The 53,103-nt window shown below is 39.9% G+C and overlaps 2 protein-coding genes across 4 annotated transcripts; one reads left to right on the forward strand and one right to left on the reverse strand.

Annotated features, from left to right (window-relative positions):
* The first annotated feature begins 1,056 nt into the window (after nt 1–1,056).
* PLAC9 (placenta associated 9) lies at nt 1,057–13,329 on the forward strand. Its single transcript, XM_056495497.1, has 4 exons — nt 1,057–1,210; nt 10,863–10,960; nt 11,890–12,010; nt 13,119–13,329. The coding sequence occupies exons 1-4, from the start codon at nt 1,153–1,155 to the stop codon at nt 13,127–13,129; spliced, it is 288 nt and encodes a 95-aa protein (XP_056351472.1). The 5' UTR covers nt 1,057–1,152; the 3' UTR covers nt 13,130–13,329.
* An 897-nt stretch (nt 13,330–14,226) lies between these two features.
* On the reverse strand, nt 14,227–35,634 carry ANXA11 (annexin A11). Of its 3 annotated transcripts, none has more exons than XM_056495495.1 (15): nt 35,524–35,634; nt 26,208–26,268; nt 24,987–25,102; nt 23,477–23,845; nt 22,843–22,930; nt 22,376–22,470; nt 21,840–21,953; nt 21,529–21,619; nt 21,335–21,414; nt 21,113–21,169; nt 20,121–20,214; nt 19,325–19,420; nt 16,683–16,741; nt 15,989–16,111; nt 14,227–14,970 (listed from the first exon to the last, which is right to left on the reverse strand). In XM_056495495.1, exons 2-15 carry the CDS (start codon nt 26,257–26,259, stop codon nt 14,911–14,913), a joined length of 1,494 nt encoding a protein of 497 aa, XP_056351470.1. In that variant the 5' UTR covers nt 26,260–26,268; nt 35,524–35,634; the 3' UTR covers nt 14,227–14,910. The 3 variants fall into 3 exon arrangements, with proteins under 3 accessions (XP_056351470.1, XP_056351469.1, XP_056351468.1); XM_056495494.1 differs by lacking the exon at nt 35,524–35,634 and adding an exon at nt 35,081–35,180; XM_056495493.1 differs by lacking the exon at nt 35,524–35,634 and adding an exon at nt 32,272–32,446.
* Nucleotides 35,635–53,103: the final 17,469 nt, after the last annotated feature.

A 53,103-nucleotide genomic window follows, 5' to 3' on the forward strand; every position in this document is an offset into this window, starting at 1 on the left:
CAACTGAGCTTACAACCTAACTTGTTATAGAAGTCACTGAGGATGATTATGCTTTGAACTCTAAGACAGCATCTCTACAGGATCATTTTCAGATATTCAAATAACTTGATTTTTTGACTGCTAGTGGGGTGGTAAAGACCAAAGGAAATCTGTTCTAGTTCGCAGGGGTTTACTTTCAATGGTCAAAACACTGTCTATCCTGAGCAATGGACTTTAGGATTAAGCAGGATGCCTTACTGGCCTCTCATCTTTTCTTGAAATAGTTTGAAAAAAGATAACTCAAAAGAGTATGAGGAACAATACCAGGAAGGAGATACATTAAATATATTAACACCAGCCTAGAGCAGTCACAGACTGATGCTTATCCAGACAACACTCAGGAACCTGCAGGACAAAAAGTATTTGACCAAGATCCTGCTAAAAATCACACAGATTGCCAGACTACCCATGAGTGGTGCTATTTTTGCATGTGATCCTACCAAGCCAAACCAATTTTAAAACCCTGCCAAAACTGAGAGGAGCTCAGATGGCTCCTCAGGAGGTCCTATGATACTGTCCAAGCACCACAGACAGCTGTCACCTCCCGCAAGGCTGCCACACATTGCCCAAGGAAGATGTTCCTGCACTCTTCAAAAAGAGCATATAATGGTAAGAGCCCTATGAGCTCACAAGATCTAAAGACACTGTGTTTTCCAATGCTCCTGCTTTGCCTGCCCCAGATGAAACTCTACAGGGAAAGAAACATCCAGCACCCCTTCCTCCTCCCTTCTCCTTTCCTTTCCTTGCCCCACATTTACAGGATCCAAAGCTTTTTATTGCATTCCATTGTAATCTGTGCAAATAAATACAAATGTAAAAAAAAACAACTTTGGGGAGCCCGGGCCACTTCCAGCTTGGAATATCCCAGCCGGGATAGCTGGGCTGTGCACGGAGCTGGAAGGGTGTTTTTTAAAGGGAGGGAAGCCGAAGAGAACAGCCTAAGAATCTTGGCTCAGGCTGGGCATATTTCCGCCTAACTCTGGCTGAAGCTCAGCACTCAGGGCTGGACGAGGAGCCGATAGGAAGCCGTGAGAGAGGGAGGGAGGGAGAGAGGGAGGCTGCGGCTCTCCAGCACAACCACGGCACAGCCCGCAGCCCGGCCAGGCTGAGACCATGCCTTTCCTCTGGGCACTGGCATTTCTTCTCGTCCTGCACGAGCAAGATCCTCTAGGTAAGTGACTCTGAGCGTGCAAATCTCAGTATGGTCAAAGCCTTTGCATGGGGTGGGAGAGGGAGACAAACAGTTGCTTAATTTCTCTGTGGGTTTTATGTGAAGGTGACACAGGTATGTGTCAGAATTCTGTAGGCATATTGATTTTATGGGAGAAAACTCCATTTTGTGACATTAAAATCTTTCCTGTAGGCATATTGCTTTGGTAGAGATTTTCGCTTCTTACAGGAGATAGTATCACTCTACCTTCAGAAGTTTAGAACCACATTGAGGTGCTGCACACATGGCTCTGAATTTCCATAATTACTGTTCTGGCAGCCATATTTATAACACACTAGTCCACTTGGAAATGAGACTGAAGTTCAAGGTGGTTAGAGAAAGAGTCTCCTTTATTCAAAACCTTCTTTTAAAATTTCCTGGTAACAGCATCACAATTTTATTTCTTCTGCTTTGGATTACTTATTCCTGAGATTTTCAGGTACATAATGACTTCTCCAAAAGCTTTGGTAGAACAAAGTATAAACAGAGAACATCTGATAAGCCTGCATCTGAATTCTACTTTCATTAACAAGAGATTAGCACTGAATAACCTGTAATCACATTGTAGTGTGACTGAAAGCTATTCAGTTTGGCTAGTTCAAGGGTTTACAGTCCCTGTGTAACCACAAACCTTCCCAGCCTGTTTGTACCACATCTCTTCTGCTAGCTGAGGCTCAGCTTTATTTTCCCACTGGTCCTACTTTCTTGACAACACAATAGTTGTATATTTCATGGCAGGGTAATAAGATCTATCACATTTAAAACATTTCCTGAAAAACTGTTAGTCCCTTTCTCTCCCAAGTTCTAGTCACTCTTCCTTGCCCTGACTCCCTCCTACTTAACTGGCTTTGTCATGTTTATCTCAGTGATTAACTGAAAAATCAATACAACAGCAAGAGCACTCTAACTTGTTTTCACTCCACAAGAATTCACTATCCTCTTATGAGTTTTGTGACCTTCATCAAAATAAATGTAAAATTAAAGAAAATTTTAAAAGGCTTTGTCTGATCCCTTAAAAGTATGGTTTTAATCTAAAATCATTCACAAACTGAGATAAAATCCAGTTAATTAGAATAGCACTTCAATAATAACTGCAGTGGAGTAGCAGCCAGTATCATGCCAGGTGGCAGCTACTCAGTCAGCAAACCATGGTGTGCATCATGCAAAATGAGAAATTTTGTGTCTGTCATGGCCAGGGGAGCACCCTGCCTGCCTGAAGCCTTAAAAAAGCCAACCCCACTTTCCCTCTGCTACCCTTGAGCTGGGGAACAAAACTTTTGATTCCCTCGCAGATCCCCCTATCCTTACTCTCACACATTCCTCTTAAGAATTATTCAGCCAAACTAGAATTTACGTTTTAATTCAACCATTAATATAAATAATCTCATATTCAAAGAGCTCAAATCATTCAGGAGGAGAGGCTGGCACAGCCTGTAGTGCTTTGCTGCCGGTGCTGGGTTGATTTGTGAGGTGCTGCCCAAACCCAGCGCACAGTGTAGCCCGGAGCACAACACCTGCCCCATTTAAAGGTGTTTCCATTCTTACCAAAACATCCCGGCAGATGGTTCCGAGGGGTGTGGCACCCCGACAGCAAAGATTCTGCTCCGTGCTTAGGCGTGGCAGAGAGGTGACCCGGAGCTCGTGGGTAAACAAGTTCCTGTGACATGGGACATCAGCTCATGGGGCACACCGAGCACAGGGACAGCTTCCACTGCTGCTCCACACTGTGGCCTCACCTGCTTCCAAACAGCAGAGGTTTCATTCAGTTTTAACTACAGGTTAAAGTGTGTTCATGTTTTTCTTCATTCACCTAATTTTCTTTTGAATTCTCAGGATCCTTTGAATCCTCTGATATTCACATGCAATATCAAAGATGGGAAGATCTAGAAGCTAGACCATTATCTAGAAACTGGAAAAAAAATCCTTTCAGAACAGCCAGATTCTGCCCCAAATTGACCATTTGCATTATCACAGAGGAGCGTTTTTTTTCTCTAGGAGATTAAACCACTGCATTGTAGAATTAAAGCACAGTAAAAATTCAGGATAGATGTGCTATTTCAGACCATGCTTGGACTCATATTTCTCAACTAACAAATTAATAATGGTTTAATCTATACCTCATGCTATAGGTATTTTCTGTCCTTATAGAAACCTACCAGCATTATTGTCTCCAATGCAAGGATTACAGTCTTTGCAGAACCCACATCTGAGCTCTTACAAGGAAGAAGAAAAAAGTTTGGGATGACAAAGTGTACCCCAAAATAATTGTGTTTTTTAAGATTGTAAAGCATCTGGAGATCAGGGTCCAGTAGAGAAGTGAGCTTTTTATAAAGACATTTATCTGTAAAGCCCTATGTTTTCTTATGTTTAGTTAAAAGGAATTTAAGTTCTGTGGGCTTTGTAACCCCCAAATGTTAGAGGGTTAAAAAACAACAACAACAACAACAACAAAAACAAAAAAAAAAACAAAAAAAAAAAAAAACAAAAACAAAACAAAAAAAAAAAAAAACAAAAGGGAGTTAAAAAAGCAAAAGTTAGTATCAAACTCCTCAAAAAAATCAAGAGTTTAGAAATATAGGATTCTGTTGTTCATCTGCAGGATGTGGCTCTATTTATAAATGCAGCTGATCTGCTCTGGTTGAAGCAGATGTAAGTCCTGGGCCTGAATTTCAGAATCTCCTATGTATGTATGTGTGTGTGTATGTGTGTGTGTGTGTGTATCCCCCCCTTCTCTCACTATTCTACTTACTAAGCTGTTGCAGAATGCATGAACTGTCTGCCAAGAGAAAATGTATCTTCAAGCAAGTTCTTAGATTTGCTTAGATATTAGAAAACCCCTAAGATTATATTCTTTCATTGTACTTCTTGCTACTACCATGACTTAGACATGAAAAGTACACAATCACAGAGCTGACTAATAAGTCACAGACTCACCTCACCCACTCCCCATGACCATAGTTTGTATTACTAAACACAGACCAAAACCCATGTCCTCAGAAAATTGGGAAACTCTTTATCCCCTGATACCAGTGGTTATCTTCAAATTGATGGTGGGGTCCATTATTTATGTATCCTCCACTTTCAAGGCAGCCTTAAGCTCACTAATTCTGCACAGCTTGGATTCATTATGAATACTAAGACACAGCTCAGCTCCTCTTCTTCCTAAACAGTTCTTCCCCTTCTCTACACACAAGTATGTCCTATACAGCTTCTAGCTATAATCCTCCTAACATTTAACCTTAGTTTCCATAACAAAGATGTATTCCCACAAAAACAAATACATAATAAAGGCAAACTTTTCTGCAGCCCAAAGCATCCCTGTAAGATACAGCACGAATTAGAGCAACCTACCTGCTAATTATGTAGCTCGTGTCTCTTATCAGTCCAATTCTCTGTAGTCATTTTCAAAGGCAGCAACAAGTGGAGAGGATATTCTCTGGCTGCTTGCTCAGAAGACCAGCATGCTGAAAACATGCTCCAAGTCAAGAGTTCTCTAACAGGAACATTTAATTGCTATCCTTCTTCCTTTGAATGAAAATATACAAAACCTAAGTGCTTCTTACAATCACAGATATGGTTAAATAGCAGAAAAAGGAAAGTAGTTTTCCAAGTAGCAATTTTGCTTCTGGCACATAGCCATGGCAGGGACCCAGACTGTTCTGTGCCTTAAAGAAACACCCACTGGAAGCACAAACTATCCCTGGTCTTGTGCATTCCATCTCAGTCTCCACTGCTGGGAAAGTGAAATGAGCATTACATGGGTGATGATAGCAAAAGCTGCCTGTAAATGAGGTAGTTTTACACAGAAATATATCCTATCTAGTCAGGAACAGTTGCTATGAGGTCCCATTTCTGGTTTTGCACGTTTCACAAGCACAACTGATATGCACCAGAACACAGGTAGAAGAGATGTGAGAACTCATAGGCTGGTACCTGACCCACCTTCATTAATACACTCCCCAACCCATGAGATTCCCCCTTTGCTCCTTCTCTTTCAGGTAAAAAAGAGTTAAAACAAGTATAATCTTAACTGATGTAGGATAATAATATTAATGGCAGTATATTCTACACCTTGATAAAGGGAGTATGAACCAGGTCTGCAATTTTGGAACTTTACTTTCTGATATGGTTATTTAGCTTCTAAAATTAATATTAAAGATAACTAATTTAATTGAAGAAACTTACTTCAGGATGTTTCCCTTATCTTGGATTCCAGAGAAGTCCCTTGGATTTTGTATCATGTTTGAAACCTTTCCACGACTTGACATGTAGGAGGCAGTTGAAGTATTCAGTGAATGTATAAATTACAGATTAATCCCTAATCAGGCATCAAAAACTTTCTGTGTACCTTCTTGAAATTAAAACAAACAAACAAAACAAAACAAAACAAAAACGAAAACGAAAACTAAACTAAAACCAATCTTTCCATAACTCCTAAATTTCAGATCTTCCCACGCTGTCAGTTTACTGTTTAATATACAATGCCTGGTTTCCATCTCTACTTTGGATAGATCATATTTACCCTGTATGAAATTTGCCATGTTGTTCTGCCATAAAAGCTAGAGCCTAGTAGAGGTGTGTGTACATTTAAATATTTACATGTATATGTATATATCTACATGTATATGTATATATCCAGATGTATATGTATATATTTGCATGTAAATATAAGCAAACCCATGCAGTTGCCTCCAGTGGGAAGCATATGGCAGTGTGTAAGTTGCTAGGGAATTTGATAGCTTCATTTCAGTTCCAGCAGTCTTTATTGCAATCACTAAAGGTAAGAGTTCCCTTATCTTTAAGAAAATAGAGGCTGAACTCTAAAAAGAGGTTCAGAGGTGTCTAAATCACAACTAAGTATTAGGTTTTTATGGATTACAGCCAGAAAGATGCTCTATATCCAGTGCTAAGAACTTGAAGGGAATCTGCCCTAAAAAGCATTTTCAATACAATACTTGCTATCCAAATCAATTATTTTGATGTCCTAACAATAAAATTTGATATGGCTTGATATATCACAGCTTAAAATTAATTTGGACATACTAGTGATAATGAAACTGGTAGTGGCAGAGAAATTAATTCAGTACTTCCATATCCAAGGATGCCAAAGTAATTTACTAAGAGCTGACCTTACTGGAAACTAACTTTGATGCCTTGAAGAACAGTACCCAAAATTAAATATGACTAAAAGTTTAAGCTTAACATAGTCTGAAAGCACTAGTACTGATAGTTATTAGTATCAGTTCAGGTTCAAAGCAATTGAAACTTTCCTGAATTCAGCTGCAAGTTATCTTCATCAATCACTTTTGAAAACCATGTGATTTCTTGAGCTAGCATTTCAAAATTACATGCAAATTTCAAAGTAGCATCCAGCACTTACATTTAGAGAAAAAATATCTTAAGCAAGGATGAGAAAATCCATTCAGAAGTCTGTTGCATCCCTGGTTAGTGGATTTGTCGTTTGAACTTGATCCTCCAGTTCATGAACTTTTTCCTGTTGGAACATAAATCATTGCTACTGCCATTCCTTTTCTCATCAAAGGCTATGTGGCCACCCTATGCTATATGCTCCAGGAATAAAATGATACTACTATCATAAACCTAAGGCAGTGCAAACAGAAACACACAGCACAGCATGTTTTCTTGAAGAGTTAGACATGTTCTCCTTTATTCCCCTTGCTCTATCACATTTTTCAGACTTCCTCATTTGCCATCTGGTTCCTGTTTCAATCTCCCATGTCTTTCACCTGGCTTGTAGAGTGCTTTGTTTTACCCCTACTGCCCTACTGAGCACAAACAAGAACTTGCAATCAACTTTCTAAACCACACTGATCATAGAATGAGGCAAAAGAATTTCACAAGTTTTAAGACCAATGGGGAACATTGTGATCACTCACCTGACCTTCTCTGTAATGCAGACCAAAGAACCCAACCCAGAAATTTCTAGATCAAGGCTGTAACTTCATTTGGACCAGCAATGTGTCATTAGGAGGGATACTTTAAAAGACCTACTGGATCTGTATGGTCACATACTTCAGTTCTGGTAGTCCTAGTAACCACAGAAAATGACAGCAGAGAGGCTCAGGTTTATTCTGGTGCTTACCATTAGCAACTACTTGGATGATTAAAATGAACCATTTAACAGCACTTGGATAGAAAGAACTCTGACAGTCCTAGAAGGGAACTTTGACAGGGAGTACAGAGAAGCAACATCTTGTGGGTTGGGGAATGTATCAAATGTACAGGAGGCAGAAGAGCTTAACTGAGGGATATTCTTAATCTAAGGCCTCTGCTCCTAACCTGTTTGGTAAGGCTGTTTTGATTCTTACTCATTGCTCTTTCTCTCCCTTGCTATAACATCAAGTTTTGTACAGTCAGGCTGACCATGATACATAGATCTTACTCTGTATCATGCTACTTTCAAACTTTAAGCATGTTCTTCTACTAAACAGATCCTGATTAACAACCAGTTCAGAGATGCTCCATTTCCCTGCTGGTGTCTGACTGCATCACAGCCCAGGGTGGTTAGAACTACTCAGATTTATGGACATCAGCAATGTAGCACAGAGGACTTAATCAGAGGAAAAAGTTGTTTTCTCATCTTGAACATGAGACTTCTGGTTTTTGATGTAAAATAACCACCCTATAGATCAGAAAGAATGGATTTCAAGAATTTAACACTTGCAAGAAACATCAGGTGGAAATTTGCAGAGGGACATTGACTGAAAGGTAATGTTCTCTCTGCCATACTGAAATGTTACAAGTATTTGCGTGAAATAATCTATTAAGTTTCAAATTAGAGATTTATGACATTGAAATATGCCTCCTACACTTGCCTAAGCTGTCAGAAGTTGCAAACACCCACACATTTTAAATTTGTAATTTGTATGGCATACAAAGAACACTTCACTTTTAAAGGTGGTTAATTTCAAAACTCATTATCAAAGTTGTATTTATGCATGTGCTTCAAAACACAGATAAATAAAAATTTCAATTTACATGTAAAAAATGTTTTAGTAACTTCAGAAAACAGGTACCTGGAAGTATCCTAAAAGGTCATTAGTCTTTTGCTTACATGGTTTGCAGCCTTCCACTCTTCACTTCCTTTACACAGTGACTTATTATCACATGAAGTAGAGATGCTGCTGGAGTAAGGTCAGTGCCAAAGGCAGACTGTGTCCCTTTCTTTCACCAGATGCAATAGAGAAGGGCAGTGCACATAAGCAACATTCCATGTGCTCCCTTTGAGCACATGGAAATTACTGCTTTGGCTGAATTGCCTGACCATAGTGACCCAGATATGTGCCACATTTACAAGGGACCGGATGTGTCCTGTGAACAGCCCATCTGTGGCATCAAGAGCTAGAGAATAAGTGTTTTGGGCAGCCAAAGCCTCAAGCCAGGACTCAGAGAAAAGAAGAAATCTACACTGACAAAGCACTGGCTGCCCAGCCAGCAGCAGCTGAAATAGCCTGTTCTGGCATGATGGTGAAGGGGCAATCACAAGAGCCTGAGCAGCTCTGTTACGGTGTGAAAGTCACTAACAAGATATGGACACACAGGTCCTGAGAGGGCTTCTCTTAGCTCAGCCTTCTCACAGCTCCATACTGTGAGATCCACAACTAGACAAGCTTTTGCTTATACTAACCCTTAGCCTTGCTAACATCAGCTGTCAGGTGCTTCCGGAGACACTTAGGCTTGGCCTGTTTGACAGCTTTAGGCACTGCACTAATTCTGTGGTTCTGAGTGATATCTTACAGCCCTGTCGAACTAGGATGAGACACTTCATCCTCCTTCAGTGCATTACAGCCATGCACTTTGAGTGGTGGAAAGCTGTCTCCCTCCATGTCAGGAGAGGAACCCACCACCCCAAGGAACCAAGAGCTACTGAGTCCTGTGTCTCACAACAACCCCTTTTCCTCATTCTCTAGATGCACACAAAGCTGTGCAGTGCTTTGCTAAGCTCACAGTACGATGCAACAACCTTATATTGGATGTACATACCCATCATGGTATGCATACACGTGCTTTGAACAAATGTCAGTCATCCATCATATCTAACCTCCCCACCTACAAACACCTGCCTATCAGCCAGCACAATTTCAGTATCTCCACATTGTTCCAGTCATGGTGAAAAAAAAAAAAAACAACGCGTGAAGAAGCAAAAATTTTGAGAAATAGCATGGTTCACTTGACCACTAAGACAGTAACAATACTCATAAACCACCACCACTAGCAGCAAAGAGGAAAAAAAAGGGCAACTGCAAAGCAGCTGGTGTTGAAATACCTGCTGTATTTCAGTACTCTTCTGTAAACAGGCAGAGGAAGTCTTTGGGATTCTGTCCTAACAGCACCACCTTCTGGTGCACTAAAAAAAAAAACCCCACCAAAGCTGCCAAATCAATTTCTATGTAACGCCCAGTAATCAGGTCACATTGTAATCCCTCCTCCTCTCCATTCTCCACCCTCCAATTCCGAGGATGCCATTCCAACTCAGAGAACATCCTTCCCCCCTCACCCCGCAAAATGCAATGATCCTTATTGACACGTGTTTGCCATCACCTGACACCTACACTCCAGAATCTTGGCACAGGCTTGAGATGAAGCACTGCAGCAGTTCCAAACCGCTGTTCTGGCACAGCAGTACTGAAGACAGAATCAGTTACCGCTCTTGTCTGTCTTACTGTTCATTGTAACACAAGCTCAGTTTTGTCTTTGTTACAATCAAACAATGACAGAATGAGTTACTGCTACTTCCTCATTATCATAGCTGCTTCAAAAGCAAAACTTAACTTTACATGCAGGAAGTTACATTATAACTTTAGCACAGTTTAAAATATTCCACTACAGTCCTCTGTGCACATGTGATAATCTAAATGCTGCAGAAATTATGGAAAGGAAATAGGCTCCACTAAAGCATGGACTCCAGCAGCTACTGACCTTTCATGGTGCACAGCCAGCAGAATGCAGAGTTCAAAGAGCAAGAGCTCGTGAGTACTGAGAGGTAAACACAGATAACAGACAGAGATATGTGACTTTGTATCTAGCACCATATCAGAGTGAGCAAATGTACACACTTTTATTGTTTTCTTTCCCATTGCAAAGTCAGATTGTCAGGGACAACTCTCTGGCACAGAGGAATTATCACCCATCATCAGCATCCATTTGGAAAATGGACAAGCTTAGCTACTCTTCAAAGCTTTAACACTCCAGCTGCTTCTGAAGAAAGTCTACAAGGAACTGTTGTGTAAGGCAGATCTTCCCAACAGTTAGGTTTTACACTTAAGAGAGACAGAGTTACAGCCTATAAACTTACCCTACACAGGTAGGAAAAAATAGATTATGTAAAACAAGCACACACATAAACAAAACAAAACAAACACCGGAGTCAAGACAAAACACCTTATTCAACTAACATGAAGTGTGCAGGCAAGGAGACACTCAAGGAGACGTTCACAGCACTGGGGCACAGCTGTAGTTATTGGAAAAGGAGTTCAATTGCTACATTTGGTTCATAAACAATGCCGTGTAGCATGCAAAATACCACTGCAGAAATCAGAAAGGCAAGGACTGCTGTTAACCCTCTGCAAATTAACTGTGTCTGTATTTCCAGCTGCTGCAGATCCTGTGAGTGTGGCACCTGGAAGTCTGGAAGGAGGGAGCTGGTGTAATGAACATATGCTTCATGAACGCTTAGATATCGTTGAAGAGGTAAGAGGGATTGTGCTGCCTCCTGAACCTTACCAAACCTCTGCCCTATCCTTTTTATCAAATAAAAAGGATGTTTCTAGACAGGGCCCCTCCTTGACTTTATTCTAGTCAAGGTTGGACTACTTTTTTTCAGATGTTATAGTTTATAACTATCCATAAAGCCATTATCACCGGAAATATATAATCTTGATGAATTAAAAAAACAAACTTATTAGCAATTTGTTATACATTAGCCTTTTCTAGAATGTTTATAAATGTGCCTTTAATCTAAAAATTTAAGAATCTGTATTTGGAAAGTTTCACATTGGCTTATTGGTAGATGTGAGTTCTGCAGGTGACTCCAAGACTGACAGAGGAGTTTCTGCTCACCTCTGCTGACACCTAAGAGCTAAATGAGCTCTATAACTGGCGTTCTAGGAAAGCTGCAAAGTTTGATATTTTTTCCCCCCTGCTGTCCTTAGCATTCACAAGATACCTGCTAACTATTCTCAGCTGGGTAGCTCCCAAACTCCATGCTCTGGTTCTCAAATAGCAACATTACTCTTCTGCTTTAGTCCCAGCCCTCTTCTTTCCACCTCATCAGCTCCTCTCATTGTCCATGCAGATTCTTTTATTGCATATAATAATTTGCATTCCTCTCAGAAATGAGAAAATTGAACAGACTAATGCAAAGCTCCAAGAAATCAAATTCTTCTTTATACAGGGGTGCTGTAACGTAACTCTTGCTAAACCAAGTGCTAACACTTGGTGCCACTAGAGGCCAGCAGAACACAAGAATGTTTAAACCTGCAATGCGCAATAGAGACTGAATTCGCTGTTGGCATTGTAGAACATGAGGTTTGCATTTCCACAAATAAATCTGGTGCAATTCCTTCCACTTGACCCTTTGACTACCTCCTCTCTCCATTTGTCTTCCTTGTTTCCATTAGAAGGTAATAAAAACAGTGGAGCACCTAGAATCAGAAGTCAAATCGCTCCTCAACATCATCAGTGAGACAACATCGAATATCCCCACTGTTCCAGGAACTCCCCTTATAGACATTTTTGATGGTGAGTATCTGGTCAGTATAACCTAAGCTGAAAAAAAGGGTTACATATGTTATCATTAAATATGCCATATTTTCTCACTCAAGATGTGAACTAATTCCTCCATTCAGCTCAGGGTAGCTAAGGCCTCAGAACCCCAGTTCTGGGTCCAGTTTGGAAAGTCAGATTTCAACAACCACTAAAGAGAGGGCTGGGAGACAGTTGCTACTCACCTTAGAAAGTTGGGACAGACAAAGTTATCTCAAGGTTTCTTTCACATTTAAGATCCTGGACTTCTCTAGCTTCATGTGTGACAAAATAAGGGAGGGCAATAAAATTAAAAAAAAAATTGAGGTATTACCACTTTGATATTCTAAATCCAGCTTTGACACATAAGCCCCCTCACACAAAACATGTTCCTGGATAAACACTTTCAAAAGAAATTAAACCACAACAGAAATTAGCTGGATGAGACCATCTATTCTACTCACTTTCCTATAATGCTCTATGCTCTTCATCCTCAGCCTAAATATCAATAGTGCATTTAACAAGATGAGACACTCTTGGTGGAAAATAAACCACTTGTGGCCAGATATAAGACATATTTATGAAGTCCATTTTGTCAGTGCTGGGCTGTTTGTTCATTTAAGGCAGCTGCACCTGGGCACACTACAGTGCACATGATGGAAGCTGGCTTGAAGTAGACAGCAGCAGTTTATGCTGGTTTTTGCAGTTGGCTGTATGGATCTGGTCACCATGACTGATAATGTCCTCATCAACTTTGTTATCAATTGAAGTTTACAGTTTTCTGTGAGGGGCAGTTAACAGGTTAACAATTAAGTTACTCCCCTGCAATGGAAGGGGGTATTCCAGTAAAGCATTGCAGTGAATTTAAAACGGAAATCAGCACATTTGCAGCAAATCTATAGCAAGCATTACTCAGATGGATCTTGCAGCAACTGCCAAATTGCTCAAGAATTACAGACTGGATGTTCCTTCTACGATTTTGTGAATCAAAGTGACAATTCCCCACTGTAGAGTAGCAAGATTCATGTTTTTAATGAGACTTATCCAAAAAGATTGATCCTGACCTCATAAGCAAAAATAATTACATCAGCTCTTCTCTCTACAGATACCAGCTGAGCACTGTGAAGACAGAAGACACCTGAATGTAATACTGTGGTTGTCATAAACAGTTGTACTTCTGATCACTTAATAAGCTTGTTTTTCCAGAATTTGTGCAGGGTGAAAAATCCTCAGCTGTAATTTGTCTTCTGTGTTGCTGTGCTTTATAATAAAAAGGTACTTGCTTCCAGACACTGTTTCAAACTTGGCATTCTAAATCTTTCAGGAGCCTTACTTTATCAAAACTGCCTTTCAAATGCAGCATTGTCATTAAGAAAACAAGATCAGGTGGTATTCAGGACTAAAGCACAGCTAACAAACTTCCCTTAAATTCAAAAGCTTTCTCCTTCCCTTGCAAAGAAGTGAACTCTTGCTATTTGTTTCAGCCAACAAAGACTTCAGCTGCAAATTCCTCTCAAGACATGCTCAGATTGTCTGACAGAAATGAGTGTATGGTCTGCCTTGGGATACCATTGGTATCTGCCATTGACCAAAATGGAGTCCTGTCAGCAAGTCCCAGTCAGAATCCACCATTTGGACACATGGCTACCATATTCTGTGATCTTTACATTCACCTCCCTTGCCATGGTGACAAATGCAATCTAGAAATTAAATCCAGGTCATTGACTTTTTCTTTCAAGACAAATGGCAACACAACTTCCAGGAAAAAGGACCTGCCTGACCCTTACACTATAGGGGCAGCACACTTATATGTGTGAAGTAAGGGCAGTTTGCACTCTCTTGATTAATGAGCAATCTATTTTCACTGACCTAGCTAGAAAACCTTTTCCCCACTTTGTACTTTTTACCTTCATGTGTTTTTATTTTGAGAACAACAAACAGAAGAGATGTCATCCGTGTCAGCAGGGAATAAAAATTCAGAGTTCCAAGAGTAAGAGAAATTACAACATGCAAAATGAAAATACTGAGCAGTAACTACAGATTACATGTATCATGTACAGACAATTGCTCATCAACAGTGCACAACTCCCAAACACTTATCAAAACAACAATTTCTGAATAATCTTGTGGAAGAGAACTTCTATGGAAAAATCAAATTACATAAACTGAGTCATCACTCACATACATCAATATGAACACCAAAAGGCACAGTCTGCAAAGACTTAGACACTTTAATTTCATAATCTCTTCTTACATACATATATTTAAGGCACAATCCAAAACCTTTAAACATTAATGACAGAATCTTTACTCCTGTCAACGTTACTACTGCCTTGAGACAGTCTGCCTTAGCAAGAATGAAATGTGGAACACATCTTCCTTGAAAAGAATCAAGGTAAAAAAACAGAACTTGACAAAACTTCTTTAAAACAGTCTTAACTAGATAGCAGCCTCGAGGCTGCTATCTCCACATTAAGGAAGTGGGCTAGCCCAAAACCAACTCTGCATACAATAGATATAAAACTTGCATTAAAATGGCACTCAATGTTTATACAAAAGAACACCTTAAATCATACAACTGTGATTTTTGTTTCATAAAACAAACTATTTCAGCATGATATAAGCAGAAAAGAAATAATGACCTGTCATCTATGGATTGCTGAGGGTGTTATACAGAATCCTGAGTAGATGGCACATAAGCTTGGTATTCTGGGGGGGTTTGGCATTTATTACTACTACTTTTGAACTGAAGATATATGCAATATTATAGTTTGAAATGCAATTGCTTTAGAAGAAACAGGTAATTACATATCTACTTATGGAGGAAAAAAAGATGCTCTTCAGCAAGTACATGAAAACAGCAGCTTTTTTTTAAGAAAAGCTCAATGCTCCCTCCTTTAGTCATTTCCACCACACAACTTGAGTAGGATTTTCCGGTAGTCTCCTGAAGTATCACCCTGAAAATGAACCCAAAAAAGAAAAGTTGAAGAACAACCAAAAAAGATGAAGCCACAGCTGAAAGACTAACTTTCCTTCCAGGGACATTTTTGGCTCTACTTTTACAGAAATAAGCAGCAGAGTTTACATATACCTACCTGTGGACATGCACACCCAATATTTACTGAAGCAAAGTTTTGACCAGGTTCAGTCCATTAAATAGATATGGCCTGTTCTGTTTCTGAATGGTAAATTATAATGCCAGATCAAAAGAGGAACAGGGGGGAAGAAACAGTACAGAAACAGTACACCAATGTCTCACTGCTTTTTACTCATACATTAGCGGTTGCAGGGCATGCAACTACTGTAGAAGAGACATTTGGCTAACCTCCAGAATGTCTACAGGATTCTTTCCAAACACCACCAAATCATAGATCCTCACTGTCCCCAGCAGAAAGAATAAACAGGTTTGGCAACCTCATTAGAAGGCAAATTCAAGTGACACCACTCCAGCTCTTATTACCCTGCCATTGGCCAGGCAACCTCTTGGCTGTTGCTACAGCTCTTAATAGCAGTAGGAGGGTGGATCAGCTGCTGAAGAATCTGAAGTTTAGTCTATTTGCAAAATCTCTTTACATTCAAGAGAAAGAGGAGACAATCCTCTATCAGATTTTTAGAAGCTTTATATTCTTTAACACACAAATGAAGTACAGCTCCATCATTACTCAACTGGAGGACTGAGTGGTTCCCACAAGATCATATAAGAAGATTGGGATAGAAGGGTCTCAGAAACCCCTATGGACCAATTTCCCTTTCCTTCCTTGGCTGTTAGCTTGCTCCCCATCTCTAGTTCACCCAGTCCCCAGGCATACCCAAGCGCTCTCAATCCTCTGGCCCTCAGCCCCCATGCTCCTGGCAAATGCAGCAACCCAACACAGGCAGCTACTCTCAGTGCAGGTAACAGCTGCTCAGCTCAAGAGCAGTATTTTGCCAGCACAAGGCTGTCATGGCAGGGAAGGTAAGGTCTCCAAGTCTTACAGTGATATCTGAGTAGAGGGATCTGCCATACATCCTCTTGTACTCTGCACGGATGTCCAGCAGGTCAACCTCGCTGCGCGACACCATGATGCGGATCAGCGTCCTGTCCTTTGTTCCCGCTCCCTGAAACAAACAAAGCACAAACAAAACACAGTGTATTGGAAAGTGTATGATACAGCACTAGTGAAAAAACAAAATGCCTATTTACTACCATAACCCCACTGACTTAATAAACTTGAACAGAATTTGGCCTACCATGCTTTAATAGATTAAATTTAGTGGTAATTTAGTGGTAAGACATGAATTTCTCTGTACAAGAACAGCTTGAAAAAAAGAGGGGGATTGACAGAGGTACAGCGGGGGGTCAGGAAAATTTGGTGAGTTAAATGGCCTAGTTATTTATTTCTGCTAGAATTCCCTACTTTAAAAGCATCAATTTCAATGAGTTTTAAGTATATTTGTGTTTCATCAAGTGAAGATTTTTGTTTTATGTATGGTAGTACTCATTGCTCTGTTAAGTTGGATCAACTTTACTAGATTTTTCCAGCCTTTCATAATAACGACTGCATCCTGTTAGTCATCTGCCCACTGAAAAATGTAATCCCTTCAGCTGCACAGTTTCTTCCCAAGAGCTGTACAAGGGGCTTTAAGAAACTCACACTGAAAGTTTATGTAGCTTGTCACAGACACCTACCTTCATTGCATTATGTAATCTCTCTGCAAAAAATGCTGGCGTGTTCTTGAGACACTTAACTGAAAAAAGGAACAGAACAGTATTACAGGGATCAGGCATTCCTCCTCAGTCAGAACTCAATCATTTTTTATGTTTATCCAACATAGTCACATGCTCGAATTTTACATAAACATACACTTGATATAATGCAGCTTCCACTCCTTCCATTAGTCACTGAAATTATTTTTAATCCAAACAGTAGCTGCAATGCAGTTAAAGAACCTACACTGCATGGCTCAAAGCAAACACTTCTGTCACTAGAAAACATCTAGTGTGAAGCAGCCATAATGAACCTTTGAATTCTAATGATCAGCTCCTTGTTTATGAAGGGAAAAGACAGGATGAGGAGGGGGCAGAAGACTTGAAGAAACACATAGGTAGTGGTGCTCCTGGCTTCTTAATTCTAAATTTTTATGCTACACATCTGCAAGGTGTGACAAATTCAAGTCCTGTCCTAGTACAAACTAGGAAACCACCTATGATAGCAGAAAATCTTAGGTGGTTCCTTCTCCTTAAGGGCGAGTCATCACAACCCTTATTTTAGACTCTTATTTTAGCCACAAAGTTCAGCAGGACTCCTGAAAAAAATTTAACATGCTCATTTACTAATGACTGGATGTTATATTTAATTAGCACAGTTCATTACAAATCTGAAAGAGCAAAATCTAAGTCAAATTACTGTCATGTTAATCAGGATAATGAAAGAATCTTCCATCACTAATCAGAATTAAAGTCTATATATTGATGCAATGTTGGTTACAAGTAAACAATCATGCAAACTGTGGCAAACAGAGGAAACAGACCACACTTGACATTTAATAGTACAGAAAGGTATCAAAATCAATCACATAGAACCACACAAGTAAAGGTGTAAACCTAGATATGTTTTTCATAGCAACACACATTCTGTATAGGAAGAAGTACTTTTCTCAGCGGGAAAATGTAGATGAGAGATAGCAGTTCACCACACAACTGTCAATGATATGTAAAGTACTATTCAAAAATGAATGACAAAATGAAAAGCATGTTTCTGTATCACTCTATTTAGTTAGCACAACACACTTGCATTCTAAGATGTTTAAAGATGTTGTTGTAAGTTACCAGTTGTACAATCCAGAAAGCTTTAAAGAAAGCAAAATTAAATACTTTCAATTAGAAACCCTTTTTTCCTGCAAATAAGGTTTACAGAACAAATCATGTTAATACCATTTCCTGATATAGATATATCTGTATATACATATAATTAAAAACCCCCACAGAATCTATTTTAAAAAGGGAGATACTCAGTGAATATTAATGACAAGCCTTGCTCAAAAGGGTATTGACTTGTTTGCCAGCTACAGGCTCGGTTTTGAATCTGGATCTACATGGAGACCTGTCAAATCACTATGAAGCTCCACAAAGTCAAATGGCTTCTGAAGTCTCAGCAGTTTCTTTTCCAAGGCAATATTTTCTACAAACAGAGAAATTTCTTTTCCTCAAGCTTGTTTTTCTAACAATAGTTCCTGAGTTGACAAAGTTTGAACCCTGGAAAAAGTCTGCAAATGAATCAGACACAATGAGCTAGATCTAGTTTGGATCATTAAAAGATCAGTACAATGGCAAGTGTGGCCAAGCAGGATAAGAACAGTAGTTACATAGTTCACTCATGCACAAGACAGGAGTGAAAAAATGAGGCTTTTAAAATTAATTTTCATTTTGCCGATTTCATTTTGTTACAAACTTCTTTGAAAAAAATCTGTGGTGGTTGAACCAAATATCTTCTCCTATCTCATTTTCAAGTGATGCAAAGTTCATTTTGCCTATTTTGGTAGGAGCTTTTGGGTTTTTTGTATGTGGTTGTTTGAAGAGGTTTTTTTGGTTACACCAATACCATATTCAAAACCAAAGAACAACACTTTTAAAGCAGGAGCTCTAGATACTGCAGTATATTTACAGTAATAAACAGAAAAAGAAACTGAGATGTAAAGACAAAAGACAAGAAGAAAGTGGTTCACAGTTATATCTATAATAAAGCATTTTAAATAAAACCACTGCACAGCAACTTGAGGCCTTGTCCCAACCTCATGACTGCTTCTGAAGACACAACAGTAGACATGAGGTAAGAGTTTTCACTGCTCAGAAGTACTGCGGGCAATTAAAAACAAAGATTTAAAATTGTAGCCACAGGAAATGTGGAAAAAATAACCCCTTTGCAATCAAATCTAACTTTTCTTTCTACTAAACAGAGGTAGAGGTAACTAATTAGAGGTTTAATGCCTGTATTTTGCTGAATTTCCAAAATTGTCCCAAATACTCCATTCTAACTGACTCAGCAGCTGGTACAAGTTCACTTCTTAAAACAGTGTCAATTACAGTTAATCATTCTCTCCCCATTTTAACACATGAAATTTAAATTCTGCAGTTGCCTGAAATAGAAAAACTTCATCTGCCATTTTGAGGTGAATTAAGTGCCCCACTTTACTAATCACAAACGACTTCACAGAATGCTCAACATAAAAAGCAGAAAACTGGAATTACTACTAATAAGAACACCCTTAGCTGAAGTCACAGGTGGCAGCTGTAGCAGACCAGCAGGAATGAACTTGTAAGGTGGCACATACCCACTGCCAGCATGCCCTTCTCCAGGTCTCCAGACATTTCACGACTTATGCTGCTTTCAATGTCCCGGCTACACATCCTCTGGTACTCACTGAAGACTGTTAATGGAAAAGAAAGATTTCAGCTCTGCAACAAGAGGGGGCACTGGAATGTGCTGGATGACTTCATTTCAATGGCACTTTTCAGCTGGATACTACAGTGAACTCACACTAGTTTGAACATCTCAAGGATTAATACGGTGTTACCAGCCATTTATATGTTATCATGCTCCCTCTAGCTTGCTTAGATCTGTACTTTTCATTAAAGAGTGAGACCAAGAAAGCACAGCAATTTTTTTAGGAAAGCTTTGGGTTTCCATAAAATTAAATTTATAAAATTCAGGTTCTCATACACATCTCTTTCCTCCATGTAAGTACCTCGCACACCAACAGCAAAATGTAAAAGTTCTATGTAGTTACTGAAACATTTCCACCACAACAGACAGATGCAGCACCTTATGTTAGCAAGCAAAAGGGAAGGATTGCAAGTGTCTTGCACATACAAGTATGCAAGACTGAAACAATTCTAATTTTTCTATTCTTTAATCAGAGGATCATTTGAACAAGTATGACCTCTACCTGCTCTGATATTTAAGAAAGTTGACTCTTCCTTTTCCTCAGCAAAATTCACCCTGCTTTTCATTGATATCTTATTTGGCTCATTTTACAGATGGAGGAAATTCAGGCACAGAGCAGTGCTGTACATTTTTATCATTACACACAACAGAATCAAGTTGCTGTTTATGTAGGACATTGTTACCTGCTCTAAGGTGGGCCCTGCTTCTTGCACACAGAATGGCATTGAATTTGGATTCATCAGTTCCTAGACGGTTCTCTCCAGCTGCATACAACTCCTGAGCACAGAAGGGAATTCATTACTCAGAAAAGTAGCCAGGCTTAACAGCTGAGTTACAGATTTGCTCCCTAGCAACCTCTCCTCCTTTTATACTTATTTCCTAGCCTATGTACTACTGCAAAATAGGAGCAAGCAATAAATAGCAACTAGTTCTAGTCTTCCTATAATATGATATGCTTGCAGTTTTCCTAGCTTCCTGATGCATAAGTGCTCCAACACAAGAGCTCCAGATTACTACAGGAGGGGACACTGTTCAAAAAGTACCGGAAAATTGTTCTTCCTAATGGTCCTTACATCTACCTTTTCTTCTAGAATTCTAGGAGTGTTCTGGGACATTCTTGAGTTTTGGCTAAAGCACACTATACAGAAAGCTAACAACATTACTATTTAAATGATACTAGTATGGCTAAAACATTCCAGGTTTTTCCCTTTGCTATGCAGTGAAATGGAACACACAGAAAAACAAATGGGGCAAGCATTACTAAGTCCAAGTGTCTTGTTTGCTGCAAAACTCCAGACTTCCTTAAGCAACATGCAAAGGCTAATGCAGGTGTTGAACAGTTTAAACATATTGCCTCAAATCTCTTTGGACAATTTCCTCAGTAAGCAGCACAATCCAACACTTTGGAAAAGCCAAAACCCTGACAGAATAAGAGGTGAAATATTCTATGGACTGTACTCCCAAAAACTTAATCTCTGTATTACCACTACATGGCTCTAATGCTCTGCCACAGCTTTTCGTATCCCTTCCATCCACTCAAACACAAGCACTCCATCAGAAGAAGTCACAAGGTATCCAAAATGTATCCAAAACTAACAGTAAGCAGAATCCACACAGTCAAATTTCAGAATATTGAGCTGACTACAATTAGAAATGATGAAGCATTTCTACTGACCTGTACATCTCTTTGGACAGCAGACATGTCAACATTTGTACTTTCATCTCTGTTTCCCTGAAAGAATTAGAATATCCAAAAGTATTACTAAGGGCTTTGATGGGCTGTCTTTTTCTTAAATTAAAAAAAAAAAAAAAACAAACCAAAAAACAAAACCAAACCAAATCCACACCACCTACAAACACACAACAAACAAATTTCAAAATCCCAGCAGCCAAGTACCTGAGCAAGTGAAATTAAAAGCCTCTGAAAGTGTCCAGATGTGTCACTTTTTATTGCTTCCTCCAGAGTTTTCTTATATTCTGGAAAAGAGATAGTCATTAATCCCCACACAACCCTGCTCATTTCCAAAACTATTACTATGAGTCAGTGATTAAGTAAGAAAAGGAAGAAAATTTTGATGCAACAGATCTAACCTGCTTTATAGACCCTGCTGAGTTCCTGAATATGTGCATTACTGCGGGAAGCTAAGATTTCAATGAGACAATTTTCATCCGTGCCAACGCCCTAAAACAAGCAAAGGAGAATCATTTTAGATTCTTGATCTCTATAACCTAATATAAAAGAAATGTAATAAAATTATAAAGGAAAAAAATTCAAAATATAACCTTGTATAGGAAGTCAAAGCAAGTAATCCCAAGTAAGTCCAAAATTTTAAACAGCAATCAAATATTTTATCAGCTCCACTATTTCCTCTATCTTATAAATTTGTATCTCCTACACAAACCTTTATAGCTTCCTTGATTTCATAAGCATCAAACATGACAGGTGTCTTCATCATTGCCAAGATTGTCCTCTCAAAGTTACCTGATAGCTCAGACTTGAGATCCTTGATCAAATCCTAATGAGAAGAAAAAACAAGGAAAAAAATGTGTAAAGACCAAACTTGACAACAGCAAGCACCAAAAATATGCATAAGCACCAGTAATATATGTTCAAAGTAAAGTTATTCCACTTAACACTAAAACCAGCATAATGGAAAGCCTACATTGAGGTCATTAAGGTCCAATTAAATAGACTGCAAAGACCAAAGAGTCAAAGTAACCGTTTAGCATAGAAACTTCTTTACATGTTTCATCTGCAACACTACATGAAGAAGTCAAGTATGGGTAAAAAGTAGAACCCTGAACTGGCTATGACTCAAGAACCATCTTTCCCTAATGCACCTCCCAATCTTTTTTTCCCACCACTAAGTCTTCTGACTGCCACTGAAGGGATGTAGGCTCTTATTTCTTCTTCCTCCTGTTCTCACAATGTACTTACCTTTCCATAAGCTGTTTTGAAGGACAGGATGATCTGCTGCCGTTGCTTGTTTGAACGACTTCCAAGACAATCAATGATCGCCTGCTCATCGGTTCCTGTACACGCACACAGACACCACAGAATGAGCATCACCTCATGTGAGATTCTGCTTTCTGTCTCTATTTCTTCTGTTCTAAACCCAGCAGAAGAACAGGAATGCCTTCAATTAATCTGCAGTATCTACCCTTCTGTACAAGCACAGAACCTCAAGCTCACAAACACAGTAAGAATACAAACAAAACCTAAACCAATACCAAACTCATGATACTGTTTATACCTACATGAACTGCCAGTAATACTTCTGATAACCAAGGACAATCACATGTGAACTATCCCACTCGGTACACACATAGCAGTAGAAAAAGATCAGTGGTGAATGGAGATGCAATTCTACTTTGAACTGAACTGAAAATCCTCAGACTGCTCACCGAATCCTTTCATGGCCTTCCTTAAAATTTCTGCATCCTTCAGAGGGTCAAAACCTGGTGCATCAGTGATTGTACCTCGGTTTCCATGCTAAAATGAGATCAATAGTGTTAAACAGTAGTAGTGTTAACAGCATATTAGTGTTAAATAGTGAAATACTGTGGTTTACTACTTAGGAAAGATGATCACTGTTATCAGTTTTCTTTTTATGAGAAAAGTAATAGAGAAAACTCAAACCAACCCTGCCTTAAGCAACTTGTAAATTTCTAGACACAAATTACAAGAAAATGCAAGATCAAGGTTTGCTGACATTAAATATGCTTTCCAATTAATTAAGGTTTGATGATACTGTATATACAATTGGCAATACTTGCTAAAGTTAGGAAAGAACAAGATTAATTAATTTGAATTAATGTCAAATCTTTTTTCTTGGATATCATGGTAAAACAATTTGTTTCAAGACACATGAGCCTATACTACTTGCATTTGAAAAGGTTCCATCTCTCTATTCACTCAAACTTCTTTTCATAACTTTCTTTTCAATTTTATGATCGGTTTACACTAAAACACACAAAGAAAATGTAGAGAAACATACATACAGTCACACCTCAAAAGAAAAGCAGTGAATGCTCTTACTGTTACAGGAGTGACTGCAGGCCCTGTACTTCCTGAGTAAGAGGGCATAGATGGGTTCCCAGCTGGACCTGCTGGATAGTTTGGCATGGGCTGCTGCCCTGGGTGAGTTGCTGGGAATCCTGGATAGTTCATGGGCTGCTGGCCAGGCGGTGGTGTGGGCTGGCCGGGCACAGGGCCGCCCCCATACCCGGGGTAAGACGGCATTCCGGATGGTGGATTTCCTCCCGGTGGAGGGTACCCTCCGTACGAGGGCTGCTGTCCTGGTGGGGGCTGCCCAAAGCCACCTGGAGGAACTGGTGGATAACCCCCAGGTGTGGAAGGATACATGCTTTGTGGTACCCCTCCAAAGGTCCCTGCCAGGTTGGATGCCTGCAATGACAGCAATAAAGCAAGAGACAGGAAGGAGTAGAAAAATCTGAGTTCCAGTAACATGCTTAACACAATACAACCTCCCTCCCCACCAACACAGAGAGATAGCTCTTTATCTCCAAAAGATAGCAAGCAGGATGGAAAAATCTGCCTAAAACTTTACACAAAATAATCCCTTCTTTACCCATGGCTGCCTTGTGTGATCACAAGGGTGCACAGACTTTAAGCAACCTGTGGCTGTTTTATGATGTGTTAGCAGTTTACAACTAGCAGGAGCTCCTGGACTACATTCGGAAAGATTTCTGCAGAAACTGAAATGAAGATCCTCCACTCCACATCAAAATCTTACCACTGAAACCCCTCTTCTAGAGAGAAACTGGAAGTGACATTTGCTGATTGCAGCATTGACAGAAACTGGTTGCTGTGGATATTGCCTGGTACACCTTAGTTTGTTGCTCAATTTGCCTGTTGCTGCCAAATCACTTGATTTAATCACTACCTCAGAAAGACATCTATAATGCAAATATCTTCCTACATTCTGCATTCGTTAGGCAGCATAACAGACTTCTGAAGACTGAAGTTGTCAGAAGTGTCACTCACTTCTGCTCTATGAAAAAATCACATCAGAAATGTCTACATTTTCTTCAGTCAATGTAAAAGGTTTTTGCTTCCATCTGTTAAACATCACTGCTTGTAAGAGACTGTTGATCCTATATTCTTTTCAAGGACGAATCATTGATACCTTTAATTACACAGCCTTTTTCCTTACTCTGACTGGTCAAAATCCAGGTAATAGGCAAAATCCAGACTGTGTTTGTCATGTGAATATATTAACAGTGGATATTCTGTGTTAATAGTTCCCTATTCCTCTACACAGCAAATGCAAAGTTATATTAGTTTTACATCCATGACTTCTAAAGTTAGACTTTAACTTAACTAGTGCCCTAGTGCCTTATTTTCCTAAAATAAGAAATAGCTTGCAGCAACCATTTTCTTCAATAGGCAATACTGAATGCTCAACACACAGATTAGACATATAGGCACAGAATTCAAGTGATGAACCCCTCAGTGACAATGCCAGAAATACAACTTTGCCCTTAAGGACATCACAGTGAAGCACATTAAATGAAAGCAAACTCACCATTCCAGCCATGTGGCTGGGATTGAACTGGTTGGCATAGCCAGACACATTTTCCAGACCAATTGGAGGTGGATTTGAAGAGGGTGGATAGGCAGCACCACCCCAAGGACTGCTACCTAAAATCAAACACAGATGTGCTGAAACAAGAAATTATGCCTTTTTATAGTTCTTACTGCTTAAATTTCTAACATAATGTATTTTCAACACTTACAGGAAAATCAACTGAAGAGCTGCAGGGTAGCAGTGCAATTATTATAAAAAGAGAAGTCTCACTGGGTATTTCTAATCATGTTAGTTATAACTGAATCTGTAAACTTTTGCTTAAAACAACTTTAAACTTATTTGAAGCTTAGCACTCTAGACTTTTAACACCATATTTTGACTAGAGAGCACCTAAAGTACAAAGTTGTCTAGGTATTCTAGTAGGAAGATATTAATTCCACTTACTTTGCTGATTTGAGAGGTGTCCACAGAGCCCAACAGTACATTTACAGACACCAAAGTCATAAAACTTGTCTGCACACAGCAGTATGATCTAATTTAAGATGGAATAGTGTGCTGAGAAATAGGCTATATCCCTCCTAGCTAGCTGGCCTTCTCACTGTACAGCTCTTCCTCTTCCTGAGCTAGCCTGCCTAACTCCACACTTCACCACACCTGCATAACTCCAGTCCTTTCTTTCCACCTTTCAACAACACTAACAACTGTAAAGTTCAGCTTGATTACCATGCAGTGGTTGAGTATTTCATCAGCTTTATGTTATTATAATTGCTACCCTTTTTAACAGCCGTCTCCCTTCTGTATGCAACCATCTGCCTAAAAATAGTGAATTAAGGATAATTTCATATTTCTTTGGGGGATATGGTTTTAAGCTGTATGAATGATTTCTGCCCACAGTCATTTGTCTCACTACCCACCCTGAAGACACAGTATGGACCAGAGACTGACCCTTGTCATTTATTGGATTTGGTCAAGATCATATCCTAATGCTCTGTGCTTTATTAGAGATGAATGAAACTGGACCTTACTATAGAAGCACATGGCAGAACACAAATATTAGACAAATCAGAATCCCAGATTAAACAGGACTTAACAAGCAAGTACAGAAAGGTTTGGGGAGTCAAGTAAACCCTCCACAGTCTTGTTCTTCATCTATGCCATGTTTCCACTCCAGATAGGAGCACCACTGCATTTAATGCTTACTTTATCTGAACAACTTACCTGGGGCAGCTGGTGGATATCCACCCGCTGGGGGATAGCCCGGATAACTCATTGCAAAGATCTGGAAAGTAGGTGTGATACAGTTATTTTCTGTAATGCTTCACTCATTACACCACATAACACTAAGAGGCAACATCTATGTAGTAGCCAGTTACCAAAATTTAGACAGAACCTGCACACTTTGTCCTGGCTTTTCCCTTAGAAACCTCTTCCTGCTTCCTTCTGCTGGACTAATAAACAGATAGCTAAGCAGTTGCAGAGTCATTCCTCATTATTTCTCTTACTTGTTGCAGTTGCTACTCACTCCTTGCTTTGTCTATTACATTTTTAGGCATGTATTACTTGAACATGCTTTCTTAACTGTGCCATTAAAATCTCCAGAAGTTTCCAGCCTATACACAATTGTCTTATCAATGAAGAGTAGGAAATCACCTGACAGAAAAGCTACATCTTCAAGTGAGCAACTAAGTAGTTGTTAGAAGGCCCCTAAATGTAAATGTCTGCAGAAGTGCAAGGTCAGAGTAAGAAGAATGGATACACTTTCGTGCTTACAGCATTGCCATAAAATATGAAGGGTTTACTGATAGGATAAGATCGCTAGAAAAAATTGGGTCTCTCAAAATGGATAGTGCCTCTGTCAGCACAGAAGTGCACAAAGTCATTAGCTGTCCAAAATAGAAGCAGAGGTCAAAAAGGAAGAACAGCTAAATGAAGGACAAAATGAAAACCGGCTTCCATAATACAAAGGCCTTATTTTCAACAGAACAACTACCAGAAAGAAGGATAAAAATAACTAAGAAGAAAATATCCATAATGAGTGTTAACCTTTTGAAAGTTATTTTTAATGACGAGTCCCAGACTGTTTTCAGAATTGCTGTGTAAATTATCCCTTTCTTTTTTTCTCCCTCTTTCCCCTAAAGCACTATCTTTTGCATCTGGCATGTTTTGCTGTGTTTTGGGTTTCAGCTGTGGAATTTTGTTTTGGATTTGGTTGGCAGGGGTGCTGTTCTTGTGAAATTGTTTTCATTCTGCACGATCACATTAACTTCTCTTTCTGGTTTGCACGGCTCTATTGCATAGCAACACTTAAATGGAGAAACCTTTTTTTGTGGTTTTACTTTTTAATGTGGACATACAATTAGGAAATATGCAATTTACTTGGAAACTGTTAGGACTTCATGCTGCACACACTCATTTAAATTTAGAGAGAGAGAAACGAACTAACAGAAACTGCAATGAACAGAGCACACCAAAAGTTATAACCCTTACTTCTGCTCCAGTACGTAGCATCTAACAGAATCAATAAATGAGTGCAGATTCTCAGCACTAGAGAAGCAATGCCTGCTGTTACCCATGCAAAGACTGACTCCAAAGTCACGAGGCCAAGAAACAAAAAGCAGAACACGTATTCTCCCTCTGCTGCTGGAAAAAACGAGCAGGCAGTTTCCTCCCTCCTGGCACCTGGCCACACAATTGCCAGAGAGAGCTGCCGGGCCCCAGGTCCGTGCTGCCACCTCCAGGCAGGTACCCCAGTGTGGAAGTGCAGAGAGGCCAGCAGAAAAAAATAACATTAAAAAAACTCAACACAAGGCAGCCTGGCACACTTCAGAGCCTCTCTAATTTAGAAATGGGCTTTACATCATAAAGCATGGAAAAATAAATAACAATTATTACCACGTCATTCAAAAAACAATCAAAGAACCTCCACATCTAGATTCTTAGCAAGCATAATGTCAATGTGCACATTTTTTATATAAAATTATAAAAATTATAAAAATTATTACAACACTGAAATCCGTGTTATTTCTTCAGGTATAATCTTAATTATATTTTTGTTATTTTTTAGCTTTACATGTAAATATAATAAAGACAGCATACTCAAAAAAATTGTAAAATGCCTTTTCAATAAAGCTTTAGATACAAATTTAAGGCAAAAAACCCTTTTTTTTCTTGTGGTTGAGGGTGAGAAGCAATGGGATAGGTTTTGTTTTTCTTAGCAAGGCTGTTTGCTTGCTAATTCCATATCGAACGCTCATTTCAAATTGGAAAAAACCCCAACATTAAAAGAGCCTTTTGGCAATGAAAGCTGAGGTTGAGAAAAAACAGCCAAGTTCAGCAACCTGAAAAAAATGTTAGTTTCTATATAAAAATGTTCCACTTGCTTCTTTTGAACACTGTATTTATCCAGGGCTTCTCCAAGGGGAAATTTTCCCAGACTGGTTTGATTCAGGCAAACTAGATCTGCAAACACACCAACCTTTCATGTTCAGAAACTTCCCTGATCACCACCTTTTCTGCAGTTCATTCGAGCCTCTGTTGGTCAGTACTCTAACTTCAGAAATATAAACACAGAAAGTCACCTTTCCCAACAATTCCCTCAACCCAGCCTCCATTTCATCTTCTAATCTCACCTTCCACACGTTCTCCTGCTACATCCACAATATTTTACTAAAATTGTTGGTGATGAGCAGCACTTGCCTGCTGATAAAAAACAGGTGGCACAGGCAAGGGAACAGAAGATGTGGAAACCCACCCTGCTACACAAATACTGCGTGGGAGGATACAGGAACAGCAAGGGCTCTGTTTGCTCAGTCATAAAAAATGTAGTGCATACGACAAGGGAAAAATCCAAACAACCAAACCACACACGGAAAGAGGGAGTGCCTTGAAGAAAATAGAGAACAGCTACTGTCAAGGTCCTCTCCCCATTCCCAGTATTCAATCCCAGAGGTCCACCTCAGAACTTTAAATAAAGACCTGAGGTTTTACTCCCACGTGAACATCGCTATCATGCTTCACTCTGAAAGCTACAAACAGTTCAGGCTCTTGAGCATTTTTCTGCTGACTGGCAAAGCTCAGAGGGAACACACTTGTCCATAAAAGATTAAATCTGTGACAGACTTTCAACAAGAATCTTGAAAATATCCTTATGTAAGATACAGCACAGAAGAAAAGGACTACAACTTGAGAAATTTATAACAAAAATTCCATAATGATGGCAGAAATAAAGAAGAAAACTTCTGTTTCAAGGTGCAGTAGCAATAAGCCCAGCCACTGCATTCACGCCCATTCCTGGAATTTATTTAGTGGCTGCTCTTCAGTCTACAGCTATCCCATGGTACAATAATTTGAGGACAAAAAAGGATGAAAAAAACTTTTATTTGTTCAAAATTATTTGTTCAATTACGCCCTTTTCACACGGAACACCAAGTAAAGTTAAACCCTTGGCCTTGACTCCTCCACAAGGTTAATTACCAGGATATAGTAGACAAAGCAGCCTGAAGCTATAAATTACAGTACCTGCTCCAAGACTGATCCCTGATTGTGAAACCAGCAGAACAGAATTTATCACCTTGCAATATGCTGTCGTTTTTCATCAGATATGAGCTGAGGCATCCACCACTGTGCTTTTCCAAGACAAGGACAAACCACAGTCAGCAATGAGCCTGCTATTTTACACCAGCCTGAGCAAGATTTATCTTTGAGTCATGCACTGCAGCATACAAGTTGTTCTCTCCTGTATCAGTTGTACTATTTTTCATCCTGGCAGATAAAAAGTCCTGCAATTCTGTTTTTTCATTAAGTCTTCTGTGTATGTATGTGACTCCTGTCCAGCCTTCCTTTCACTATGAAAAAAGCTAATTTGGTAGAATGGGTGTATCTTCCAACAGGGCTGAGTTCATGCCACCCAAAACTCAGGGAACCTCTTTTACACAGATCTTATCACTCATTGCTCACCTTCACAAACCTTTACTGGACTTCATCCAACACTGTATATTTAAAGAGTACTAACACATCATCCACTTCCTACAAAAAAAAAGCTTCCTTAACAAAAAACCCAAACCAACTCACAGCTCTGAATAGATGGTAGAACAGAAACAAACTCAAATATGAGCATTTTTTAAACACTGTCCATTTGAATTGCTTGCTAGTATTATGACTCAGGAGCTCTTCCAGTTTTGATGCTTCAATATAATAATCTTTTTTATTACAGAAAATAATCAAGCACTTCTTGACCTGCTGGGGCAAAGGAGGTATGGGGGAAGAGCATGAAAAAGGTAGTAATTGTAAGCTTTAGTCAAAATAAAATAGAACTGAAAAGAGACGCCATGCCCAACAAAGAAATACTGAATGGGGACGCACCCATAAGCCACAACAGAGTTGTAAAAATATTACTAAGAACATTCCTGTAACCCTTCCAGTGACAGAAGCCCTACATATATACTCAGGGCTTCAAAATCCAAAGAACTTAGCTGAGCTGCATGGACTTTCAAGATCTATGTGCAGCAAAAACCTGAGTTAACTCCAAGAGGTCAGCTTCATTTTTGATCCCTACTCTGCCCTAATGCAAGTGCTGCCTTTTGTAGCCCTTCCTTTGATACTCTCTTTCAAATATACAAAATACACAGAAAGAACATTTATGACAATACAGATAAGACACCTTCCAAACAAGAAAACAAGCAAGGAAAAAAAAACAAATTAAGGTTATGAGATATTTGAATAAGTAATGGAATGAGGTTGTTCTATTTCAAACTCATAACTTGTCACAAAAAATCATTTGTTGCAAAAAAAAACCCAAAAAACAAACAAAAAAAAATATAAATAGTCCGAACTATGTTTTATTCGTCAGTCTCAACTGACTAATGCCTCAGAGATTTATACTCCTCTATTTTAAGTTCCACTGTGAAAGAATAAATTTTGCAACATTAGTGCAAGTCAGAATATGTAAACACCAATTACTCCATGGACTACAGCAATAGTGCAGTATTCAGTACTCTAAAACAGTAACTAAAAAGTATCTGATTGTTCATTTCACACCAGCAGTTTTTAATTAGTTGCTGTGCCCCAGCCTGAAGCAGAGAGCCAGGGAGGGCCCCACTGCAGAGGCCACAGGAACGAAAGGACGGCAAGAGGCTCCTATCAGGTCAGCAGCTGCTGGGGCTGCAGAGGAGGCCAGGCTGACACCAAGCTGTTCAAGTGACAGCTCCCAAAGTCAGGCACACTGCAGCAGCTGCATGGGACCTTAGCTAAACTCCTTATGGACATACCCTACACTGTGACAAAGCCTCTCTGCTGGCAGCCTGGGGACTCCCCACATGAACAAGAGGCACTTTTCATCAGAACACTTTCCTTTTCCACACTTTCTGGACAGGGAGAGCTTACACATTTAGCTGTTCAGCAACACTGGGATGGTTACTGCCCCTCAGTGAGCAAATGGACAAACATTCATTTATTCCAGGCTATAAGGAACTACTCATTTTCAGTTGATTAATTCTTTCCAGGAACAAAATTATTCAAAAACCAACTGAGAGTAGTAAAATAGAGAGACAGGTATTTCAAAGTAAACATAAACAAGGAATGTGAAAAGAGAGCAAGACTATAGCCTTCAAATCTAGTCTGCACTTGAGATCATGAAGCGTCAGTCCTTAAAGCTTACTACTGAAAAGTACTTTCCCCCAAATCCTCACATCTGTAAGATGCATTCATTCTCCTAGCTAATAGAAAACCAAGTATTTTTAAAACACTGCCAAGCATAGCCAACAACCAGTTATTTTGACTATAGGTAAGTACACTGTTTACTGAATAAGTGCAAATTCCCAAGCTTAAAGTTGTTATCTCTAGCAATAATAAAAGGGATATTCGCCATGTCTGCTTCAAGCAACTTAAGCACCTAATTCAGAGCAACTCACTAAGCCAAAGTTCAAAATCAGACATGCTTTTCTACCCAAGCCAGAGATCTGTGGGTTGTAGGAATTAACTATATCAAGTATCACTTCACATACATGTTGACTATTTGGCTATAGTAAAGTTTAGCACAAACAAGAGACCTTCAGAGCATTAAAACTCATCTGGATCTTTAATATGGGACTGATGTATTTGACAGTTTTTAAGCCCACCAGAAGTTAAGATCCAAAAGCCTGAATTGGAAGCCCACCTCTTTTACTGGTAAACACTTTCTCAATGCCCTCAAAAAAAAACCCTCACCACCCACACTTTGCAGTAAAAGAAAAAAACCAAAACCAACCAAAACAAGAATTCCAAAAGACTCTTAACCTTCCCCTACCAGGTAAGACAGCATATTCTCTCTCAAACAGACAGCACATATGGTAAAAAAGGAGGCAACATCTGGAAAGAACTTGTTTCCCTTTCTTTGGAGATCTTACACAAGAACATTGCTACTGACCAGACTGCACTATACAGGGAACAGCCAGGTAGTGGACCTGTGTGAGGCTGTGTTTGCTTCATTCAGGTGTCACAATCTAACGACTGGCACTGGTCCACACTCAGCATCTGTGACAGCTGAATAGTATGGACACAATTGCACACACACAAGCAAAAAACGAACTGCCAAGCAAGAATCACACAAGAAATGTGATAGAATTGTCTCTTAGAAGGACACCACTGAGTCCCAACTCTGACCCATAACTGATTCCAGGTTTACCCCATTCAGGATCTAACTTCTTATCAAGATTCTTTAGTGAGTGCTGATAAAATCTGGAACAAACAGAGACCAACAATGGAAACAACACACAGTAAATACCTAATGCTGTTCTTAGGTTTGCTTATCTACTTTACATTCCTCCCAGCTTGGGGAACTGCCTGAAGGAAATTCAGCATTTATATCAACCACACCCGCTTTCAAATAAACTGGCAAAAGTAAGTTTCAAATAGGTGAAAGTGCTGCTTGCTGAGGGGTAAACACACAGCCTTTTTCTTTCCTTTTTAAAAAAAGGTCTTTGTTACCTTCAAGAGAAATTCAAAATAAAACACACCACATACAGCTGACAAGTCCCTGTCCTTAGTTCCAACAGTAAACATAAAACACTTTGAAAATATATCCAATAAGAAATACGGTTCAAGGTAGTAAACATAAATGTATGAAATAAACAAAATAAATCACTTTGGTGCCACTACTCAGTTGAATATTTAACATAATGGAAGCCTCCAACCAAGCAGTTTGAAGCTGACAGAGACATTTCTACAATTACAGAGAGGCTTGGGTAAAAATAAATGAAACTTCCAGTTTGTTCAAAAGCACTACTATTTCTGTAGTCACAATTAAACCATCTGCTGTTTTCAATTATATTGCTGCTTTAACTAGAGCTTCTTTTTCTTCTTTTTTTATACTTATATTGCTATCACAGAACTAGAATTAGGTCGACTCTATCTTGGCTCTGATTAATGCAATGCCATTGAACAGACCCTATGGAAGCTCCATCTTCCAAAACTTGCTAGAGGTCTAGGAAACAGCATCTCCTGTAATCTTCATATCAGACAGACTTCTTGGCTTGATTTTTTTATAGCAGATCAGGTTATGTTTTAAGTTATGTTTTATATTTTAGGTCATCTAACACTATGTTTTTATAATTCTGACTACATAAATATCCCCATGAAATAGCCCCATCCCACTACTAGTTTGTTATGTCTTTTAGTGACTTTTGACATTTCATGGAGTTTTCAGTCTAGCAGTTGAAAACTTCTGGAGACTATAAATAACAAGCTAAAGAAGTGAAAAATCATATGAATGAATGTGATAGCTACTCCAGAAATTTTAAGTACAGACAGGCATTTTGGCCCCTGACTTTATACTAAGGTCAGGCAAGAGAAAGGAATTATGATAAATATCATATTGTTGAAATAAAATCATTAGGCACTCAGCAGAAATGCATTGGGGAACAGGACTATAGGCAAACATGTAAGCAATGCTCAGTTCTAGTTATCTGCTGTATCAGTGGGAGGAGAGTGGTCCACACGACTCTTACAGCAACTCAAAATACAGGAAATTATAGAAATAGCCAAGCTATGGGGAAAGCGTTCATCCACTCGGGCTTTTCAGCAACCATACACTTGCACTGGTTCTGTATTGTTTCTGACGTTACCATGGGTGTTCCAGTAAAGCACTGACTCACTTCACAGAAAATAACTGTACGCTGGGGGAGGTACCAGGGAATGAACCTCCCACCTCCGACAGCAGCTGGGCTTTCCGGTGCATAACCCTCACAATCAGCTCCTTCATCAGAACACCCCGCACCAGCACTTTCCCTCTCCCTCGCCTGTTCTCTCTCCGCACCTTCGGCCCCAGCGCCACCTGCGCCCTTCTGGGTGAGATGCCTTCCACGCTCCTGCCACTCCCCTCACAACGTTATCTCTACACAGTTCCTCCCTAACAGGAAGGAGCTTCCAGGAACTACTATAAATATATTTGAAAAGAAAAATATACTCCACAGAAGTACTCCCTTACTGCCCAGAAAGAGGACGGGGAGAAGAAGGAACTGCTTTTCTTAATATGGAGATGTTTGTGCTATTTTCTGTCACACACACAGCTACTGCATTACAAGAGTTTGAAGAGTTTTGGTTTTAAGACAAGCAAAGTGACTTGAAGACACTTAAAGACACTCAAGGGTCTTAAAGACATTCCAAGTGCATACGGTATAGGAAAAGGTAAAGTATATTACGAGCAGTTTAGAGAAAGAGGTCTTCGGATGAAAAAAAAAAAAAAAAAAAAAAAGGCACTGCGTAATGGCCAGCCTACCATCTTAGGCTGCTGCCTCCTGACAACTGTACACATCAACATTATAAACTCAAGATAAACTACGGACACAGGCAAAGGACCGAACTGTAACTACAACGGCAAAACATGTCCTCTCCTCCAAAACCCCATTTCCCCAGGAAACAGGCGTTGCTTCCTCCCAGCTGCTGCGAGCCCTGACCGCCCCTCCGGCAGCCCTTGAGCCGCTGCCTGTCCCCCCGCGGGCTCCCGCCGCCGCAGGGTCCCGTCCCCGCGGGGACACGGGCCCGGCCCACAGCCCGGCAGCACCGGGCGGCCCTGGCCCCTGGCCCCTGGCCCCGGCCCGGCCCGGGGTCGCTCCTACCGCGGGTCCTCTGGAGCCGCCGCCACCGCCGCCCGTCCCAGGTGCTCGCTGGCGCTGCAGGGCGGTGCCGGGGAGCGGCGGGAGGAGGAGCCGCTGAGGCCCCGGCCCTCCCTCCCACCGAGGCCGGGGCCGGGCGGTGAAAAACCTCTGGGGGGGTGGCGGGCCCGGCCGGCAGAGCGCGGTGAGCCCTGAGGGAGAGCCCTCAGTGCGCCGGGGCAGTCCGCACCGGGGTCAGCCGACACCGGCCCCGGGGGACAGCTGGTCACCGACCCCGGAGACAGCCGGCACCGACCCGGGGGACAGCCCTCAGTGCCCCAGGCGACAGCTGGCACCGACCCAAGGACAGTCCTCAGCGCCCCGGGGGACAGCCGGCACCGACCGGGGACAGTCGGCACCGACCCGGGGGACAGCCCTCAGTGCCCCAGGCGACAGCTGGCACCGACCCAAGGACAGTCCTCAGCGCCCCGAGGGACAGCCGGCACCGACCCGGGGCAGTCCGTACCAGCCCCTGGGAACGGCCCGCACCGGCCTCTGCCGGTGGAAACAGCACAACAGGTTTGACCAGGAGGCGGCTTCAGCGAGAGGCCCGTTTTATAAAAAAACAAAACGCTCAGTAAAAAAGGTAATTCTGCCCGTCACGTGGGCAGCCTGGGTATTGCCTAAGAGCACAGCCTGCGGGACCCGGTGACACGGACACGGCAAAACCCAATCCGGGAAGCTACGGTTCAAGTCAAGGTTATAAGTGTTCAGCGCAACATCGGGTTAAAACTCAAAACCACCCCTGGCTGTTCTCACCAGGAGATTTCAGAAAACATGCTTTCCAGACAAGGTGGTACAGAAACCCCTATTTTGTATGTAACATACTTTTCCTTAAGTAAAATTCCACAAAAAAATGAAGAGGAAGGAGATTGCTTGCATCGACCTTGTCTATTACAAGCAATAATAGCTAAAGGCTCCAATAAATATATTTTTGGGGTTTCTTTTCCTACATGCATTCTTTAAAGATGAGTGAAGTTGCTCACATGGAAGCATTTAGAGACACAAACCAAGATAATAAAAACGAAAAATAAAAAGGGCTAGCATTTTCCAATTACATTTCTTTTGCCAAGACACTAATCAAAATAGCAAACACAGCATTATCTAGCTGAATCACAGCATTATACAACTTGGGTGGGGAATGAACTTGACTTTGCAGCTGGGAATTTTGTCAACAGGGTCCAGAACCTCCTTTGCAACACTCGCTTCTCTAATATGTATGCTTTGTAACAGGCAATTTCATTTAGAATGAAACTAATTAGGATAGATGTGTTCACACTTCTTAAAGCATCCTGTTCAACCACCAACAGCTTTCAGTGGAGGGCCTGGGCTTTTTCTCCTCCTTACAGCTTTCACATACCACAATGGCCAATCATTGAAATACAACAGCTGTGATTCAACTAAAGAAAAGAAATTGCCATTTTTTCCCTCCCCCTCATCACAACTTTAATTGGCACTGCAAAGGCCAAGGCTGCACTCATGGGAAATAGCTACATTTAAAGTAGTCTAAAGCAGGTGAATGGGTATATTTGAATATAAAAACAGCCAGCAGCCAAGCCCCATACAGCCTCTCTAACTCTCTAACCAGCAAGATCAGGGAGAGAATGAGAAAGGTAAAAGCCAGAAAACTTGTGTGTTGGGATAAAGACAGTCTAATAGGAAAAGCAAAAGCTGTGCACATAAGCAAAGAAATGCAAGGAACTAATTTCCACTTCCCATAGACAGGCATGTGTTCAGTCATCTCCAGGAGGACAACACTCCATCACACATAACAGTTAGTTGGAAAGATAAATGGCATCACTCCAAATGTCCCCCCTGCTTTCATATAGCACAATGTCATATGGTCTGGAATATCCCTTGGGGTCAGTTGGGGTCAGCTGTGTTCCTGCCCAACTTTCTGTACACCTCCAGTGAAGAAGATAAACTGCATATCAGTCAAAACCAGCACATTATCTTACTGTGGTTTAGCACAAATTATAAATTTATACTCAGATTATCTTAAGCTTCACTGATAAAAACGTTTCTTATTAATAGGCAAAGCTAACCTAAAGCATCAACACAAGTTCTGATCATTCCGTTCATTCTGAACATCATAGCCTGATGTTCACTATGCAGGCAGATGGAGAAATGAAGATGTACCCAGAGTAGCTCAGATGGAAAGAAGGTCAGGGATCTTTGTCTGCTGGTACAGCTTCTCCTGGGAGTTAAACTCCTCTCACCTTTGTCAGCCAGAAGGGGCCACATTAGCTCTTGCACAAGTTCTGTTGGCCAGAGTAACTTTGACTAAAACAAGTTAGGAGCCATTCTGAGGAGCTGCTACTCCCATCAGATGAGGACACAGCATCTTCTACAAAGCACTATTTCTTCTTCCAGCAGGATTTGGAAAAAAAAACAAAACCCAAAAGCATATTTCTATAACTTTAGAACTGCTATTTTTTCATGTAGAAAAGCCCTTTGATGCCCCTCAATGCCTAGGCTGGAGGGGTTGTATGAGGAAGCTTCTACTCCTGCAACCAGCCTGGTATTCATTCCAGACCAGGTTATGCTCACTTTTATGTCAATTACAATCTTCCATGGGTTTAACCAAGGTCTAGATTTGGCTTACTTTTATGAATCCCTCTATTTATCCAGTCTCAGTGACTGGAAGTCTCACACCTTTGATGCTGCATTCATAAACAGAAAACTTGACTAGCTATGGCAGTATATGGAATATTCTTCTGACAAAGAAATCATTCTATGGAAACCTCACCACCTGCCATTTTGAGACAGTCAGGGACTGAGACATCTACTTAACATATTTTATTTCTGGAAATTTTTCCACAGGAATGATAGCCTCTGAGCTCATGCTTTTTGGGACCTTTAGTTGGAGTAAAACACTTGCAAACTTCTACAGGCAGCACGTGTACTTGTCAGCATGCACTTGAAGTTCCAGGAAGCCTACCAGCAAGTTTTAATATATTTTTATTTCCCAACCTCTTGAGTTTTAATATTTAAGCTGGTTATTTAACCAGGACACAGCCCCAAAGCACCATGTGCTGGGCAATTGAACAAAGGTTTACTTTTATTCACATATAAAACTCTCACTCTGTATTCGCATTTCAAACCAAATTCATATGGACAGTGATGCTACAGTCAGATATTAGGCAGAAATGAGGCCTAGAATCCTTGGTGTTGGCACAGGTGAGAGTTTCCCTGTCATCTCAAGCATAGTCATACTGCTTTCTGACATTTTTGACAATACTGACCTAGTACCAATTGAAACAGAGAAGCCTTTGTGGGAGAACCCACAAAAATCACAGCAGCGTTTCCTGCAAGCACTGCATTTTCCTAGTGACCCTTCCAAGCCTATGAGCTCCAGCCTTGTAGTCTTCCAAGTGGATTTGTGCCATTATAACACACAGACCAGAACTGAGTGGTAGAAACAAGTACAACAAAACATCCACACTCCTGATTTCACAGGTACAGTCTTCTTAATTTTTCCATATTAGTTTTACAGCATTTTATTTCTATCAGTAAAATATTCCATTGTTGAAAACTCAAAAAGAAAAGAACTTGAGTGTTTACATAGTAGAAGCAAGCAGAAAATAGTAAAGAAAACACAGAATAAAATCTGCAAGTCTTTCAGACAGTTTAGGAACTTTGAGTATCAGTCAACGTGAGGTACATTTTTGGGAGTCCTAGCCTGGAACCCAAATGATCCAGGTCAGCCCAGAGGTTTCCTGCATGAACTTGATTAGGTTCAGAAAATGCACATACATACAGCCTACATTCATTTTGACCCCTAAGGAACCAATATACATAATTTGTGAACTCACTTTCATATGAGAAAAGGTGCTCTCTCACGATCATACTGGGTTGTAGTTCACTGTTGTAATTCGGTATATGAGGTATAAGAACTGAAATCAGGATCCTGTAACCTCCTTCCTGCAGTCCCCAGTTCATGTCTTCCTTTCCGGTCCTGTGACCTTCCCCTGTGTCCTTGTACCCACCGGGGGTCGGGTATTCCGGCCCCTGTCCCGTCTGTGTCTTCATCCCATTGGCAGCTAGCCAAGGCCACTCCCATTCCCCTCTCCTGAATACCTGTTCCCCAGAGTAACTCGGCCTCTTTCCGGCCATACCATTGCCCAGGAATAAACTAAGACTGAAAGAGCGTCTTTTGTATCCTTCTCCATCCATGATGCGATACTTTGTCTGATCTTAAATAATTAGGAAATAGACACAGTATAACAGCATCAGTTCACTTTTTTTACAGTCCTATTAGTTGATGGAGATTTTAGGAAGACATTTGCCTAAATCCTTTTACTCTGCTTTAGCCACAAAAGACATTCATCTTCCCTCCTCGCTTTTTTACTGCTTCTGAGCATTCTGTAGGTTTTATACTTACCTTTGTTTTTGCACATGGTTTCTAACTCCATCAGCTTGCAACTCTTCTATGTACTTGTTTTCCTTCTTCTCAACTGGGCCTTCAGCTAAACCAGATCCCTGCAAGACAATATAATGTATTTGGATTTGCCTTCCCTGCTTGTTCCTCCACAGGTTCTTTGTACATGCTTTGTATATGTATATTGAAGATTACAAGCATTTGATGGTAACAGCGTTATCCTCAATCTGTGGTACACTCCTGAGAAAGTTCTACTGCTTAAAATCCATTGCTCGGAGGCAGGCTTAGCAGAAATGACCTCTGCACTCCAGCTTCATTTCCCCACTGCATTTGTGTTGCAATAGTAGACTGCAATGTTTAATGTCTGCACTGCCACTAGTCTGCAATAAAGGTTATACAGCCAACAGCTCGACTTGCTGTATGCTGTATGTGTGAGGAATGCACTACAGCCATTTCATAACTGGGCCAGAACTTGTGATAGACTGTACAAACTATGTAGCCAAAGGCTATCTGCCTTAGACCTGGGTAGGTCTCTAGGATATAAAATTTTTGGTGAAATAATTTTCTTGCATATTCTCCCAAACTATCATGCTGTGAGCTTTGATCTGTGATGCTGTCAATCTGAGCATCTTCCTTTGTTACTAAAGGCATTCAAATTAAGAGTGGAGTGTTGAGCATGCATTTGTATGTAAACCAATACCCTTCACATGCTGCAGAATATAGCCTTGAAATAAACATTTTCATCAAGGAGAAACAGATGGAAGTGCTTTAGTTTCCATTTTGTATTAACAGAAACTTCTCATTAAACTCTTGAACTGTCACAATTGGATAGCTCTGTGTTTTCCTGCTTAGTGAGCTCAGCCTGGCTGACTTTGGTGGGCTGACACTTTGCCACATACACTCATAGAAGCCATTAGTTCACCCCTTTACAGATGAGATTTTCTACCATTTGTTTAGAGTTTCTGCTTTGCATTCTATCTTGTGCAAAACTGAATTCTGAACTCCAGTCAACCTTTAATTCTAAGAAACAAAGTTAGCCAACATGAAAGGAACTCACAGAAACAGACTGAGCTGGCCCTGGCACGCACACACTTCACCTACACCTGCAGAGGTTAAGCTCCCAGTATGGGGAAATAGATAAATATCTGCTAGTATTTTTAAGTACTGCTGAATGCAATCCAGTTCATTGACTGGGAACCCCATCTGAATGCATTCTGGATGAGCCATTTATCCCTATGTGTCAACTGTGGCAATTTGTAATACCATTCTGAACTGATTGCTTCATTACTGTAAATGACGTTCCAGCCTCACAAAGTTTCTGGGTGGAACTTAATATGATGTAAACACAAATACCAATCTACCTACCTAATTTTCTCTTCTAGGAAGTAGAAAGCAAAGCAACTTGGACATTCTGCAGTATCAAAGAGTTTTCAAGCTATTAAGGAAAGTCATTACTGTGGGGTTAACCATATAGTTTTATTAAAGAGTGATTTAATGATGATGATTAAAACAATGACAACAAGGTGGTCAAACACTCTATTACTTCCAACACTGCTAATAATTAGGCTAGTTTGTGTGGAGTATGCTTTAGATTTAACATAAAATGTCACTTACCTTGCTGTAGATTCCAGATGCCAGGCAAGGCGTCTCTTGACCTTGAGGAGTGGCCTTGGGAGGCATCCCTGCTCCAGGGGAGATCACCACTGTGCAGCCACTGCCATGCTGGAGAGCTCAGGCTCTGGGGCTGTAGATAGCTGTAGTGTGAAGTGATTGGCTTGTAGTCAAACTCCTCACTGGTGGCAGCCATAGAAGTTTTAGATAGGTCTGGTCCCAGTTCAGGCTGGTGCTGTTAACTCCCAGTAAGATCCAAATTCTTTAGGTGAAGAGATACAGCTTAGCATAATTTCTCCAGGTTTGCACAGCAGGGCTGGTTTCAGCCAAGCCTATTTGCTGGTGATGCCAACAAGTGGCGTACCACTGACTCAGAGTAGGTGTGCCCATTGTACCATAAAATTTGGGAAGGGATTTGGGAAAGAAATATCTCAATTCTTATATTCCCTCACCTCTGATGTAACTGTTCATACTTCTATCTCCCAGCAATGCTTCTATTGTACTCCTGATAGAAAGAGGTGAGATTTGGAGTCTCTCACAAAGCTCAATTTAGCCTTGATTTGGGCTTTGTCACCTTTTAGCTCCTCCCATCAGGTCATGAACCCACAGCTTTTTACCTTTACTGTCCTATTCACTAGAACAGAACCCTCTCCTGTATTTTCTGTTCTGCTCTCCTCACCTTTAAATCCTATGTCAAAATATAGCATATTGAACTATTCTTCTTTTCCTTCATCTACTATATGTCCCTCTTTCATATTTGTGTGGCAATTCTGTAAAGAAAGGAGAGCCTGTAGCTTATATGTGTATTAAATATGTCAAAACAGTCATGGAGCTGAAAATACGACTACTCAGTAAACATCAAATCTGGGTAATTTTAGCTCACTATAGGCCTAGTATGTGACTTTAGCCTGTTCATTCTTCAAATTCCCTTCCCTAACACTGAAAATAAATACCATTAATCAATCCTCAGTGTGATGATAAAAACCAAGAGGACTACATAAAGATAAATATCCTATATGTACAACACTTCTTTGTAACTATTAGTCAGAATTGAAAGGCTTAATAAAAAAATTCTCAAGACTACAAAAAACACAGTTCAAACTGTAGTTAAAAGTGGAGCTTTTCAGAGGGTTCTGAATCATTAATGCCTGTGGGGGTCATCTGTGCACAGCAAGCTCTGAGGGGCTTCTTCACCTCCCTAATGATATGGGTCAGCACCTCCTCAAACCACGCCTCCAGCTGCAACAGTGTCCTGCTGTGGCAAAACAGGTCTCTGGGACATAACTCTTGGAACATAATAAACCAAGTTACATACAGAGAATCATCTTCCCATGACTCAGCCCTGACTCACCAGGAGCCTTTTCCACATTTAAGGAAAACCATGTCATTCAAGCCATCTTTAGCACAGATGACCTTTTAAGCAAGATTGCTCAAAATATTTTGCAACTATTAAGAAAAGCAAGCACTGAAAGATTGCCTTTCATAGGTGTCCCAGCCCAGCCTTGCTTGCAGGTAAGCACCCTAACCACAGAGTAGGGATCAGATCCTGAGTGGGCTGGACAACATGGTATTTAACTGAAGCTGAACAGAGTCAGATTTGTGTTCTTGGTATTGAGAGAGCATTTGTGTGAAAGGAAGAAGGTAAATTCAGATCTGAGTAAGCGTTTTTCCAACAAGCATAGCTGATACTTTGAATCAGCACATACTTTGCTTGCCTTCCAACTGCAGGCAGCGAGAGTCTCCTGGTGGTGTGGGAGTGCACAGCGGTGGCTTCATGGCACAGGTGTCCTGCACCCCAGCAATCTCCTCTCCTCTCCTCTCCTCTCCTCTCCTCTCCTCTCCTCTCCTCTCCTCTCCTCTCCTCTCCTCTCCTCTCCTCTCCTCTCCTCTCCTCTCCTCTCCTCTCCTCTCCTCTCCTCTCCTCTCCTCTCCTCTCCTCTCCTCTCCTCTCCTCTCCTCTCCTCTCCTCTCCTCTCCTCTCCTCTCCTCTCCTCTCCTCTCCTCTCCTCTCCTCTCCTCTCCTCTCCTCTCCTCTCCTCTCCTCTCCTCAGGTAATTACATTTGGCCTGAAATGCTTTTTGGTTTGCTTTTGCTTTTTTTGTTTTGTACCTCTTATCCTTATTTTGAGCCCTGCAAATTGCCTTTGATTGGAGCTTCAAGGAAGGGAGCCTCATTGCATTCTGAACTAGACTTTCATTTTCATATTTAGAAGCAATAAAAAAAAAAAAAAAAAAAAAAAAAAAGAAAAAAAAAAAAAGAAAAGAAAAGAAATTGTTGTTTTCTACAAAGCAGCTGCCATCAGCAAAGCCTATTATCTGAGCTGGCTCAAAGCACAAAGGAATGACAGCTCAGTGCTAACATTTAAGATTCAGAATTTCAGTCTATTTTAATACATTCCATGATGAGTCAGAGTCCTCTCCGAGAAATATGGAAAGACATTTACCTTTTCTTAAAAAAGTTGTGCTAGTTCATCTCAGAAATACTTAACACCCATAAATATGAGCCACTGATATTCCTGCTTCCTTCAATTTTAATTTGCTTACACAGCAGAGAACTCTAAGAGTTAAAAGATTTAACAATGATGTAAATAGACCAGAATTATGCAAGTGTCTGAGTTTACAGTTCAGCTGCAGATTGTGGCTAGTTAGTTTTGTTTGTTTGTTCAAGCACAACACCATTAATCAAATTGCTGAGATTTCACAAAATTCAAGTATCCCAGGAAGATACATGCGCACAATAGTTCTCACTTATTTCTCAGTTACCATAGATTTGCCAACAGAGGGAGTCCTCTTACTGTCTACTAAAGCTTTTGTCAAAGTGATCGTGTCCCTGCTGAGCAGTGTCACTGCACTAATAGCAAGGATGAAAAAGATTTGCAAAACAGAGTCACCTCAGGGTATTTAGCAAATCAAAACATGGGCAATATCAGACATGAAATCACTAGAAGTGCACTGGAGGATTCAAGGGGCCGTTTGTGTTATTACAGCAATTATATCTATGGCAGAGCTATGAAATATCTATGAGAGTAATTACTCTTAAATACATTGAGAAGAATTATGCCAGATAAACATATAGTTCCCCTATGTCTGCAAATCAATGTTTAACTGCAAAACTCCTTTGAGTTCTTTCCTGTGGTTGTAGTCATAGCTTGTCAAACAGCAACTATCCAGACTGTGGTTTGGAGGAAACAAAATTATTTTTTAAAAAACAAACATAAAAAAATACAAACCAAACAAAAACAAAAACAAAAAACAAAGAAAACCCAAGACTTTCTTCTACATTGTGATTTCCTTAAAGGATAATGTAATTTTGTAATTTTAATCCCAACCGAACTAACTTGTATATAGTAAGACCTTCAGAACTTCACTTGCTTTTTCATCACAGAATAAACCAAACTTTCTTGTGAACTATGAAAATGTTAATTTAGTATTTTATAGCCACTGTTTGGATCATTTGGTTTCTGCTGCTTACCCCTTTCTTGAAGTGGCCGGTTCCCTTATGACTTGATGAAAGGATTTCAACAGCTGATCTGATAATGACATGAATCATGTTTCAGATTAGCTTGGATGCAGCATTTTAGTCCATTTAAGAGGAGGGAAAAAAAGCAGAAATAATGTTTTACTTATTACATCAAAGTAAACACTTTACAACTACGATGCATTGCCAGGGCTAACAGTTTGGTGAAAAATTAAGTAACCAAATCAAGAACTGAGCAGCAATTGGGTATGGTGATTTACTAGCAGTAGTATAAGGACAAAAATATGAGGTTACAATCACATCTGTGTGACAGTAGCTCCTTCCTTTTCACAGAAATTGTTATTTTTATGGTAGTCAAGACTGAAGTGCTCACGAAGCAACTCCTAAACTTCTGGGTTTTTTTCAGCTTGATATATCCTAGTGAATCTTTCAGAAAAATAAAAAAAGCAAAACCAGTATTACCTGCATCTGTCCCATCCTCTTTTGTCCTGGAACCCAGACTTACACTGAGATTCCAGCAGCAGACTTAACCTCAACCAATTATCTTCTAAAATTAGTTCCAGATAGGTAAACCAGTGCCAAGAAAACTCAGAACTGCAACAAAATTGAGCCTAATTATTGATGGGAATAAAATTGATATTGTTTTCTTCATCATTTTCAGATGACTAAATTTCTTTGTTTTCTATTTTTTGTTAATACTGCAAACAGATCAGCTTTTCAAGTTTTGGACATCTGGCCATTTTAGATAAACATTCCAGCCTTTTAAGTGTTTACAGACTAAACTGTAGAGCTAAATGTTTATGTTGCACTGAATAACTTCAGCTTTGTATTTAACAGAAAGACTGCTAAAGTAATATTGTTTCAATCAGCAGGTGAAGACACATGCTACTGAAATAACCAAAATTTTAAAGGAAGATATTAATACTAGTCTGACCATAAATATTTAATACATCTCTATGTAGCAGCCTTTATAGTTGGAATATATAAAACTGCCACAGTTTATAGGGTTTCTAATTTTAAACTTATTCCCAGACCCTTCGAAAACAATTATTACAGCCTTTAGCTTCTATGAAAACTAGAATATAGCTTTTTGGGTTTCAAACAGTATGTTCCTCCCCTAATTCTAGTTTAATATGAAATAAATCCTTGGCCATATATTTCAAGGAACGTGGCCTCAGATATTGCTAGGAACAGGGTTTGGATCCTATTGTTCTACCTGTACAGGGCAAGAGTTTTTACCCTGACACATGCAAAACTACATAGAGCAGAGAACTGGTCTGGTCCAGAAAAGAGAATTTCTGGACCAAAATATCTGTTCTCAATCAGATCTCTTCTCAGGTTCAAATACCAATCTAGCTGTTGCCTGGTAAGATTAATTTGAATCATGTCTCTCTCTCTTTGGTATTTACATTTTTCTTACTCTTTGGGGACAGCTACAATATCTCATGGTGTGTAAATCTGAAAGTATGTCATTCACTCCAAAATTCCACTTTGCTCACAAAATGAAAACAAGCTGGGGTACAATATTGCTTCTAAAAGAAGAAAAATAACATGAAGAGAGTCGCACAGTGGCATCAGCTTTCAGGCTGTGTTATTCATTGCTCAGCTGCTCATGTGGAGACTTTCCATGTTACAGCAACACAATGCAGATGAGGATATTTCTTAACTTCTGTGGTTAACTTGTATGTTTCCATTTCACTGTGAGCTTTGGCTGGATGTGTTTTCCACGAGGTCAGAAGAGTTTGCCCTGGATGGGCTCCTCTGGGGACCATACCATTACATATTTCCTGTTTTGTGCATGACAGCACAGTGAGCATTTTCAAAGACACAAGTGTGTGCTGAAGCCTTCTGAGCAGAGTTACTACTGTGCTAATGCAAGAGTAAGACAGAACAAAGGAAAGAACCCCTTGACTGAAACCCTTACCATCTTTCTATTGAGTCTTTCAGAACCTGAACTCAAGCCCACTGCTAAAATAAGTTGAATTCCAAGAGCAGCCACCTCAGGGTTTAGCTTGGTGTTTTCAAATTCCTGAGTGTAAAATAATTAAATATAGCATTTATATTTTGTCTTTTGTCCATTGCTTAGGCAAGTCAGTTTTCACTGTGTCAGAGTTGTTGCATTAGCACTTCTCAAGTCTGGTGAAGTTACCTGAGACTCAGAACAGACGCAGCCTTTCTAATGAGCCCAGAGGTAATGAGGCAGCAGTTCCTGAGCTAGCTGATAAAAACTGGCATCACTGTTCCTTTTTCACAAACTGCTTCACCTATGCTTAAAACAGCTCCTTACCTCAATTTTCTGAAAGCTGCAATTTATTTAGAGGTTGAACCATGCCAAGTGATTTACAGTAACTATGCTGTATTGAAGACACATTTAGTGTTTTCAAAGAAACTTACATCTGCAAGAGTTTTCTGTTAATATGTTGCATTGTAAAAGGATATTTTTAAAGAGATGGCAACAGTAAAAGCATGAAAATTACAAAGGGAATGTAAAGGAAATGACTATCAAGAAACACAGTTTTGGGGTTTTCTTAATCAGTTGAAGAGGAGATGCAATATAGATACCCATTTGAAAGTCCTGGTGATGATCTACCAAACTGAGGAGAGGGCTATAATTTTAAAATAGTTTATATCGGCTAAGTATCTCTGAAATTATGCCTGAAGACTTGATGTAGATCTCACTTTTTCCAAGACTGCTGGAATCACAGTTCAAAACAGAATACTGCATCCCTCATGCACATTTCTAATGCTGTCTGGACAAAGAGCATTTTTGGAGCATCTCAAAGATGAGAAAGAAATCATCTGAAATGGCAAGGTTTGTCCTGACCTGATCTTGAAATAATGCTGTTCTCCATGCAGGAAAAAAATACAAAGGAGGACTTTTGACTAATTGATAGAATCCAATAGTCCTCAAAATTGGGACTGTTATTCATAGTTCACTAAACTTTCCTGTGAGAAAATGCTTGCAGTATATGGGACAGAACAGCAGGAGGGGATCAAGACAGCCTTCGTTTCTGGGAGCTTCAGCCAGCAGGGAATCCCGGGCATACCAGGACTGAGATGGAGGCTGCTGAGTGCTCCCTGCCCTCTGGTGATTTCTGCATTATTATCATCCCAAAGGAAGCTCTGCCTTTGAGAAGCCTGGCTTGCCTCTGCTCCAGCAATCAGGAATGGAAAGCATTGACAAAGATGAGCCACAAACAGTGCATTGTCCTGCAGGATTGATATCTAAACTTAACATTTTGGGAAAACAATTCAAAGGATGAGTTTAAGAAAATACATAGAAACATAATCATTCCTTTCTAGTATTTCCAAGGGTCCTGACAATAAAGTATTTCCTCAGTAAGCCAGTAGCCTTTCCCAGCTACAAAGATGGACCATCTCACTTCACACATTGAAAAACAGGTATAGAGAGCAATCTGATATCTGCCTGAATCCCTCAGTGAGATCTGTGGAGGCAGATCCATAAACAGTGTGCAGGGGCTGCTTGCATGAAATTCAGTACAGGACTGGAGCTGAATTCTCTGTCCTGTCAGCTGTTGGTAGCATGCAAGACCCCAGCCAGTGAACTCAGATCAAGCCTCAACAGGCACATGCTCACCTCTTAAAATAGTACAGTCTGGCAATAGATTGTAAAAAGGCAAAGATACACATGCTATAAAACCTAATTACCATTGCAGCCTGTGTCATGGCCTGCCATTGCACACAATGCACAGTAAAGGAAGTGTTTTATCCAGGACACTGACAGCTCAGCATGTCACCCCTGGAGTGAAGAAGTATATCAAAGGAGAGTTTCTATCTGTTTTCCTGTAATGAAATATTTTTGAAGGAATGGGCTTATAGATATTAGAAATGGGGAACACATACCATTGATTCATCTAGTTGTATTCCATACCTAAACAAATCTGATCTCAACTGTACATTTATACATGCTCCAGCCAAACTACCTTGTATGTGACAAAAATATTCCACTGCCTTCATCTTTGCAGTCTCATACTGTTCACCATCAACAGAGGAATTTCCCTTTCCTGATTACAACCTGATAGTCTCTGTTATGTCACTGTTTAATTACTCACTTCACTCTCCAATGTTTGAGTTCACCAAGTATTTGCTGGCATTTACCTTGAATTCTCTGTTGGGGGACTTCAGTTCTCTGAGGGTTGGAAAAAAATTACATTCTCTATTCATGGCTCTAGTAATGTACAATATGAAGTGCTAGCTCTGCACATATTTTCTAGTCTGTCCATATTTTCCAAATACAATAACTGAGTACTGACTATCAATAAAATGGCCAGTTTTGATCACTGCCTTCTGCACCTACAACCCCAAGCTTGCATCACACGTATTTCCTTGCCAGAACATTGAATGAACCTGCATATGCTATGACTTTATTCCCAACCTCCTGTATTTTTTAGTTTCCAACTATCCTCCCATAAAATAATGACACCACATAAGATGCATGATCTATGGCAAAGCAAATTTGTTTATTTCTTATTCAGGGATCGCATTTCTACTGTTATTTCTCAGCCCATTCTAACATTTACAGTTTCTCTAAATCTGATATTTTATGAATATTTTACTAATATGCTGCTCCTATTTTCTTTTACAATAGCTTCATGATGTATTTTCAATGAATATATTTAAATCAGTAGTTCATCTATGTACTTGAGAGTAAAAAAATAAAAGAATAAGCATTTGTTCAGTGTTATCTCCCACTATGCCTTGCATTTGCAATCTATTGCTTCTAACCCTGAGTTCAACTCTAAATTTATTATACTCTAGGCTTTTAAAATTTGTTTGAAGCTTATCAATTGAAACTCTACAGTCCTAATAGTGAAACTTAAGAAACAGTTTACTTACCATCTGCGTCAAATTAGACTCTCACTTCTACCTATGTGGCCAGAAATAGAAGAACTGAGCAACTTCATTTTAAAATCTTTTTTCTAGGATTTGGAGAAAGGGGGGTAAGGCTTTAGTAGTGCAGCCACTTTACCAGATACAAGTTATTAACAAGAATCATCTACCTTCATTCATATATATATATATAGTGTTTATACTATATCTAGTGTCTAAGAGATTGACACAAGCAAATCACATAAAACCTAAGCTGAATTATGTGGGTAAGAGAACTTCAGAATATTCCACAAAACAGTGCCTGATGTGTCTGAAGAAAGTTAACATTCAAAATCCACTTGCATTTCTAGTCAGGAAAGGCCCACAGAATAGGGAAACTCTCCCCTCAAGATAACCCCTTAACAGGCTCTTGCTTGGAAACTGAGTATGCAGAGGGATAGGAATAGAGTGGCAGAGAATGCCTGCTTAGAACAAGAGAAAATAGCAGCTGCTACTATGACTGCAATGCACTTGTGCTTGCAGGACAGCTTGAAAGTTGCAAGGGACTAGAAAGCACTACTTAGGAAAAATAAAAATAAAACCTCTAATTCAGTGCCCAATTTTGTGTGTTTAATTTTAAGTTCTGCTGAATGATTAGCTGAACACAATGGAACAAGGACAGGCTAAAGAGAAGCACAGAGGATTTAGATGGGATTTTGAGCAAGGTTCTAACTCTGCTCCCAAAGGCAAGTGAGCTCCTACTAATCCTGCCCTTAATAAATTATCATTTAAATTGATGCAACTACTGATCCTATTACTGCTTAAGTACAAAAGCCACTTTATATGTGTAATAATTCCACAAGCACTGAGATTTCCATTCAACAGGCCATCTAATGTCTGCAGTTCAAAACTAAGGCACAGCACTTCTGGCAGAAAAAAAAAAAAAATTCCAGCCCCCAGTGTAATTGCACTAAATTGATAATTAACTGCTTAACGTGGTGTGTAATGAAAAGGTCGAGGGTAAAGTGAGAGAGATGACTTTCACCTTTGCTACAGTTTGATAGCAGGAAAATTCCTTTAGACCTACAGAATTATGTAGGTTGTTGCTTGAAAAGGAAACATTGTGTGGATTTCTATGAGGCTTCTGTGAGAGGCAACAAAAGTTGTTCTTTCTGAGAAATGTACCCAGAATGAGAATAGCTCCTGCTGGACAGCTTGGACAAAGAGCTGGGACTGCCAAAAGCTGTGGAAAGCAGCCAAAGGACAAAGAAGAAAATAAAGCAACAGAAAAGTGCTAACATTTTATCAACAAAATCTTTAGGGTAGGGAAAGGCAAACTTACAAATACCGACAGTCACCATACGTGAACACCCTGAAACAGGAAGGAGCAGAAATTCCAGCTGGGGAGCACAGTAAAAGATCTTGCACAGGAAATGGGGAGATAGCATTCCCATCAAAATGTTGATTTTCAGAGAGGGCCCAGATAGACAATAAAACAGTTACAGACCTATAACTGCTTTTAATACAATGAATAGTAAAAAAATGTAACATCTAACCTGCAAGAACTCTTATGGATCACCGTCTGCAAACAGCAGGAAATAGTCACACAGTTCACTCACTAAAATAGGATGCAGGCACATCAGTTTACAGCCATCTGTAACATCAGAGCTTTCTTTGTTCAATCATTTCCTGGGTTAGAATAAAATTTGTATCAATTGGTGCATAAACATGATAAGGCTAAGCAATTAAAACTCCTATGGAGGACTACAATCTCGCAGCCACTCAATTGTTAAGATTTTTTTTACTTTTTTCTTTACTTCAAAAGTAAACCCAACTTTTTTCCTCCATACCCTAGATAAGTAGAAAAACCTCAGAAAACCTCCACCAGCATATTTTCAGAAAATACAATCAGTGACATAGTGCTGGTGAAGCAAGAGACTGTTTAAGTTCTGTCCTCAAATAAATAGATTTTTCTTCCTTCAAGCAAGCATTCTCACACATCCTTTTACACAAGATGGGAAGGAATTTTACAGGAATATCTTCAGGGTTTTTTCTGTTCTCATGTAGTCAGGCCTGACTTTAACAAGAAGTTACACCTGACTGTGGAAACTGAGCTGCTGCATTACTGCCACAGAGAGATTAGATATTACTAAAATTAAGAGCGTGGAGCCACATGTCATGCTTTGCAGCATAGTAACTTCTCTCATTACAATCTTTAGCAGATACTAAAGTAAATTGCATACTTTAGTAGTATGCAATTCAGTGTAGCTACACAGAGTATGTGTCTATGCATTTGTATGTGCATGTGCATTCTGTGTTCCAAACCAATGTGGCTGTTACCATATATACCTGCAATTTGAGTCATTATTTTGGAATTAACTGCACATGATTAACAGTATCCTGCTTTATTGTTTGGAAGATGCATATAAAATAATGATAAAAAGTGGCACTGATTTATTTGCATGATTAGTGAAATCAGTCCTGTGTAAGGATCTCTTGATTACCACAGGCTGTATAAATTTCAATAAAAAGCATTCAGTAGCTGGCACTGAACTCTACGTGGCAGTAATGTACCAGCTCAGTCTGTACAGCCAAGGCTTAAAATAGGTAGGGGATTACATGACGCAGGTGTAAATTAGGAAGATACTAAGACTTGACCCTGTGAAGCAAGAGAAAAAGAAACAACCTGAGAAACAAATTTATAGAATTCATGATTTACCATAATTTTAGGAAGGCATGTCCCTCCCTCTCCTGCACAACTAGCAAAAATTCCCCTTCATCTTTCTGAGGACATATTCATGCTTGTAAAGTCTTAAAAATCTACTTATACTTTTGTGGTCATCCTGTCTGGCTTTGTAGAATCTTTTGGAAGAGAGTGCTACAATTTTCCACCCTAAGATATCTGATAGCTACACTAAAAATAGCCCCATGGCAATTCCTCTGTTGGAGATACACCTACTGGTATGTGTCATGCTGATCATAGTTTAGAATCCTCTTGGACACTCAAACTACTGCTGAAGCCCCAGGGGCTGTAACAGAATGAGTCTCAGTGTGCTCTTTAAACAATCATTAATAACTTATGCCCATAATAAACCACATAAGAGTGGATCTATTTTCTGCACATCGAGTATATTAAACTTAGTGTCCTCTGACCATGTGAGGGGAGGAGGGGGATGCAAACAGTGAGTGAGGAGAGGTTATGAAGAACATCTTAGCATTGTTTGCACAGCTGTGGTGTCATGTTTTCCCCTTGCTTTACATTTTCCAGTATTTCTGTCCCAAGCAGTTAAATCAAACAATTTACCTCTCATAATGCATTAAGAACAAAGAATTATAAGAGCTAGGCAAAATCTTGTTTATATGGATATCCACTCATCTCAGAGAAATGTGAGCTAGTTTCTCACTAGGGTTTTTCCTGAAAAACACCTCACCAAGGCTGCTAGGATGCACAGTAGGAGCCCAGGTACCTCAGGAGAGACTTTCAGACCTTCCCTTTTGCAGTTAGCTGCAGTAAATGCTGCTGCAGCAGGAATGTTTCCTGACAAGTTCTGCTTTATAGTTTTTTTTCATATACATCAAATAATTGCATTCTGTATGCAAGGGGTATCAAATATTATAATAAAAGAATTTAAAGGCTTGAAAATATAGAGCTTTAAAACTCAAGTTCTCCTTTAAGAAAGATCTGTAG

This window comes from Oenanthe melanoleuca, chromosome 6, assembly GCF_029582105.1.
Source record: "Oenanthe melanoleuca isolate GR-GAL-2019-014 chromosome 6, OMel1.0, whole genome shotgun sequence".
Lineage (NCBI taxonomy): Eukaryota > Metazoa > Chordata > Aves > Passeriformes > Muscicapidae > Oenanthe > Oenanthe melanoleuca.

Coding starts and splice junctions, on each gene's coding strand:
- PLAC9 (XM_056495497.1), top strand. CDS start 1,153: ATGCCTTTCCTCTGGGCACTGGCATTTCTTCTCGTCCTGCACGAGCAA. Junction 1,211..10,862: donor GCACGAGCAAGATCCTCTAG/GTAAGTGACTCT, acceptor CTGTATTTCCAG/CTGCTGCAGATCCTGTGAGT. Junction 10,961..11,889: donor GCTTAGATATCGTTGAAGAG/GTAAGAGGGATT, acceptor TGTTTCCATTAG/AAGGTAATAAAAACAGTGGA.
- ANXA11 (XM_056495493.1), bottom strand. Junction 25,103..26,207: donor ATATCCACCAGCTGCCCCAG/GTAAGTTGTTCA, acceptor GTTTGATTTTAG/GTAGCAGTCCTTGGGGTGGT. Junction 14,971..15,988: donor CCCTCTACTCAGATATCACT/GTAAGACTTGGA, acceptor GTTCATTTTCAG/GGTGATACTTCAGGAGACTA.